At 44.4% G+C, this 60,948-nt stretch overlaps 1 protein-coding gene across 4 annotated transcripts; it reads right to left on the minus strand.

The window, feature by feature from the left end:
- Positions 1-33,252: 33,252 nt before the first annotated feature.
- LOC139233966 (P43 5S RNA-binding protein-like) lies at positions 33,253-60,549 on the minus strand. Of its 4 annotated transcripts, none has more exons than XM_070864676.1 (10): positions 60,323-60,549; positions 49,782-50,426; positions 49,586-49,686; positions 46,651-46,744; positions 44,960-45,048; positions 44,071-44,144; positions 42,491-42,571; positions 38,915-39,150; positions 36,724-36,777; positions 33,253-34,791 (listed from the first exon to the last, which is right to left on the minus strand). In XM_070864676.1, the coding sequence occupies exons 2-10, from the start codon at positions 49,896-49,898 to the stop codon at positions 34,561-34,563; spliced, it is 1,077 nt and encodes a 358-aa protein (XP_070720777.1). In that variant the 5' UTR covers positions 49,899-50,426; positions 60,323-60,549; the 3' UTR covers positions 33,253-34,560. The 4 variants fall into 4 exon arrangements, with proteins under 4 accessions (XP_070720777.1, XP_070720778.1, XP_070720779.1 ...); XM_070864677.1 differs by lacking the exon at positions 60,323-60,549 and adding an exon at positions 58,631-58,692; XM_070864678.1 differs by lacking the exon at positions 60,323-60,549 and adding an exon at positions 52,579-52,636.
- Positions 60,550-60,948: the final 399 nt, after the last annotated feature.

A 60,948-nucleotide genomic window follows, 5' to 3' on the forward strand; every position in this document is an offset into this window, starting at 1 on the left:
TAAGAGTCAAATCAAGTACAGAAAGAGAAATTAAGAGATGTAATGTATTTGCTTCTTGGGTTCTTTGCTTAAGAATTCATAGCAACACATTGCCATTAAGAACTAGTTGGTTTATTAGCAAAGGTTTAACAATCACACTACACATTACCAGTTCATCCACCAGGCTCACGGCCACCTGCCTCATCGTGGATCCCCTGAACCCAACTGGCTGGGGTTTTATTGAGGCTTGTGAACATCACGTGTCTGGCTAAGACACTCCCAACTCAACAGCTCTACAAACCTGTGAGCATACTCACAGGTGCATACATTACATTACAAGAGGGAATTAGAGAGAGAAAGATTGGATTGAGAGAGAGATAAAAGAAACAGAAAGGAAAAGAAAAAAGAAAATTTGACATTTTTAAAATCTCTAACAACAATTGTTTGAGCTTGAGCATGGAGCTTGGAGGCAGCTGGGTAAATCGCAAATGGAGTGGATCACAAGCAGAGTGGAGCAATTTTGTGAGTGGAAGAAACTGTGGAGAGAAGGCCGTTGAGACATCGGAATGAAAAGGAGGAGTGGAGTCACAGAACCCAAGGTTTCTACATTAATAGTCGAGAGCGGACCTGCGGGAGATCGAGAGGAGCAGGAGCAGATAAAGGTAGTCCCAAGAGTTTGGAGGGAGGGCGATTTTCAGGGTGCGAGATAAGTGATGTCAGCACAAAAGGAAGGAGCTGATTGGTGAGCAGTTGGTGATTGTTGTTTTTTCAGTCTTAAGTGTATTTCTGTTAAGTTACTTAATAGTCTATTAAATAGAGGCATGGCAGGACACCTTGCTTCTATGGAATACACATCTTATGCCGTGTGGGAATTCTAGGACGCTTCCTGTGTCCTGGACAACCACATGTGCAGGAAGTGTTGTCAGCTGGAGGAGCTCAAGCTCCAGGTTTCGGAGCTTGAGCTGCAGCTGGCGTCACTGCAGTGTATCCTTGAGGCTGAGAGCTACGTGGACAGCACGTTTCAGGAGGTGGTCACCACGCAGCATAAGAGTGTGCAGGCAGAGAGGAAATGGGTGACCGCCAGACAGACAAGGAGGACCAGGCATGTAGGGCAGGAGTCCCCCGAGTGCATTTCGATCTCCAACCAGTATTCAAGTGATGACGATGGTTCCTCTGGGGAGTGCAGCCAGAGCCAAGTCCATGCCACCACAGGTGGCTCAGCTGTACAGTGGGGGAGGAAGAGGGAGATAGGGAAAGCAATAGTGATAGGAGATTCGATCGTTAGGGGAACAGACAGGCGTTTCTGTGGCTTCAGATGTGATTCCAGGATGGTATGTTGCCTCCCTGGCGCCAGGGTCAAGGATGTCACTCAGCGACTGAAAGACATTCTGAGGGGGGTGGCTGAACAGCCAGAGGCTGTGGTCAACATCGATAACAACGACATAGGTAGAAAGAGGGATGAGGTCCTGCAGGCAGATTTTAGGGAGCTCGGAAAGAGATTAAAAAGCAGGACCTCAAAGGTAGTAATCTCCGGATTACTCCCAGTGCCACAAGCTCGTGAGTATAGAACTAGAAGGAAAGAGCAGATAAATGCATGGCTGGAGAGATGGTGCAGGAAGGAGGGCTTCAGATTCCTGGGACATTGGGACCAGTTCCAGGGGAGGTGGGACCTGTAAAGGCCGGACAGGTTGCACCACAACAGAGCTGGAACCAATATCCTTGCGGGGGGGAGGGGAGGAGGGTTGTGAATGCTGTTGGGGAGGATTTAAACTAATTTGGCAGGGGGGGTGGGTACCACGATGTAGCATTAGAAAGGAGAAACATGGTGTACAAAAGAGTGGGAGGTACAGATAGCACTAGAGTAAGAGATAGTAGTGTATTAGGTGGGGTCAGACTGAAAGAGAATACAAGAAGGTCTAAGATAAGTTTAAAGTGCATGTTTGTGAATGCACGAAGTGTGGGAAATAAGGTTGGTGAGCTGTACATAGGTGCAAATAGCCACATGGGAATATGATGTCATGGTGATAACGGAGACCTGGCTCAAAAAAGGGCAGGATTGGGTACTAAATATTGCTGAATACAAGGTGTTCAGGAAAGATGGGGAAGGAAATAAAGGCGGTTGGCAGTGGTGGGGGGGGGGGGGGGCGGGGATGGGGGGTGGTGGCAGTATTGATTGAAGAGAATATTACAGTGCTGGTGAGAGAGGATGTCCTGGAGGGGTCAAGGACAGAATCTATTTGGTTAGAGTTGAGAAACAATAGAGGTGCCATTACACTACTAGGTGGGTTCTATAGGCCCCAACTTGTGGGAAGGATATAGAGGGGCAAATTTGCAGGGAAATTACAGAGAGGTTGAAGAACTATAAAGCAGTGATAATGGGAGACTTCAACTATCCTAATATAGACTGGGATAGTAATAGTGCGAAGGGCAGAGAGGGGGAAGAATTTCTGAAGTGTATTCAGGAGAACTTTTTGATTAGTACGATTCCAGCCCAATGAGGAAGGAGGCATTGCTGGATCTGGTTCTAGGGAATGAGATGGGTCAAGTGGAGCAAGTGTCAGTCGGGGAGCATTTAGGGAACAGTGATCATAGTATCATAAGGTTTAGATTAGCTATGGAAAGGGACAGGGAGCAATCTAGAGTAAAAATACTTAATTGGAGGAAGGCCAATTTCAGTGGGTTAAGAATGGATCTGGCCCGGATGAATTGGAAGCAAAGATTGGCAGGCAAAACTGTAATCCAACAATGGGCTGCCTTTAAAGAGGAGATGGTTCAGGTACAATCAAGGTACAATTCCCATGAGGGGGAAATGTATTTAGGGTTAGGGTTAGGTTGCGGGCAACCTAAGCCAGAGCTCCCTGGTTGACAAAAGAGATAGAGAGTAAGATGAAGCAGAAAAAGGGAGAGTACGACAGATGTCAGGGTGAGAATACAAGTGAGAACCAGGCTGAATATAGAAAGTTCAGAGGCAAATGAAAAAGGAAAGAAGACAGGCAAAGAAAGAGAACGAGAATAGATTGGCAGCTAACATAAAAGGGAATCCAAAAGTCTCTATAGGCTTATCCATAGTAAACAGGTAGTAAGAGGAGGGGTGGGGCCGATTAGGGACCAAAATGGAGACCTGCGCATGGAGGCACAGGGTATGGCTGAGGTACTAAATGAGTAATTTGCATCTGCCTTTACCAAGGAAGAAGATGCTGCCAAAGTCATAGTGAAAGAGGAGGTAGTTGAGATACTAGATGGGGTAGAAACCAGAGAGGAGATGAGGAGACTTTTATTTCTACGCAGTAAGTTATGATCTAAAATACACTGCCTGAAAGGGTGGTGAAAGCAGATTCAGCAGTAAGTTTCAATGGGGATTTGGATAAATACTTGAAAATGAATCATTTGTCGGGCTATGGGGAAAGGCAGGGGAGTGGGATTAACTGGATAATCTTTCAAAGAGCCAGCACAGGTACAAGGGGCCCTTTGTAAGATTCTATTCAAATCATGGATCAAATCTAGCAATTTTATTATTTCACACTTTTGGTGGCGCATTCTCTTTGACATCAGCGACAAAGACTTCTCACTGACGATTAAAGGTATTGATCGGTGTGAGAATGCTGATCAAGAATAGGTCAGCACTTGAAAACACTGGCAAGTACACTGCAGATAGATACAGAAACTCCTCTGTCCTTCCCCATCGCCAATCACAGGCAACTTAACAAGGCAGCGTATCTTTTGATCCTAATTTACAAGATATTTATGCTAATTTCTACATTTCCGCCCAGGCAGGAACATTGGGAGAAAGGATGACATCAGCAATTTTTCTGTGAAATTAAAGATAATTAGATGTTATTAATTGAGAGGAGTAGGCGACACAGAGAATAAGGTTAGTTCCAGATGACTGAGTTCCACTGCTCACTGTGACAGCCCTGCTGATAATTTATATTAAAGTGATGCTCAGATATAATTATTTAAAAAAAAATGAAAACTCACAAAGCTATGTGACTTAGGACCATGCATGTCGATTAACAGCTGTGCAAAGTAGCACAGTAGATATTCATTCAACCATGCTGCTTCAAATTCTGTTATCTGTATTTCATCATCCAGTGAATATGTAAAGAAATTAATTAAGATAGAGCATCGCTAAATCAGGAATCTCACTCAGAGGCCAAAAGAAAGCTGGCAGTGAGAAACGGAACAGTATCAGACAGCAGTGAGGTAGTGACTGAGACATTGTTCGGGCAATATATAGGAAAAGATTTGCAATTATATAGCACCTTTCAATACCTCGACATCCCAAAGCACTTCACAGCCAATAAAAAGAAATAAATACTTGGATTTATATAGCGCCTTTCACGACCACCGGATGTCTCAAAGTGCTTTACAGCCAATGGAGTACTTTTGGAGTGTAGTCACTGTTGTAATGTGGGAAACGCGGCAGCCAATTACGCACAAGCAAGCTTCCACAAACAACAATGTGACAATGACCAGATAATCTGTTTTTGTTATGTTAATTGAAGGATAAATATTGGCCAGGACACCAGGGATAACTCCCCCGCTCTTTTTCGAAATAGTGCCATGGGACCTTTTACGTCCACCTGAGAGGGCAGACGGGGCCTCGGTTTAACATCTCATCCAAAAAATGGCACCTCCGACAGTGCAGCACTTCCTCAGCACTGCACTGTCAGCCGAGATTTTTTTGTGCTCAAACCCACAACCTTCTGACTCAAAAGCGAGTGTGCTGCCCACTGAGCCACAGCTGACAATGAAGCACTTTTGAAGTGTAGTCACTGTTGTAATGTAGGAAATGCAGCAGCCAATTTGCACACAGCAAGCCCCCACAAACTTAATGTGATAAATGAGCAGATAATCTGTTTTAAGTGGTGGTTGAGGGATAAACATTGGCCAAGAAACCAGGGGAAAACTCCCCTGCTTGTCTTCAAAACAGTGCCATATACATGCACCTGAGAACACCTCAGTTTACTGTCTCATCCAAAAGACAGTACCTCTGCTGTTCAAAACTACCTTCGGTGCTGCACTAGGGTTTGAGCCCAGATTTTGTGCTCAAATGTCTGGAGTGGGACTTGAACCAACAACCTTCGGACTCCGAGTGCTACCAACTGAGCTATAGCTGACACTACAGTGAGGTTTGCTCTGACATCCAAGTATATATCTGATCAGAGAGCGTTACCACTGGGTGCCGACAGTGGTTAATTTCCAGAAAAGCTATATTTTTTTAAAAAAGTAATGGACAAGTTACTGGAAATTCTGATTTGCGAGAAAGCTCACATTCCCTTAAATCTCGTATGTTATTTAAAGGGCAAAAAAAAATATTTTCCAACAAAGGGTTTATTTTAAGAACCAGAATAGTTTTAATTTGACTCATTCCAGACTGGGACCTGCAGCTGGAGATTTAACTTCTGAGAAATTACAAGCACCAAATGGAAATGCCAGTGTGCCCGATTTCCCTGGAGATATGCAAGAGGGGTCATGATGGGGTCTCCGTCGTGAGGTCTAGTCCTTATCACGCTCTGCCCGAGCAAGGAAAAATCCACAATCGAGGGTGAGGATTTCCAATCACTATTTAACTTCTAGTACTCCTCTGGTGAATCAATAGTTAAATCCATGGTCCAATGTGAACAGACCAGGTTAGATCCCCATTCCATGCTGATCTGAGCTGGGGCAGTGGTCTCGTCACCGAGAGCATGCAGAAAACAAGCACAGGCAGTGGAAGGGGCTTGTGGCAAACCAGTCCCACCCACCCTTTCCTTCAATGACTGTCTGTCCCACCTGTGACAAGGACTGTAATTCCCATATTGGACTGTTCAGTTACCTAAGAACTCACTTTTGGAGTGGAAGCAAGTCTTCCTCAATTTCGAGGGACTGCCTATGATGATGATGATAGTTATAGTGCGGCAATGGTCTTAATCGTCTTTCGGATGAGACGTTAAATCGAGGCCCCGTCTGCCCTTTCAGGTGGATGTAAAAGATCCCATGGCACTCTTTCAAAGAAGAGATTGAAAGTTCTCCCCGGTGTCCTGGCCAATATTTATCCCTCAATCAACATCACTAAAACAGATTATCTGGTCGTTATCACATTATTGTTTGTGGGAGCTTGCTGTGCGCAACTTGGCTGCCGCGTGTCCTACATTACAACAGTGACCACACTTCAAAAGTACTTCATTGGCTGTAAAGATTTTTGAGATGTTGTGACAGACACTAAATAAATACAAGTTCTTTCTTCAATATCCCTTGTGTTGGGGGAAGGGAGGAAAAGGAGATCACTCCAAATTTCTGCTGCTGATAATTATTTATTGGCTCCTGTTGGAAAGAGAATGGGCGTGGATCCAGGAGGAAGAGCATCAAGGATGGCTGTGCACCCCACTTACTCTCAAGATTGAGTACCTTGATAGAAACAGTACCATAGTGGTTATGTTTCTGGGTTAGTAATCCAGAGGTCTAATGATCCAGAGGTAGAAGTTCAAATCCTACCATGGCAGCTGCAGAATTTAAATTCAGTTAATTATAAATCTGGAATAAAAAGCTAGTAATGGCAATGGGGACCATGAAACTACCAAGTTGTTATAAAAACCTATCTGGTTCATTAATGCCCTTCAGGATAGGAAATTGGCCAATATCCAGATCCACAATATTTTGCTTTTGCCACAGCAATATGTGTTTGACTTTTAGCTGCTCTCTAAAGTGGCCTAGTAAGCCACTCAGTTGTACCAAACCGGTACAGCAACAACTTGTATTTATATAGCACCTTTAACGTAGTAAAATGTCCCAAGACGCTTGATTGACATCAAATTACGGCAGATGACCAAAAGCTTGGTCAAAGAGGTAGGTTTTAAGGAACATCTTCAAGAAGGAAAGAGAGGTAGGGAGGCTACGACAAAGAGAAAGAGAGAGAGAGAGAGAAAGAGAGAGAGAGAAAGAGAGAGAGAGAGGGCGATCATGACTCCAGAAGTCAGGACAATTAAATAGACCAACCCTGAATTCGGAACTGCTCAGTCACTGGTTCAGTTGTCCCTTCCCACGTGACGTTGAGATTGAAAAGGGTTTCATTGTGGACAACCTAAAAACACAAGTTTCTTCTGCCCCTATGATCTATAAATCACTGTATCTATATTCTTTGCCAAGTTTGTCTCTAATTTTGCCTCAGTTTAAAAATAAGACATTACTTTTGTAATGTCATAAATCTGCCTGTATGTGCTTCATCAGAGAGCCCTAATAATACCTTCAGTACAATTAGCACCATGTTCCCACTGGTGTGATTATTTTGGGAACAGAATAGCTCATTATAAAGAACTAGAAATGTCCCAGGTTGGCAACCTGTGATTAATCTCAATTTATTACAGTGTAATTCCAGGAACAGCAGGTCCAAAACCATATTTACCTGTGTATAATTTTGTGTTGTACACTGCGACAATCAACGACAAGAAGCCAGTCACTGCTTCAATGGACAAATCTTGCCACAGTGTTTTGCTATTCAATAGTACACATTGCACACTGAGCTTTTCATCTGGTCTCATTGGTTCAGTGGGTAAATACACTGCCCACGGTGCAATTGAGGCATGCCCACCAAGATGTGCCCATATTCATAGAATCTTACAGCACAGAAGGAGCCATTCACCCCATTGTGCCTGTGCCGGCTCTTTGAAAGAACTATCCAATTAGTCCCACTCCCCTGCTCTTTCCCCCATAGCTTCCCCCCCACTCCCCCTGCTTCCAACCACTCTCCATAGCTTCCCCCCCCACTCCCCCTGCTTCCAGCCACTCTCCATAGCTTCCCCCCACTCTCTCACACTCCTCCTGCACCCCCCATTCCCCACAGCTCCCCCCCATAGCTCCCCCCCACTTCTCCTGCTCTTTCCCTCATAGCTTCCCCCCACTCCCCCTGATCCCCCCCACTCCCTCTGCTCCCCCCTCACTCCCCCTGCTCTTTCCCCAGTCGGTGCTGAGTTAGTTGATCACAGTTGTGACCAGCAATGGGGATGTTACAATTGCCATTGCACCCCTGTGTATTGGGAGTTAGAACATAAATAAACTGCTCCTGATTGTGAGCCAGTGATCCTTGTTGGAGTGTGTAGGCATGTGGACACTCGTCGAGGATAGCAGAAGAAAGAAAAGACAGACTTGAATTTAAATAGCGGCTTTCACAACCACCAGACGTCTCAAAGTGCTTTACAGCCAATGAAGTGCTTTTGGAGTTTAGTCACTGTTGTAATGTGGGAAACGCGGCAGCCAAATTGCGCACAGCTGGCTCCCACAAACAGCAATGTGATAATGACCAGATAATCAGTGTTTTTAATGTTGATTGAGGGATAAATATTGGCCAGGACACCGGGGATAACTCCCCTGCTCTTCTTCGAGATAGTGCCATGGGATCTTTTACATCCACCTGAGAAAGCAGACAGGGCCTCGGTTTATTGTCTCATCCAAAAGATAGCACCTCCGACAGTGCAGCGCTCCCTTAGCGCTGCACTGGAATGTCAACCTATATTTTTCATGCTCAAGTCCCTGGAGTGGGACTTGAACCCACAACCTTCGGACTCAGTGGCAAGAGTGCTACCCACTGAGCCACAGCTGATACTCCAAGGTTGAATTCTGATGCCCTCCTTCCACCCTGGTTGAATATACCCTACTGACACTCACTAAAGATTGGCTACTTAAATTTGTTTTTTTTTTAATTATTTGTTCTCGACCTGCGAGTGATGCTGACAAGGCCCCATTTACTGCCCTCTCCCAGTTGCCTTGAGACAATGCATCAGTTTTCCCGGGATTTGACATCTCACAACCTCTGAACTCTTAGTCCAACAGGTACTGGAGAGGTCCTGGTGTTCGTGGAACCACAGGGAATCAAGAGTTGCAGGCGAGCAGGGAAGAAAGTGATTGTGCTTTAGCGCTCAAGATGCATGGAACGTCTAGCCAACATGCCACAGTATGTCAAGAGCAGGAACCAGATTCCAGAAATGTTTTCATGTATCCTTAGAGCAGCCACTACAAGACACATGGAATGAAATATCTTTTGAATATCACTTTTTACCCAGAGCTTTTGAAATGTTGGCTTGCGCTCAGCCTATGAATCTTACGGATACTGCTGAACAAAAAAAGCCATCAGTTTGCTTAGAGGTGAAATATCACAGCTGAAAAGAGACAGCTAGGTATGCTGTGAAATCTATGTTTAACAAGCAGGGAGTAAAGACAATTAGCATCATTAGATTAAGAAATGTGGGTATTTTAAATATAAGGGGAGGGGTTAAAGAATGATAATCAAACCATTTAAACCTCCTGAATAAAACGATTAGGCAGAAATAATTGCTGATGTCATCATGTGAATACTAAACACGCTGCTCTCTGCTGATTTGACGGCGATTTCACCTAACGGATTTAACAGGGAAGAGAAGAATTTGATAGGAGCACATTAAACATTCATATATCAGTGACAGCATGTTAATTCCTTAGAACTTATTGAAACCCATCATAGATATGAAGAGGGAGGTGGAGTGAATAAGGGACATCAGTCTGGAGTGCCCTGTGAGTGCACAAGTGCAAAGAAGGCATCACACAAATTCACATATAGACAATGATGGACATATAACATGAGCAAAAGGTCAAACAAGGTAGGCTTAAAAATTAAAATTAAATAAAAATTTAAATTCGTGTACCCACCCCAAGTCCCCACCAAAGTCGAATATCCTGCTGATACTTCTGCTGCCCGCTTCCTAACTCGCACCAAGTCGCATACACCCATCATCCCTGCACTCGCTGACCAACATCATTTCCCAATCAATCAACACCTCAATTTTAAAAATCTTACCCTTACGTTTAAATTCCTCCATGGTCTCGCCCACCCCATCTCGGTAACCTCCTCCAGCCCTACAACCATCCAAAACCAATCTGCGTTCCTCCAAATCTGGCCTCGAGCAAGCCCACCTCCTTCAACCCACCATTGGTGGTCATGACTTCGCCGTCTAGGCCCCAAGCTCTGGAATTTTCTTCTCAAGCCTCCCGCCGTACTTCCCTCCTTTAAGAAGCTGCTCAAGACCTACCAATTTGACCAAGGGCTTGGTCAACTGTCCTAAAGTCTCCTTCTTTGGCTCAGTGTCAGTTTTTGTCTAATTACACTCCTGTGATGCGCCTTGGGATGGTTCTCTATGTTAAAGGTGCGAAATAAATGCAAGTTGTTGATATCCACTCAAACAAAGAACAACCACTTGGGTGATGTTATCAGAGAGACCAGCAGCCACAGCAATGGACCATAGCCCAACACAAGGCAGCACTTGGAGGAAAAGGGAGGGGGCAGTTCAGGAAGAAGAAAGAGACTGGGGGAAAAAAGCAATGTCTCGCAGCCAATCAGCCAACCCTTCTGCAACGCTACCCTCAAATGTATGCGCCAGCATCATCAGCTGCCTTTCAGCATTCAGCTCACATGCTCCACCGTGAGAACACAGAGAATAAAATTAGTCTCATGAACAAAAAAAATAACTTTCCCAGAGACAATCCGTTGTGGCATGCAAGAAACCAATGGGGACCAATTGTTCTTCGAAAATGACAAGAAAGACAGTAATTGTACACCTGACATTTTAATCCCAGAAATTTTTCAAGCGCTTGGTGAAATGTATAATTAGACAGGCAAGTCTATGGACTCAGCCTTGTTAGACACAGAAGTAAATAAGGAGAGTCGAAGAGACCGCATTTGGAAAAGGTTAAAACCATCTGCTCTTTTTCTCCCCTAAAGTATTGTCAAAATCTCACTTCCAGCCGTACCATTCTGCCTTGTCCAAATGCCGCCTGGATTTCTAGGAGAGGAAATAAAGTGGTAGACAGGTGGCCTGTCAATTTTCATCATCGTAGCTAGACGTGGCAGCAGGTGCTTGCTAGCAGCATCTTTAGTAATGGTGCCAGGTAGAAGATATGGAATGGGATAAAATGGACACAGAAAAGGTCAGAGGTAAGAAGAACTTGGATTTTTTTGTTGCAAGCAATCACGCCGAGCACAGACGTGTTTTCTGATATTTCTGTTCTAAATTTGCTATCCATTAAATTATATTCTGTGGTCCAGCATTATTGATCTAATAATTTGGGCTGATCATATTTATGTAAACACACCATTTACTTCAATGAGGCCTCCTCCTTGGACATCTTCTTTCGAGACTGTAAAGCCTGAGCTTCATGGCGGTGTTGAGAATGTATCCCTTTTTAAAATAAAATCTTCGTGGGCTGTGTATACCACTGGGAAGGCCACACTTCCAATCCATTGGTAAGAGAAGTAGACAGTGGTGAGCCCTCTTGAAACACTGCAGTCCTTGTCCTGATGATGCTCCTGCACAGGTGTCAGATTGGGATTTCTAGTGTTTTGACTCAGATGAAGAAGAAGCAACCTACGACAAGACAGGAGAAGACCCCCGGTCCATCCAACCTGGACCACACGATTGTGATACCTTGCCTCTCCCCATCCTGCATATATCACAATATATACATTCTCACCATCCCACCCAAAAACCTGGTGATCTTGTAGGAGGCACGGAAAAATTAAGATTGAAAAATCTAGATCAATTTGAGTGGGTGTCCAAGCACGGATGGATTAAAGAGGGGAGGGGGAGGAAGTGGCGGGGGGTGAGGGGGGGGGTAGATGGGGCAGTCGTCTGGGGCCCAAGCCTAGAGTGGGGCCCATACAGGGTGGGATTAAGGGTAAACAGTATTGACATAAGTGACGTAGCAAGAGCGGAGTGAAGCTGCGAGGGCTCAGGCACATGTTATTTGCGACTTGATGTAAGCAGACTCTAGATGCCCTTTTTCTACAGATGCAGTCTACAAACAAATCGGGGGCAAAAAAATGGAAAGAGCACCAGCTGCGCGAGGAGCAAAAGAGACAAGAATTAACTAAACTGCTTAAACTCGATCATTTTTTCCAACTAAAAACTCAAGATCATGAAGATCAAGGCCAAGACGACGCTGTGCAGTCAACTTCAACAACAAACCACTAGTGGCACCGGACCTGGAGTTGGCCAAGTTGGAGCTCCAAGTCCAAAAAGTTGAAGATGAAAACCAACTGCCGCATACCAAGTTGGAAGAGGCGCAACTTACTATAATATATGCAGACTATAGTCACTGTGCAGACACTGTATAGTTGCATAAGATGGAGGCTTGTTACTTGATGTACTATCAATAAGGTTTACACTGTGTATATACTATGCTGGCACCACTAGAGGGTGCAACTGGTGGAGACCGGAGTTTCCTGCCCCTGTGGCAGAGGCTGTCCACCAGAGGGCACTGCGGTGGGAGACCTGAGGGTCACCTGCATAGGTGTGCAGGGCCCAGTATAAAAGACTGCTCGCCATGCTTGTGCCTCACTCTGGAGTTACGAATAAAGGACCAAGGTCACGACAGTTTGAGTACAACACATTGCCTCGTGGAGTCATTCATAAGTGCATTACAGACATAACACTTCCGAGTTACATTGGACTGTGGGGAGACAATATCTCAGACGACATGCAAAGCCATTGGTTTGCAAAAGGTAGTGAGGACTGCCGAAACTGTGATAAAGACTTCCAAAACTCCAGCGTGATTCATGGCAAGGAAGGATGTCACCGACATTGCTCGAAGTCCTTCTTCACACGTGTGCACCCGCTGACAGGTGAACGTGTGGAGTGATCGTGGCTCTGTTATTCACCTTCAAACGGTAGAGTATACTGCTTTCCTTGCAAGATCAAGTACGAACAAGTAGCCACTTTAGTTATGGGTTTAATGACTGGAAGCGTGGAGAAGAGAGCATTTCATCTCAAAAACAGCCACCAGCATAGAGAAGCCACGGTGGTAATGTGCACTAGACAAGCAGGCACTGGTTGTGTGGATGATCATATTGTCTTCCAGTTTGAAAATGAACGGCAGCACTGGCGCAAGGTGTTAGAGCGGGCTGTCTGTGCGATAACGTTTCCCTGTGAATGAGATCTTTCATTGCAAGGCAGAGACAAAATTGTTGGGTCTCCAAGTAATGGTAATTATCTGGGTGTGTTGGAGGCTCTCGCAAGCTATGATGCATTTCTTGCTGAACACATCAAGCGGCTCACCAACAAGGGCAAGGGGCATACTTCATACTTGTCTTTCACCACTTAAAATCTGATTAGTCTGATGGATGGCAAAGTACTTGAGGCGATTATCCAGGAATTGAAATCAGCGAAGTTCTATTCAATTTCTGTTGATTCAACGACAGATGTCACACACTCAGATCAGCTGACATTTGTCGTCCGCTTTGTCTACCGACGGATCCTGAGGAAAGGTTTTCCTAAAGTTCTTACCGATAATCGGTCATACTGGATAAGAAATATAAGAACATAAGAATTAGGAACAGGAGTAGGCCATCTAGCCCCTCGAGCCTGCTCCGCCACTCAACAAGATCATGGCTGATCTGGCCGTGGACTCAGCTCCACTTACCCGCCCGCTCCCCATAACCCTTAATTCCCTTATTGGTTAAAATCTATCTATCTGTGATTTGAATACATTCAATGAGCCAGCCTCAACTGCTTCCCTGGGCAGAGAATTCCACAGATTCACAACCCTCTGGGAGAAGAAATTCCTTCTCAACTCAGTTTTAAATTGGCTCCCCCGTATTTTGAGGCTGTGCCCCCTAGTTCTAGTCTCCCCAACCAGTGGAAACAACCTCTCTGCCTCTATCTTGTCTATCCCTTTCATTTTTTTAAATGTTTCTACCAGATCACCCCTCATCCTTCTGCACTCCAACGAGTAAAGACCCAGTCTACTCAATCTATCATCCTAGGGTAACCACCTCATCTCCGGAATCAGCCTAGTGAATCGTCTCTGTACCCCCTCCAAAGCCAGTATATCCTTCCTTAAGTAAGGTGACCAAAACTGCACGCAGCACTCCAGGTGTGGCCTCACCAATACCCTATACAGTTGCAGCAGGACCTCCCTGCTTTTGTACTCCCTCTCTCTCGCAATGAAGGCCAACATTCCATTCGCCCTCCTGATTACCTGCTGCACCTGCAAACTAACTTTTTGGGGTTCATGCACAAGGACCCCCAGGTCCCTCTGCACCGCAGCATGTTGTAATTTCTCCCCATTCAAATAATATTCCCTTTTACTGTTATTTTTTCCAAGGTGGATGACCTCACATTTTCCGACATTGTATTCCATCTGCCAAACCTTAGCCCATTCGCTTAACCTATCTAAATCTCTTTGCAGCCTCTCTGTGTCCTCTACACAACCCGCTTTCCCGCTAATCTTTGTGTCATCTGCAAATTTTGTTACACTACACTCTGTCCCCTCTTCCAGGTCATCTATGTATATTGTAAACAGTTGTGGTCCCAGCACCGATCCCTGTGGCACACCACTAACCACCGATTTCCAACCCGAAAAGGACCCATTTATCCTGACTCTCTGCTTTCTGTTAGCCAGCCAATCTCCATCCATGCTAATACATTTCCTCTGACTCTGCGTACCTTTATCTCCTGCAGTAACCTTTTGTGTGGCACCTTATCGAATGCCTTTTGGAAATCTAAATACACCACATCCATCAGTACACCTCTATCCACCATGCTCATTATATCCTCAAAGAATTCCAGTAAATTAGTTAAACATGATTTCCCCTTCATGAATCCATGTTGTGTCTGCTTGATTGCACTATTCCTATCTAGATGTCCCGCTATTTCTTCCTTAATGATAGCTTCAAGCATTTTCCCCACTACAGATGTTAAACTAACTGGCCTATAGTTACCTGCCCCCTTTTTTAAACAGAGGCGTTACATTAGCTGCTTTCCAATCCGATGGTAGCTCCCCAGAGTCCCGAGAATTTTGGTAGATTATAACGAATGCATCTGCTATAACTTCCGCCATCTCTTTTAATAACCTGGGATGCATTTCATCAGGACCAGGGGACTTGTCTACCTTGAGATCCATTAGCCTGTCCAGCACTACCCCCCTAGTGATAGTGATTGTCTCAAGGTCCTCCCTTCCCACATTCCCGTGACCAGCAATTTTTGGTATGGCTTTTGTGTCTTCCACTGTGAAGACCGAAGCAAAATAATTGTTTAAGGTCTCAGCCATTTCCACATTTCCCATTATTAAATCCCCCTTCTCATCTTCTAAGGGACCAACATTTACTTTAGTCACTCTTTTCCGTTTTATATATCGGTAAAAGCTTTTACTAACTGTTTTTATGTTTTGCGCAAGTCTACTTTCATAATCTATCTTTCCTTTCTTTATTGTTTTCTTAGTCATTCTTTGCTGTCGTTTAAAATTTTCCCAATCTTCTAGTTTCCCACTAACCTTGGCCACCTTATATGCATTGGTTTTTAATTTGATACTCTCCTTTATTTCCTTGGTTATCCACGGCTGGTTATCCCTTCTCTTAACGCCCTTCTTTTTCACTGGAATATATTTTTGTTGACCACTACGAAAGAGCTCCTTAAAAGTCCTCCACTGTTCCTCAATTGTGCCACCGTTTAGTCTGTGTTCCCAGTCTACTTTAGCCAACTCTGCCCTCATCCCACTGTAGTCCCCTTTGTTTAAGCATAGTACGCTCGTTTGAGACACTACTTCCTCACCCTCAATCTGTATTACAAATTCAACCATACTGTGATCACTCATTCCGAGAGGATCTTTTACTAGGAGATCATTTATTATTCCTGTCTCATTACACAGGACCAGATCTAAGATAGCTTGCTCCCTTGTTGGTTCTGTAACATACTGTTCTAAGAAACAATCCCGTATGCATTCTATGAATTCCTCCTCAAGGCTACCCTGTGCGATTTGATTTGACCAATCGATATGTAGGTTAAAATCCCCCATGATTACTGCCGTTCTTTTTTCACAAGCCTCCATTATTCCCTTGATTATTGTCCGCCCCACCGTGAAGTTATTATTTGGGGGCCTATAAACCAAGCCCACCAGTGACTTTTTCTCCTTACTATCTCTAATCTCCACCCACAATGATTCAACATTTTGTTCATTAGAGCCAATATCGTCTCTCACAACTGCCCTGATATCATCCTTTATTAACAGAGCTACCCCACCTCCTTTCCCTTCTTGTCTATCTTTCCGAATTGTCAGATACCCCTGTATGTTTAATTCCCAGTCTTGGCCACCCTGCAACCACGTTTCTGTAATGGCCACCAAATCATACCCATTTGTAATGATTTGTGCCGTCAGCTCATTTACTTTATTTCGAATGCTGCGTGTGTTTAGGTAGAGTGTTTTAATACTAGTTTTTAAACCATGATTTTTAGTTTTGACCCCTCCTGCAGCCCCTTTATATTCATATATATTGTCGCTTCCTATCACCTTGTGGTTTACACTTACCCCAGTGCTACTCTGCTCTGTTGCCTCCTGCCTTTTGCATCCTTTCTTGGGGTTTTGTTCATCTAAGCTCTCACCCACTCTAACTAGCTCAGAGCCCTCTCCTGGGTTTCCATCTCCTTACCAAGCTAGTTTAATAGCTGGCCTTCCTGGATGAGAATGGGATCGACATACAAAATTGTCGTGGACAATCTGATAAGGCTTCAAATATGAATGGGAAATACATTGATGTCCAAGCTATCAATGAGTAATGCCCATATGTGACGTTTATACCAATCACAGCGCACTCACTCAACCTTGTGAGGAAAAACAGTGTTAAATGCAACCCAGTGATCGTCAGATTTTTTGACATTGTACAAAAGTTGTACACTTTTCTCTCTGCATCGACGTATCGCTGGCAACTGCTTTATGAAAAACTAAAGCCTTTGGGCTGTCGGTCATCAAACAGCTTTCTGCTACTTGATGGTCAGCAAGGTATGAAGCAGCATCAGCCCTGCTCAAAGGTTACACTCCAATATGCGAAGTGTTGGAATCCCTGGCAATTGACGTAGAACAGAAAGTTGAATGCCGAAATGAAACTCAGTTGATCCTTGACCAACTGGGCAAACTGGATTCAGCTATTCTCATTGTTATTTGGAACAGTCTTAAAGCGCTTTCACCTGACCAATCTCTCACTTCAAAGGCCCAAGTTTCGGACGTCCTCCCAGAACGGCACACTCCGCGAGCCCGCCTATTTTTCAGAATTAAAAAAAGCGTCTAAAACTTACCTCATGATTTTCTGAGTCCAGCAGGCCTGTTTCACAGTCAAAGCAGTGCAGCACAAGCAGCTGGGGGCGGAGCTACAGCCCTGGGCCAAAAAGAGTGGCGGCAGCTGCGCACATGCACAGTGGAGTCTGCGCGCATGCTCAGTGGAGTGTCTGCACGCATGCGCAGTAGCTCCTGACCCTCCCAGCACGTCTTGTCTCTGGGCGACCCAATCCCTGGCCAAAGGGATGCTGCGATGTTCGCCGCCTCTATCCCGGGCTGAGTGGCCTGCCTGTCTCACCGTCCCTCGCCTGCCTCCACTGTCCTTACTTCCCCGGTGGTGAGCCCCGCCCGATCAGCAGCTCTTCGGCGGCGGGGCCCGCCCGACCAGCACCTCTTCGGTGGCAAAGCCCGCTCAAACTCCTCCCCAGTGCGCCCGATTGGATAGGTGCTGCAATATAATTTTTTATTTATTGATTGATTTTTTTTTTTTTATTATTTTTTTATTTTTATTTTTTTTTTGGATTGATTTATTGGTTGATTTATTGATTTATTTATCATTTATTATTGATGATGGCTCTTTATTGATAAAAGTGAAGTGTTTAATGATTTGTAAAATCCCCTAACTTCCCTCTAACTTCCCTTTCCCCCTTTATCTCTGGCTACCTGCCTGCGCCTAATTCCAAAGTTTACGCAAAGTTTTTCTGAGCGTACAAAAGTCGACACTTACTCCATTCTAAGTTAGTTTCGAGTAACTTTTCGCTGCCTAAACTTGCAAAACCGGCGTAAGTGGCTGGTAATGCTCCCTTTTGAAAAAAAACTGAACTAAAACGAAACTAAACTAACTCACTAGAACTGGAGCAAACTAAATGCCGAGATTTGAGATTTCTAAGATACTCCAAACTAAACTAGTTGCTCCAAAAATATAGGAGCAACTCTAGCCAAAACTTGGGCCCCAAGAGACTGGCTTGAATCTGAATGTCATGGTATCCTTACTCGAGTCCCTTGTCAATTTTGTCAAAATCCAGCGGACAGAGTTTGAGGACGTCGGAAGAGCTAGGGATTAAACTATGTGGCCACAACGAGTTCAATTCAGCTCAGAAGCGAGTCCGGGGATGCAACCGCCGCTCTGATGATGGAGATGCTGAAAACACTGTGCTGTCACCAAGGAGAAATTCAAAACTGAAGTGTTCCTTGTCATCATTGACCAACTAATCAGTACCTTGAAACATCGCCTTGAAGCATACAAGGAAATCAACTGCAAGTCTGGATTCCTGTCAAGGCTAGCCGCTCTCTCGATTCATGAGATCAAGCAAGCTGCAGCAAATCTTGCCCACTTCTATCCCAAAGATCTGGAACCTGTGATTGAAAGTGAATTCATCCAGTTTTCTAGCTTGGTGGCACCCTCAACAGAGCTTCAAACCTCAATTTGTGTCAAACAAACTAAATACACACGCCCTCACCCAAACCTTTTCTAACACTGAAATAGCTCTTCGGATATATCGGTCAATGGTGGTATCAAATTGCAGTGGTGAGCGGTCCTTCTTGAAACTAAAACAAATTGAATGTAATATCTCCAAGTTTGCAGATGACACTAAGCTGGGTGGCAGTGTGAGCTGTGAGGAGGACGCTAAGAGACTGCAGGGTGACTTGGACAGGTTAGGTGAGTGGGCAAATGCATGGCAGTTGCAGTATAATGTCGATAAATGTGAGGTTATCCACTTTGGTGGCAAAAACAGGAAGGTAGATTATTAACTGAATGGTGACAGAGTAGGAAAAGGGGAGGTGCAATGAGACCTGGGTGTCATGGTACATCAGTCATTGAAAGTTGGCATTCAGGTACAGCAGGCGGTGAAGGCGGCAAATGGCATATTTCGAGGAACCTAGACTGGGTCTTGTGTAACGAGAGAGGATTCATTAGCAATTTGGTCGTGCAGGGCCCCTTGGGGAAGAGTGACCATAGTATAGTAGAATTCTTCATTAAGATGGAGAGTGACACAGTTAATTCAGAGACTAGAGTCCTGAACTTAAAGAAAGGAAACTTCGACAGTATGAGATGTGAATTGGCTAGGATAGACTGGAAAATGATACTTAAAGGGTTGATGGTGAATAGGCAATGGCAGACATTTAAATATCACATGGATGAACTACAATTATTGTACATCCCTGTGTGGCGTAAGAATAAAAATGGGAAGGTGGCTCAAATGTGGCTAACAAGGGAAATTAGGGATAGTGTTAAATCCAAGGAAGAGGCATATAAATTGGCCAGAAAAAGCAGCAAACCTAAGGACTGGGAGAAATTTAGAATTCAATAGAGGAGGACAAAGGGTTTAATTAGAAGGAAGGAAATAGAATATGAGAGTAAGCTTGCAGGGAACATAAAAACTGACTGCAAAAGCTTCTATAGATATGTGAAGAGAAAAAGCTTAGTGAAGACTAATGTAGGTCCCTTGCAGTCAGAATCAGGTGAATTCATAATGGGGAACAAAGAAATGACAGAACAATTGAACAAATATTTTGGTTCTGTCTTCACTAAGGAAGACACGCATAACCTCCCGAAAATACTAGGGGACCGAGGGTCTAACGAGAACGGGGAACTGAGGGAAATCCTTATGAGTCAGGAAATGGTGTAAGGGAAATTGAAGGGACTGAAGGCCGATAAATCCCCAGGGCCTGATAGTCTGCATCCCAGAGTACTTAAGGAAGTGGCCCTAGAAATAGCAAATGCGTTGGTGGTCATTTTCCTACATTCCATGGACTCTGGTTCAGTTCCTATGGATTGGAGGGTAACTAATATAACCCCACTTTTTAAAAAGGGAAGGAGAGAGAAAACAGGGAATTATAGACCGGTTAGCCTGACATCGGTGGTGGGGAAAATGCTGGAATCAATTATTAAAGATGTAATAACAGCGCATTTGGAAAGCAATGTCAGGGTTGGTCCAAGTCTTCATGGATTTATGAAAGGGAAACCATGCTTGATAAATCTTCTAGAGTGTTTTGAGGATGTAACTAGTAGAGTGGATAAGGGAGAACCAGTGGATGTGGTGTATTTGGACTTTCAAAAGGCTTTTGACAAGGTCCCACACAGGAGATTCTTGTGCAAAATTAAGGCACATGGTATTGGGGGTAATGTATTGACATGGATAGAGAACTGGTTGGCAGACAGGAAGCAAAGAGTGGGAATAAATGGGTCCTTTTCAGAATGGCAGGCAGTGACTAGCGGGGTGTCGCAGGGTTCAGTGCTGTTACCTCAGCTATTTACAATATACATTAATGCTTTAGATGAAGGAATTGAATGTAATATCTCCAAGTTTGCAGATGACACTAAGCTGGGTGGCAGTGCGAGCTGCGAGGAGGATGCTAGGAGGCTGTAGGGGGACTTGGACAGGTTAGGTGAATGGGCAATTGCATGGCAGATGCAGTATAATGTGGATAATTGTGAGGTTATCCACTTTGGTGGTAAAAACAGGAAGGCAGATTATTATCTGAATGGTGACAGATTAGTTAAAGGAGAGGTGCAATGAGACCTGGGTGTCATGGTACATCAGTCATTGAAGGTAGGCATGCAGATAAAGCAGGCAGTAAAGAAAGCAAATGGCATGTTGGCCTTCATAGCGAGGGGATTTGAGTATAGGAGGAGGGAGGTCTTACTGCAGTTGTACAGGGCCTTGGTGAGGCCACACCTTGAATATTGTGTACAGTTTTGGTCTCCTAATCTGAGGAAGGACATACTTGCTATTGAGGGAGTGTAGCGAAGGTTCACCAGACTGATTCCCGGGATGGCAGGACTGACATATACAAAAAGACTGGATCGACTAGGCTTATATTCACTGGAATTTAGAAGAATGTGAGGGGATCTCATAGAAACATATAAAATTCTGAATGGATTGACAGGTTAGATGCATGAAGAATGTTCCCGATGTTGGAGAAGTCCAGAACCAGGGGTCACAGTCTAAGGGTAAGGGGTAAGCCATTTAGGACCGAGATGAGGAGAAACTTCTTCACTCAGAGAATTTTGTGAACCTGTGGAATTCTCTACCACAGAAAGTTGTTGAGGCCAATTTGTTAGATATATTCAAAAGATGTGCACTTACGGTTAAAGGGATCAAGAGGTATGGAGAGAAAGCAGGAATGGGGTACTGAAGTTACATGATCAGCCATTATCATATTGAATGGTGGTGCAGGCTCAAAGGGCCGAATGGCCTACTCCTGCACTTACTTTCTAAGTTTCTATGCATCAAGGATGAGGTCCGGAACCGAATGGGACAAGATTGACTTAATAGTCTTTCAATCATGAGCATCGAGAGCGAAGTACTGAGAGGACTTCACTTCTCAAAAATCATTGGCGAGTTTAGTCGACAAAAATCTAGGAAAAGGCTAATGTAATGTTATACTTGTACTTGCCTCTGTGTAGAAAATGGAATGAAAATGACAAATGATGGTCTTCCAAAAAAATTGTGCTGTCTTGTTCTAAATTGTTGTCATTGTCAATTTAGTTTCAAAATGTAAGGATTTGTTTTTATTAAAGCGTTGTTATTTACTGTTCATACAGGATTTCATCAAGGTATCGGTTTGATTGTTTGGAAACATAATAAAATATTAAATGATTGGCGTCATAATATCAATGAGAACATAACCTGAGATGTAGACCTGACCTGATCTGATGCATACTCAGTATAGTGTCCTGTGACTTAGCTCACTAATGTCATTTACTGCAGGATGTGAATGGGAGTAGGGAGCCCATGGCCGGAGTACTGCCCAGGACCCGAGGCACCCTTAATCCGTCCCTGTGTCCAAGTCAGGACGGTGCGTGTCTTAGAGGGGAGCTCAGGAGATGATGGCAATATTGCTGCTCTTGTCCTCGTGGGGCTAAGAGGTGCTACTGAAGCAAGCTTGGCAAGTTGTCGCGGTGCATTCTGTAGATAGCACATACATGACACGACACAATGTACCACTGGCAAAAGGGCTGGATATCGGGCACCCCGACCAACAAACAAACAACGTTGCATTTCTATCAAGCAGATTGTAAGCATTTTTTTTGTACATGAGAACCAAAGCTAAATACACCACACAAAAGTGTGATCTGCAAAGAGATGAGAATGGCAGAAATCAAAACTAATACTGGAATTCTGCAGCATATGAAAACAAAAGGTTAATAGGTTTAGACGAGACCCATCTCTCTCGCAGACGCTGAATCACCAGCTGTGAACTTCTAACTTTTTCCTGAGACAGCATAGAACGGATAAATCCAACAAGAAAATAGTCACTGGTAGGTATTTGCTCCTAGTAGAATATTCCTGCTCAGCACAGGGTGGATTTTATGAATTAGCATTGCCATCGTGTGATGCTCAATGCCTGGAGCGATAATTTATAAAATCCAAATTGCATTTCACTTTGAAAAGCATATCAATGCAGGTCTGAAGTCTTAATGAGGCCGTTTGCATTATTAGTTAGAAAATAACCACAGCAGCCTTGACAGAGATGCAATAGAGATAGAACAAAAAGGTCGAAATTGCTTCTTGTATTTTTCCTCCTAATCAGCAAGCCTTGAGCAATCACAATCTCAACTTCCACCCTTCAAAGCCACATGTTCACATAATGTTGTTAGGTTTAACCAGAGAATAGCAGGCATTTTGCCACTTTTTGTTAAAAGGGAAATTTCAGTCCTAGAATACAAGATCAATAGAGAGTTATGGTCCAGCTTAAACAGTTCATGAGACAGTGTTCAAGGACAGTCACTTGATCCGCTTCTAGGCCACGATTTTGTCAACCGTGGCGGGTCTGGGGTGGCTGGGGTTGCCTGTTGCAACCGTACTCCTGGCTCCAGCCCGCTCGTTGAATAGAATCTTCCCTAGAATGCGCCTGTTAAGCACGCTCTGCGAGCTTCCAGGCCAATTAAAAGGAAACGGGTCTGTTGACGTCATTTGATGACGCATCATCAGCCGGTTTCCTTAAAGGGACCATGGCCATGTTGATTGACAGTTTTTCTGTCAGTGTTCTGCAGCACTGAGGTGCTGTAAATAATGACAAGCACTGCACAGAGGTGCATAGCTGCACCGAGGCTCTCCCATGACTCCCTCCAGATGCGTATGATTCTCTTCCCTTCCAATGCGTGGAAGAGACCTACCCAGGACACCAGCGCAGTCTGGTTGCACATTGCACGGGAGGGCACAAGCAGGGATATCGTCAGGTGGGCCAGGCTGCAGTGGTGCAAACCTTTCAATGATCTCAGCAGATCATGAAACATTACTACAAAGCCACACTCAACCTCATCCTGCTGAGTCACTCGTCACATCCCCATCACTCTGCATTCCCTACTCCACCCCTGCACATCCTTACTCACACCAACTTATCTTGCACCTCCACCCATCCCTCTCTCTCTCCCCATCTACATTATCACTTCCCCATCTCACTATCCACCCCTCACACTCACACTCACCATTGTTCAATCATACCAATTAACAACACACAAGGGTAGTAGGGCACTTGTGACTTTTAGCCAATGTTCATGTAGAGTTTCTGCTAATGTGTTGTCAAACATTTAAATCTTTATTTTGAACACTTTGCTTTCTTGGACAAATTTGTGTGCACCTTTGGAAGTGGCTTAGTGAGTTGTGGTGAATGGTGAGATAGAACGGTACCCCCTGCAATGGTGATGAGTGTGAAAGGAATGGCTTGGACATTGCAGGGATGCTTTATGGCACTGGTGCCAACCTGGCGCATCATGTGGCAGCCAGGGTGTGCAGCGTCAAGTGAAGTAAATCTGGCCATCCCGGGCAGCAATGTGGTCGGGTGCTGATTCCCTGTGCAGCATCAGGTGATTGCAGAGAAGGTTGGTGTTGGTGATGTCGGTGTTGGGGCTGATCATAATGGGATTCTGAGGAGCAAGGTGAGATTTTTTTCAAGGGCACCGCTGCTGATGGAATAGATGGCAGCTGAAGTTGAGATGACAGAAGCGATCTGTCAATGGTAAGAGATGTTCCTTCAAGGAGATGACAATGGATAGATAGTTCACTAAACACTTCCAAACTGCATACAGCTCAAAAGTGTCTTCCAAATCCTGAAGCCTTCAGCTGGAGATTGTAAAGTGAACAGCTCTGAAATGGTAACCACATCATTGCTTTGACTAGTTGACAGCTGCAGGAGAGTCACTGAGAACCCAACTGTGAACCTTGTAAAAAAAACTTGGGAAAATGGTAAGTACCTGGTAAAATTATTTTGAAATACCTTTAAAGTATGTCTTATTGATGTTAATTGGCTGGCCCACTGCTTGGTGTCAACTCTGTGAACCGCATCCAGACCCAGCACTTTGGAAACTGACAAGGAGGCGGGTTCAGAGCGGACTTCCCCGCTGTCAATCAGGGCCATTTTGATAGAGGGCCGATCTCCAAACCCACAGCATCGGTAATATTCTGGCCCTAGTTTCTATAATCACTATTTTTGTTTCTATGAAATGTTTGAAAGCACCTTTTAGGTGCCTGCAGGACCCAGATGTGCGTGGTAACTTGTTGGTAGGAAAATGGACACTCAGGTTGGGCGTTTGTCTAATCATGCTGCCTTAGGTTCAAGAACAACTTCAATTCTTCCCCTCAAATAAAACTCACTACTCATTCCTGTTGAATCCTATGGCTTCAACCTTATCCGGAGAGGTATCCAGAGGTAGAATAAGATAAGTTTCTTTCAGTGAAGTCTATCGACCAATTTTGCTCCCCAGCATACCCCACCATTACCAATTGAGGACCTGCTCCATCATTAAAAACGTCTCCAAGTAGTGAGTCACATTTGGAAGGATCGGCGTGGCTTATCATTTCCTCAAAGAACAAATAAAGAACTTGTATAATGCCTTTCACAACCTCAATGTTCCAAAGTGTGTTACAGCCAATAGTTTGTTTGAAGTGTTGTAATGTAGGAAATGTAGCAACCAATGTGCACACAGCATAGAAACATAGAAAATAGGTGCAGGAGTAGGCCATTCAGCCCTTCTAGCCTGCACTGCCATTCAATGAGTTCATGGCTGAACATGCACTTCAGTACCCCCTTCTTGCTTTCTTGCCATACCCCTTGATCCCCCGAGTAGTAAGGACTTCATCTAACTCCCTTTTGAATATATTTAGTGAATTGGCCTCAACAACTTTCTGTGGTAGAGAATTCCACAGGTTCACCACTCTCTGGGTGAAGAAGTTTCTCCTCATCTCAGTCCTAAATGGCTTACCCCTTATCCTTAGACTGTGACCCCTGGTTCTGGACTTCCCCAACATTGGGAACATTCTTCCTGCATCCAACCTGTCTAAACCCGTCAGAATTTTAAACGTTTCTATGAGGTCCCCTCTCATTCTTCTGAACTCCAGTGAATACAAGCCCAGTTGATCCAGTCTTTCTTGATAGGTCAGTCTCACCATCCCGGGAATCAGTCTGGTGAATCTTCGCTGCACTCCCTCAATAGCAAGAATGTCCTTCCTTAAGTTAGGAGACCAAAACTGTACACAATACTCCAGGTGTGGCCTCACCAAGGCCCTGTACAACTGTAGCAACACCTCCCTGCCCCTATACTCAAATCCCCTCGCTATGAAGGCCAACATGCCATTTGCTTTCTTAACTGCCTGCTGTACCTGCATGCCAACCTTCAATGACTGATGTACCATGACACCCAGGTCTCGTTGCACCTCCCCTTTTCCTAATCTGTCACCATTCAGATAATAGTCTGTGTCTCTGTTTTTACCACCAAAGTGGATAACCTCACATTTATCCACATTATACTTCATCTGCCATGCATTTGCCCACTCACCTAACCTATCCAAGTCACTCTGCAGCCTCATAGAATCCTCCTCGCAGCTAACACTGCCACCCAACTTAGTGTCATCCACAAATTTGGAGATATTACATTTAATCCCCTCGTCTAAATCATTAATGTACAATGTAAACAGCTGGGACCCCAGCACAGAACCTTGCGGTACCCCACTAGTCACTGCCTGCCATTCTGAAAAGTACCCATTTACTCCTACTCTTTGCTTCCTGTCTGACAACCAGTTCTCAATCCACGTCAGCACACTACCCCCAATCCCATGTGCTTTAACTTTGCACATTAATCTCTTGTGTGGGACCTTGTCGAAAGCCTTCTGAAAGTCCAAATATACCACATCAACTGGTTCTCCCTTGTCCACTTTACTGGAAACATCCTCAAAAAATTCCAGAAGGTTTGTCAAGTATGATTTCCCTTTCACAATCCATGCGGACTTGGACCTATCATGTCACCATTTTCCAAATGCACTGCTATGACATCCTTAATAATTGATTCCATCATTTTACCCACTACTGAGGTCAGGCTGACCGGTCTATAATTCCCTGTTTTCTCTCTCCCTCCTTTTTTAAAAAGTGGGGTTACATTGGCTACCCTCCACTCTATAGGAACTGATCCAGAGTCAATGGAATGTTGGAAAATGACTGTCAATGCATCCACTATTTCCAAGGCCACCTCCTTAAGTACTCTGGGATGCAGTCCATCAGGCCCTGGGGATTTATCGGCCTTCAATCCCATCAATTTCCCCAACACAATTTCCCGACTAATAAAGATTTCCCTCAGTTCCTCCTCCTTACTAGACCCTCTGGCCCATTTATATCCGGAAGGTTGTTGGTGTCCTCCTTAGTGAATACCGAACCAAAGTACTTGTTCAATTGGTCTGCCATTTCTTTGTTCCCAGTTATGACTTCCCCTGATTCTGACTGCAGGGGACCTACGTTTGTCTTTACTAACCTTTTTCTCTTTACATACCTATAGAAACTTTTGCAATCCGCCTTAATGTTCCCTGCAAGCTTCTTCTCGTACTCCATTTTCCCTGCCCTAATCAAACCCTTTGTCCTCCTCTGCTGAGTTCTAAATTTCTCCCAGTCCCCGGGTTCACTGCTATTTCTGGCCAATTTGTATGCCACTTCCTTGGCTTTAATACTATCCCTGATTTCCCTTGATAGCCACGGTTGAGCCATCTTCCCTTTTTTATTTTTACGCCAGACAGGAATGTACAATTAATCTATCCTAGCCAATTCACGCCTCATACCTTCAAAGTTACCCTTCTTTATGTTCTGGACCATGGTCTCTGAATTAACTGTTTCATTCTCCATCCTAATGCAGAATTCCACCATATTATGGTCACTCTTCCCCAAGGGGCCTCGTACAATGAGATTGCTAATTAATCCTCTCTCATTACACAACACCCAGTCTAAGATGGGCTCCCCCCTAGTTGGTTCCTCGACATATTGGTCTAGAAAACCATCCCTTATGCACTCCAGGAAATCCTCCTCCACCGTATTGCTTCCAGTTTGGCTCGCCCAATCTATGTGCATATTAAAGTCACCCATTATAACTGCTGCACCTTTATTGCATGCACCCCTAATTTCCTGTTTGATACCCTCCCCAACATCACTACTACTGTTTGGAGGTCTGTACACAACTCCCACTAACGTTTTTTGCCCTTTGGTGTTCTGCAGCTCTACCCATATAGATTCCACATCATCCAAGCTAATGTCTTTCTTAACTATTGCATTAATCTCCTCTTTAACCAGCAATGCTACCCCACCTCCTTTTCCTTTTATTCTATCCTTCCTGAATGTTGAATACCCCTGGATGTTGAGTTCCCAGCCCTGATCATCCTGGAGCCACGTCTCCATAATCCCAATCACATCATATTTGTTAACATCTATTTGCACAGTTAATTCATCCACCTTATTGCGGATACTCCTTGCATTAAGACACAAAGCCTTCAGGCTTGTTTTTTTAACACCCTTTGTCCTTTTAGAATTTTGCTGTACAGTGGCCCTTTTTGTTCTTTGCCTTGGGTTTCTCTGCCCTCCACTTTTCCTCATCTCCTTTGTCTTTTGCTTTTGCCTCCTTTTTGTCTCCCTCTGTCTCCCTGCATTGGTTCCCATCCCCCTGCCATATTAGTTTAACTCCTCCCCAACAGCACTAGCATGGACTCACTAACAGCAATGTGATAATGACCAGATCATCGTTTTGGTGGTATTGATTGAGCAAATAAATAAATAAATATTGGCCAGGACACCGGGAAGAACTTCCCTCTTCAAAATAATGGCGTGGAATTTTTTTACATCCATATGAAAGAGAAGGTAAAGTTTCGGTTTAGCATTGTCTGAAAGTCACCACCTCGACCACAGCACTCAATCCTGTAACGTGGCAGCCTAGATGATGTCCTTAAATCTCTGGAGTGGGATTTGAACCCAATGAAGGAGAGAATGATTTATAATTGCTCCAGCATTTGGAGAATATATGGACAGTACTGTGGTTTATTTCCAAATTTTCCTCATGATAAGGTTCCAGCATCATCCCTGGGTTTTCTGCAATCTGGCCCACATGGTTCACCTTTCAGGCCGGGCTTGGAGACAACAAAAGCCCTGCGTTCCTCCCCTTCCCCTCTTCTGCTGGCACAGGAGACAAAACCCAGGAGGTAACTTTAAATCGGGCTGGGAAATAAATCATTTTCATTCAATTCAGACCGAATCTCAGATTTATTAAATCGCCTTTGGTGAGAGTGCACCAGTCTGCACAGAGTGGTCCGCTTTGCTTCAATTAAGCCTAAATCATTACTTTAAAACAAAAAGCTGACACTAAAACAAGATGAGCATTTGCACTCTTCAACTAACCCACCTCTGCCCTTCTGGCAGCAGTAACATGTATGGCACTGTATAGAAAGATGTTATGTATGGAGAAAGAGTCAGACTGAACACTGTGAGCTCAAAGTAAAGTGTGACTTTTGTCTTTTATTGCAGGTCTCCAGAGTGCTTCTCCAACCTGTGACATCTCCTTAAATACCTGTGCTCCCAAAGGATTGTGGGATCCCTTGGGACTCCAGGGGATGAGCCCTCTGGTGGCTGTACAGAGTAAATGCAAATTTACATATATAACAAAAGATACTTGAGAGAGGAGACATAGACACAGTAGAAGCGGAGTGAGACCAAATACTTGACCAAAATAGATGCTGCTGGATGTAAATATGTTTTATAGATTGCACCTCCGAATCTCCCCTCAACAAAATCTCCCACTTTATCACCTCCAACCCACTCCTCACCCTGCCATATAAATCTTCTCAAACATACCTGCATCAACTTCTAGACATCAGAGCATTTGAGAAGAGATTTTTTCCCCCTTTGATCTTTAAAATTACAGGGCTACAGGGAAAGGGCAGGGGAGTGGGAATAGCCGAGAGTTAGCACAGGTCAAGTGCCCGCCTTACATGCTGTAACCATTCTATGATTCTCTTTTCAAGTTTCAGTGAATAAATCTTAGTTCCTGCAACTTCTTATAGCCTTGATCATGAAACAAATTAGTGACCATTGCAAATATCAGTGGTCCAATTCCCAAGACATTCCTCTTTCACTTCGCAGTTCCCCATTGAGGTTCCACTGGAGATATCTGGCTGGTTACTGATAGCAGGACAGAAGACCGAGTATGTATTTCTTCAGGCTGTTATGAGAAGCCATCAGTGTTCAGTCGAAAACCATTATAGCGTTGGACTTTTGGATTTAAGATGACAAAGAAATGGGCACCACACATCAGGAAGGATATATTGGCCTTGGGAGGAGTGCAGCATAGATTTACTAGACTCTAAAGGGTTCAATTACAAAAGGAGAGATTGCACAAATTAGGGTTGTATTCCCTGGAATTTAGAACATTAAGGGGTCATTTGATTGAGGCAGGGAACGGAGAGAGAGAGAGAGAGACTTGCCAGTACAGGCACAGCCATTAGACATTGAATCGCATTCATAGGAGTTTTGTAAACTAGATGCATAAAACAAGTATAGGGCAGCAGCAGAAGTGGGAGAAGGGATGAGACACTTTCAATAATTACCAAAACATTCATAAAAGGTTTCCAAATCAATTATGCAGCTAATCACTTCCACACATCACCCAATTTTATTTAGGAAAGCAATACTGTGCAGACACAAATTTGGCTTTACATTATTGAGTTTAGGACTAGACAAGAGCAGCAATAGTGACACTGCAGCCCCCTCTACTGGCCTGTAAAGGTGGCACAGGGCAAGTTAGAAATACAGAAATAGACCCAGACCACTCCACTCACCCACCAACTCTGCCAAGTTCTTTTTTCTCCACAAGTCACCCAGTCAATATGAATGTTAGTTAAAGAACATTGAAGGAGGAGGCTGCCATTCAATCCCGCGAGTCTGTTCCGCCCATTCAACTGGATCATGGCTGATCTGAATAAAATCCATCAACTAAGGAGGTTAAAAAAAGTCAGCACTGTTCCTGGTCACCATTTAGGAACTATGCTGGAAGTGCTTGTGTGGACAGAGAGAAACAGCTGGGAGTTCTCCTGGTTTTCCGGCCACTCTTCCTGTATACACAATTTGGCTGCCATGACAACAACTGCACTCCAAAAGTAATTCCTGTGTTTGCAAGAGTATTGTGGGACATCACGTAGCTGTGAAATATGCAAATTCTTACTTCATGGGCAGCAGTCTGCAACACATCACTCAATCCTATTGAACACAGTGGCACAACCACATTACTGTATGATTTCAAGTGACCCAGACCCAATTCATCACAAATTTGATCACGTTGAATTATATTGCAGGCTCCAGACTGGTCACCAATCATGAGTTTACAGACCACAGCCCAAGTCTTCCCTGATTCTTTTCTCCGAGGCAATCTAATCCCATTTTCCCACTTGCTGCCCATACCTGACAACTTAAGAGGGGGCCACATTTCCTTTTCAAATAAAAGAATTTCCCCACACCCACCCCCCTCCAAATCCAATGACAATTAACTGTCCAAGGATCACCGAGAGAGAGCTGGCATCAGCCTTCATGGAGGCGTTTGAAATATTGGAAGCTGGAAGAGCAGCAAGGGTAGTGGTATGATGGCTCCCCATCAGCACACTCAAACAAATGAGAAGCTCGGCTAAATCTAATCAGGCAGGTGAGGGGGGCGTATAACACACTTCAATTACCCTGCAAATTGTATTGAAGTAGCTAATTTAGTAGCCCAAGGCTGGTAAACAAACACTTGCTCCGACACAGGAGGCATCAGTTTACATGGTGCTGATAATCACGGTGTAAAACAGTGTCTGTTCTTGCAGTGGTAGGTTTGAATCAGGGTGCTCCTAGTGGCTTTCAACAACTTCCATTTATATAGTGCCTTTAACATTGGAACACAATATAAAAGCAGAATTTAATAAAATGATCCAATAAAAATGGAATTCAACACCATTCTGAATTTATTTTATTGATTTACAGGATGTGGCCGGTGCTGGCAAGGCTGGCATTTATTGCCCACAGGTGGCGAGCTTCCTGTGAAGGTACTGCTAGTGCTGTTAAGGAGTTCATGACAGGAATGGCAATATATTTCCAAGTCAGGCTGGTGCACGTTGGAGGTAGTGGTGTTCCAGTGCACCTGTCGCCCTTGTCCTCCTAGGTGGAAGTGGTCACAAACCTTGGCAAGTTGCTGCAATGCATCACGTAGTGCTGCGTTTTATCATCACCCGGTTAGCACCTCATTTTCTGGTACAGCTGCTGCTACTCCTCAGTGAGCCAGAGTCTGCTTGTCTGGCTCGATGGTAATGTGAAGGATATTCCAGGTCACAAAGTTATAGATTGTAGAATACAATTCTGCTGATAGGCCACAGCGCCTTATAGATGCCTACTTGAGCTGCTAGATCTGTACGAATCGATCCAATTTAACACACTGGTAGTGCCATACAACAATGCTGTCCTCAGTGAAGACTGAGTGTTGTCTTTACATTCCTACCAATGCAGTGATGGAAGCAGGTAGAATGGAGAGGATTTCCTTTAGTGTTTGTTCTCTACCCTACCTGCCGCAAGCTCACTGACAACTCTGTCGTTCAGGACCAATGATGCCACCGGGCTTTGGCTATCGAAGTCCCCATCAAGTTAATTCTGTACCCTTGCTACCCTCAGCATTTCTTCCCAGTAGTGTTCAACATGGAGACATACTGATTCAGCAGCTGTAGGAAGATGGCAACCTGCAGGAGGTTTCCTATGTTTGACATGGTGCCATGAGGTTTCTTGTGTCTGGAGTCAATGTTGAGGACTCCCACCCAACTGTATACCACATATGCTGTCAACTGGTAGATGTGTCCTGCCCATGGGATAGGGACAGAGATGGAGGAGGCTGGGATGCTGATACCCAAGTAATGGGGACAACTTCCACATTGGGAACAAGTCGAGCATGTGGAGGACTTTGCAGGATCCTATCTCTGGAATCTTAGTCCAAGCCTCTGGACAATTGCACCTGCTGTTGTAAAAGTTTGACATATTGCTCACTACTTGTCCAGCATTATAGGGACAAGCCATCAGGAGCACTGATAATGGTATTAGCACACTCTGAAAGGTCAGTTATTCCATTGAGATTAATATAAATTGGCATTGGTTTAGGGTTTAATATACACTAGAAAGTATTAGTTCTATATTTGCATTAAATCCTTTTCCCAATTAGCAAATTGCCACTAATTAATTAAAAAATTGCCCTCCTGTTCCACAGACTAGAGATGCACAAAGCAAAACGATAACCATAATGGGGAAGATCATGGCCAAAAGCTCCAATGGTACCTCATCTAAAATCCTGTCAGTACAGTTGTGGCTTCTTTAAAGCTAAAGATCTTCTGGCCTAATGGCAAATTACCCAGAGTGAACAGTCAGAGGGGGCTTTGACTAATGGAAGCTTTTTCAGTCCAAGTTTAGCCTGGCATTGACTTCATGTCAGTATACAAGGGTTTAAACACCACGTGTTATGTATTGATGTGTGTATTGTCCTGGTACCTTAAATGTAATGTAAGCACAATGCTACACCACAGAAGGCAGCTGTGGTGGGAAACCTGGAAGTACCTGCAACAGGCAATATAAAAAGGCTGACCACCACACCCAAGAGGCACTCTGGAGCTGAACAATAAAGGACGAAGGTCACAGCAGTTAGATTTACACCAGACCATGTGGAGTCAGTGATTTGCGTGCAACACCACACCATGGGCCCAGATTTTGAGGGGGTGGGTGCAGTGCAGACAAGTCTAGAAGTAATAAACCCAGAGACATTACTAGCTGACTAGGCCATATTTCCATAATGGGGCAGGGAGGGAGGAAAGAGGAAGGGGAAAAAGGAAAAAGCAGCGAAAGACACTAGCAAATGCTGAAGCAGCTTAAAAAAAAACTATAGAAACAAACCAAATCTTTATTATAGAACTGATGAAAGCATGAAGAAATGTCAATTGTAGGGCAAGTTTGCAACAATCTTGTCTGCACAATTACAATTAAGCAAAGAGCTGAACACGGGCCAATTAAAGCTATAGAGCTGGATCAGCTCAACAATGGTGTGAATGTTCAATGTGACCTATGTTTGCAGGTATGAGTAGATGGCAACTTGCAGGAGGGACAGGGAAAGTACAAATCACTTTTCACAATAAATCTTGTAACACTGAAACCAGTACTAGTTTGTACACTTATTAGCTCAACAGGACACAATGTACCTTATACAGTTTTGTAAAGTTTACAGAAAATCAAGCCAACCTTGGCTAAAAAAAAGTTTCATGTACTTGGCATAATTCTTGCAGGTTATCCTGGATATGTGCACTTTAACCAGGTCAATACCAATGGCATGAGAACATAGTTAAGCCCCATCACAAGTGGAGTAACTGCTTACTGGAATGGCACAATGCAAACTATTGAACTCAAATTTGAAGCCATAGTATAATGGTCATTCAGCTTTGGCATGTAGCATCCCTTTCTCTTTCTCCAAAAAAGCTATATAAACATATCTCCACACCCCCTCCAAAAAAAAGACAATTCAATTGGTTTTTAAAATACAAATCCAGAACCAATTACATCTTTGTATACAAGATACATATACTGGAGATAACTGACAGTTAGAACATTGGTATCAGAAGTCATCCCAGGCACACTCAGCTTGGCGGGCAAGGCTACAGATATTTCACAACTTGTTTCATTGATACCAAGAGGATGGCCTACAACCTCCATGAGGATCGGGATGGGGGGGGGGGGGGGGGTAGAAGAGAAAAGATGTACAGCAGCAAAAAAAGTTATATTTTCAAAGCAAATTTTCTAGCAATCTACAACATTGCTGTATTTTCAGCAAGTTATTCACAAACTAGCTTCTACAAAATTACAGCGCCAATTTGTGGCCAATTCTAAAAACTCAAACATCAGGTTTCAAAGACAAGACATTTCATGAATACCATTATATTGTTCCCTTATTGAATAAGAGCCCACACTTGGATCCAAGTTAAACCAAGGCTCAAAATTAAAAATGGAAATATTGACTTTAGATCAACTCAAACTAGTCATTCAATAATTTAAAATAAAGTTATGAAAGTAAAACCACGATAGCACTTTCTCCAACACCTGGGGAGTTACTTAATCCAGTGCTCACCCAGTATCTGGGTTAAGAAATAAAATAAATTTGGTTACAAGTTAAAACAAAACCAAGTCTGTTTCTCCTCCAGAGATTCCAACACAAAAGAAAACAAAGTTGCCATTTTAAGCTAGTTTTTCCAGTACAAACAGCTGGTTTTCAAATAGTCGTGTCAGATTGACTTCAGTACTCACAGGGTGAGAGATTTTACGTTCATTGAAGAGATCCGAGAGGTTACTCTCAATCTTACTTTTCCATTTGAATGCAGCCTTCTCTTTGAAGAGTCTAGTCAACTTTTCTTCTATGAAGGGCTTCCTTGGACTTTTGCACCATTTTTGTCTACAGCCACGATTGATCTGCAATTAGACAAGTTTTATTTGGAGTTGTACAGTACTTGGTACCAAAGGCCCAAACAAGCTTAGAAAATTAACTGGAATGATGCCCTAGTCGGACCAGTTAATGGTCACCAGCTTCACCTCTTGGTTACTGTACATGACCGCTTTTACACAACAAGATCCTAGTTGATAATCAAGGCCCCAACATACTGGGGTACTATTTTCCTATTTGAAGGTTCATGATAGTCAAAGTGTTGAGAATACAATGCAGGTTGAAGTTACCAACAAGGAATGTGCATCTGGAGTTATTCCATTGTTGACTTCATGAACACATCTCCATTATATGCAATTAGAAAAATTCAATTAGTCAAAAGTGGCATGGTTGGATGTTTTGAGATAATGGATTTGGCATAGGAGTACAATATTGAAATTTGCCAAAAATATGGGCCAATAATGACTTAAAGACTCTTGTTAGCAACATGTGGATGTATTGATGAAAAGGAGGAAGCAAAGATGAGTGCAGGCAAATAAAGCCATTGAAGCAGATTGCAGAAAAAAGGAAGGATATCAAGGACCTGACTGGAGCAAAGAATGAATAGATTCTTTAAATGAAGGAAAAGACATCCTATGGTTGGGAGTCAGTAACATAGGTCAACTTAAAAATTGGAGAATAATGTGAAGTTAGGAAAATGAGTGGGGAGAAATTTATAATGCTTTTCCACAGGGAGCAAATTAGATTTGAAGCAGAGGAAAATACAGGGCTATGAGGAATAGCAGGGTGGTGGGATTGGTTTGAGAGAGAGTTCAAAACAATGGGTTGAATGACTTCAAGCTTTACTGAAGTGCAAGGAGTAGAAAGCCTATATTGATTATGACATGGGTTTATTTAAGTGAGGAACGAGCTAACTCAGTGGTTCAGTAGAGACATTTCATTGTGTGGATACTAAACCACATAGCTACCTTACTTCAGCACCACTGGACAGGAGGGGAGAGAAATTAGGCAGCATTCCACTCCTAGAACACCTCCCAATGTTCCCTGCCGGAGAATGTTCGCATGGACATCAAGGAGACAGATCTGACTTGGACAGTGATTTTTCAAAGTAGCACAGCCTATTAAGATCCCATGGCACTTCAAATGAAAAACTGAGTTCTGGATAGTCAACATTCATCAGTCAGCCAACACAAATAAATTGATCATTTAGCACACCTCATGTGAAAATAGACTCATACATTTAGCTACAAAGCAGGAAGTTAGCTAATGAGCATTGTGCTTATTGGCTTGTGGTCAGTAGTGTGAAAGAAAGACTCATTTCTATAATGTCTGTCACAGCCTCAGCAGGACCCAAAGTGTTTTATAGCCAGTTAAGTGCTTTTAAGGACCAGCAGCCAATATTCAATGCAAGACCCCACAAACAAGAACCAGAATCTTTCAGTGATGTTGGTTGAGGGATAAATATTGGCCAGGACACTGGGGAAAAAGCCTCCGCTGCTCTTCAAAATAGTCTGTGGGATCTTTACGCCCACCCAAGGCTTTGGGGGGGGTGGGGGGGCAGGAAAAAGGGAGATGACACCTCAAGACAGTGCAGCATTCCCTCAGTACTACAATAGCGTGTCAGCCTAGATTTTGAGCTCAGTGAATCAGATTCGCTTGTTGCAAGGCAATATCAAATCTCATTTCCAACCACACATTAGCGGTGAGCAAAAGCAATTATATTCCAGAACCACCATACAAATGAGATTAAAGTTGAATTTCTGATTAGGTTATGACCTCCCCCTCACAATGTTCAATGCCCCTCAAGTGTATTCTGAAAAAGACAAAATCCACACAGCTCCTTTTACAGGCAGGTGCACTTTAAAATTTTAAATACCAGACGTCAATATCCCAAATTTAACCCTCAGCCCAAAAGCGGATTTTACTTGGCTAAGGTAACTGGGAAAATCTAAGTGACTTACATTCCTTTTTTTCCGCTCAGGATCGTGCACCACATGATGGCGGAGAAGGCTTTCCTACACAGAGAGAAGTAAGTTAAATGCAACTGAGCCAATGCACATTTTTAATGTGCTTAATACTGGTCATCGCAATTGATTAAAAAGGAAACAAGCTCCTGGATTTACTGGGGGCAGGGGACAGGAGGGGAATAACAAGCTGTATAACACTTGGCATAGGTCTTGAATTAAATTTCTTTCCCACCCCCACAGCCTCAAGTGTAGAGAAGATTCTCATTTCCTCTACATACTGGAATTCACCAGCCCAAGCTTACCAATATTGAAAGGGGAATAAATTCATGGCAGCCCCACAGTAACATTTAATCAGAAGCAAATTTCCCTCAATTCCACAAAATTTGGGGGCGCAGTCAAGGGTAGTAAGCTGTCAGCTACTACTCATTGGGCTGGATTCTCGGGTTTGTGTCTCGGGGCAAAAACAGACGCGGTGCGGGAAAGTTACCGTTTTGCTCAGTTAGCAATTTAAGGCCCAATTTTTGGTACTTGAGGTCATCGCAGAGGGAGGCTTTGCACAATCATTTACAGCACAAAAACGCAATCCTCGACAACTTTAGTGCATGGCTGGGAGCGCTGCGAGAGGCTGGGGAGACATTACCAAGACCCTTACCCAACAAACCCGCTGCAAAAGAGAAAAAAGGTTTTCCAACTTATTGCTGCTAGGTTTTACCTGGTGTTTGGGGCACGGCATACAGGTCAGAGAGAGTGTCGAAACTCAGACATTGTCAGAGTTACTCCACCCCCCGGCACAGCTCTCCCTGGCAGTGCTTTTAAGCGCCGCCACAAACATGGAGCCGAGGATCACAACCGGGCTTTCACCGCGGAGGTCAAAACGCGGCAACTATCCAGTCGCAAACAACCCAAAAATCCAGCCCCTTATTTTGAAAGCCCATATTACATCCTAGATCAAGAGAGGTCTCCACCATCTAAAGTCATAAGGATATTCTGAAGTTGGAGGGTATACACTTGAACTTGGAGACTACCAAAAATTGAGGGAGGGGGCTCTTCCTACCCTGGGGGCTAAAATTTCCTGCCCCAGAAGGTTACCGCCCCCAAGATGGGAGCCTGTGCAGGGAGGCAGAGGGAAGTTGAAGGGAGACCGGGGGGGGGGGGGGGGGGAAAAGTGGTGGAGGTGGGCAGAGAAGCCCAGGGCAGGGGGACAGGAGGGGCTACATTGCAGCGGAGGTCGGGGGGGGGGGGGGCAAAATGTGTTGGAGGGGTGGGCCTGGGGGCTCTGTGCGGGGAGTGTTCAGAGTGGGGTGGACGGGTTGACTGCACAGATGGCGGTTGGTGGATGTGGTGTGGTTGGCGTCGCGGGGGCGTGGCTCCGGCTCGACATCTGGGAAGGATTCTGACGGGGCAGGTTGGGTGCGGGGGGGGGGGGGTGAAGTGTTCCCGGTGTTGGGTGGGTCCGGAGCTGGGGGGCACGCTTTTGGGATGGGGACGGCTGTTTGGGGCTGGGATTGGGAGACACATCTTCACTTGGGAAGTTGTTGGCCTATGGGGTTCCCTGCTGTGGAGAGTTGTTGATGCCAGTTCATTGGATGTGTTCAGGAGGGAGTTGGATGTGGTGCTTACAGCTTGGGGGGGGGGGGGGGGGGGGGGGCGGGTGCTGATCAGCCATGATCTTGTTGAATGGTGGTGCAGGCTCAAAGGGCCAAATGGCCTACTCCTGCAACTATTTTCTGTTTCTATGCAACTGTGCAAGAAACTAATTGTGGAGCATTATGAATTATCCATTCATATGGCAAGTGGTCAGCCTGCTCCTAAGCAACACAGACAGCAATTACAATACAGAAACAAGCCATACAGCCCAACTAGTCTGTATAGATATTTATCATCCACATGTGCAGTAGTCCCAATTCCATGCACCTTCATTCATTTTCCTTCAACCACCCATCTAGCCGATTAAATGTGGACATGGTCCACATTACTAACTTCAGGAATTTATTTCACAGCCTCAAAAGATGAATCAAAGTCGATGAAGGCTATACAGGTATCTGCTTTAATTTAAATGCTGTTTTCAACCAACTCCCTCTCCATTGACTGCCAAACGAGTACTCAATACAAGTGTAGGAAAAGGAATTGAGGGGGGAAAAAAAAGTGTTAATTTAGCTCACTTTCCAGGCTCTGGAATACTTACTTTCATAGCAAAAGCCTTCTGGCAGTCTGGGAAGTGGCATTGGTATCCAAGGACTTTGAAATGGTCTTTTCGGATATGATGTTCCAAGTTAAAGGTAGATCTGAAATTCAGTTTGCAATCCTCAATTGGACATGCCCGCTCAGACTCCCGAGCAGCATGGATCCACTTGTGTCTACGTAAGCCACTTGAGGTTTTGAATTTCTGCTCACAATTGGTACAGCTGTATTTGACTGAAACTGGAGACAGAGACACATGGTTCAGCAAACAGGCATGATCAATACAGACCCAGGAGTTTTAACTTTTACCAATAACGGTAACATATTAAAAAAGTCACTTGGAACTAGAGCTGAACCAGGTCAGTTTGGGAGGGGGGGTTTGCAAGAGACCAAAGGCTTCCTCATGAAGCTGGAGAAAATGCCAAACATAACATTTTAAAACTTCTGGCTAAGGAATTGGCCCCCAACCTCCATATTTGAAGTAGCGCTCTGCTACCTTCCTGCAGGCATCCTGCTCAGAAGAAATTGGGACAGCAGGTAGGCATTTTTTTTTTTGGGGGGGGGGGGGGGGTGGGAAGAGAAGGTCAAGTGGCTTGCATTATTTTAATTGCCCCCAAACTCCTCCTCCTCCCCGCCCCCACCCCCCACATTCAGTTCGCGCCAGCTTGGGTCAGAATGTTTAGACCCTTGGGTACAACAATCTACAAGAACGGGTGTGCTATTTACAAAGATCCCAATAGACTTGACAAAATCTAAGTGGCACAACATTCCATTCTGTATACTGGTTCAAAAAGTAAACTTCACAATGATACCAGAACTTGTATCTATATAACATTAAAGCACTGGACAATTGTTATAGCCAGCGATTTAAAATGCACTTGTGTAAGCATGCACTAAACTAAATATAAATTGGCCAGAAAAAGCAGCAAACCTGAGGACTGGGAGAAATTTAGAATTCAGCAGAGGAGGACAAAGGGTTTAATTAGGAGGGGGAAAATAGAGTACAAGAAGCAGCTTGCCAGGAACATAAAAACTGACTGCAAAAGCTTCTATAGATGTGTGAAGAGAAAAAGATCAGTGAAGACAAACGTACGTCCCTTGCAGTTGGATTCAGGTGAATTTATAATGGGGAACAAAGAAATGGCAGACCAATTGAACAAATACTTTGGTTCTGTCTTCACGAAGGGAGACACAACTAATCTTTTGGAAATACTAGGGGACCAAGGGTCGAGAGAGAAGGAGGAACTGAAGGATATCCTTATTAGGCAGGAAATTGTGTTGGGAAAATTGATGGGATTGAAGGCCGATAAATCCCCGGGGCCTGATCGTCTGCATCCCAGAGTACTTAAGGAACTGGTCCTAGAAATAGTGGATGCATTGGTGGTCATTTTCCAACAGTCTATCGACTCGGGATCAGTTCCCATGGACTGGAGGGTAGCTAATGTAACACCACTTTTTAAAAAAAAAAGAGAAAGCGGGTAATTCTAGACCGGTTAGCTGGACATCAGTAGTGGGGGAAATGTTGGAATCAATTAAGGATGAAATAGCAACGCATTTGGAAAGCAGTGACAGGATCGGTCCAAGTCAGCATGGATTTATGAAGGGGAAATCATGCTTGACAAATCTTCTGGAATTTGGGAGGATGTAACTAGTAGAGTGGACAAAGGAGAACCAGTGGATGTGGTGTATTTGGACTTTCAAAAGGCTTTTGACAAGATCCTACACAAGAGATTGGTGTGCAACTTCAAAGCACATGGTATTGGAGGCAATACACTGACATGGATAGAGAACTGGTTGGCAGACAGGAAGCAGAGAGTTGGGATAAATGGGTCATTTTCAGAATGGTAGGCAGTGACTAGTGGAGTGCTGCAGGGCTGTGTGCTGGGACCCCAGCTCTTTACAATATACAATGATTTAGATGCAGGAACTGAGTGTAATATCTCCAAGTTTGCAGGTGACACTAAACTGGGTGGCAGTATGAGCTGTGAGGGGGACGTTAAGAGGCTGCAGGGTGATTTGGACAGGTTAGGTGAGTGGGCAAATGCATGGCAGATGCAGTATAATGTTGATAAATGTGAGGTTATCCACTTTGGGGGCAAAAACACCAAGATTGATTATCTGAATGGTGGCAGATTAGGAAAGGGAGATGCAAGACCTGGGTATCATGGTTCATCAGTCATTGAAAGTTGGCATACAGGTACAGCAGACAGTGAAGGCAGCAAATGGTATGTTGGCCTTCATAGCTAGGACATTTGTGTATAGGAGCAGGGAGGTCTTACTGCAGTTGTACAGGGCCTTAGTGAGGCCTCACCTGGAATATTGTGTTCAGTTTTGGTCTCCTAATCTGAGGAAGGACTTTTTTGCTATTAAGGGAGTGCAGTGAAGGTTCACCAGACTGATTCCCAGGATGGCTAGACTGACAAGGAGACTGGGTCTTTATACATTGGAGTTTAGAAGAATGAGGGGATCTCATAGAAACATAAGATTCTGACGGGACAGGACAGATGTGGATAGAATGTTCCTGATGTTGGGGAAGTCCAGAACCAGGGGACAGTCTTAGGATTAAGGGGTAGGTCATTTAGGACGAAGATGAGGAGAAACTTCACTGAGTTGTTAACTTGTGGAATTCCCTGCCGCAGAGAGTTGTTGATGCCAGTTCATTGGATCTATTCAAGAGGGAGTTAAATATGGCCTTTATGGCTAAGGGGATCAAGGGGTATGGAGAGAAAGCAGGAAAGTGGTACTGAGGGAAATGATCAGCCATGATCTTATTGAATGGTGGTGCAGGCTCAAAGGGCCGAATGGCCTAGTCATGCACCTATTTTCTATGTTTCCAAGTTCAATCCTCGTGTCCTAAATGGAGGTTAATGCCAAGGAATTCAAGTCAACAAGTTGCTACAATGTTCTGCCCAATTAAGACTCATGTTGCGCTTCAGTGGCAGAGTCCAATTTGTTCAGGGCCCATTTACCAATGCCTCAGTAATGGATCACTTAAGCCAGATTGAAGGCCAAAGTTCAATGTGCCAAGTTATCCAAGTTCAGTAGTAGCGGTGCTATAAAAACACCCAGGATTTTATGCTTCAGATCACCATCAAATGACCTAAAGTGCATTTTTTGGCACAAATCAGGGAAGACTTGGCTCTACCTCAATCAGGACACCCTCAGTCTCAACAATACAGGAAACGCCTTCACATTCATTGTAAAAAGGTTAATTTAAACCATGTAGAGCACATTTCAACAGCAAGATGCCCCACGTTTATTCAAGCCAAAAAGGAGAAAAAACAAATTTGGATATGGAAAGTTTACTACAAATGGAAACAATGAGCTCATCCAAGTTGGCAACAAGCTTAACCAAAGATCTCCACAAGGCATTTTTGCTTCTGCCACAAAGTCATGCATCATTCTCAATATTTCACTGATACAAGCAGATTAACACTAGTTTCCAGTCAAAATTCACCAATAGGTTTTTTGGAGGACAGCTAAAAGTTAATTGTAAAGCGACAATGTTGTTTCTTAATGTACAAGGTACAGATACACAAAGCAGATTCCAATAAAGACTCCGGTACACTGGCTCTCTTACTTGGGTGAGTTTTCAGATGCTTCTGCAATTGTGTCCATGTTGTGGCAACAAGCTGGCATTCTTCAAAACTGCAGGGGTAGCCTGAGGGGGAATAAAAATGTACTGTAAAAGTCCAACCTTTACACAAGGTACTTCGAAGAGTTAGATTTATCACTTGCTAAATGGTTTTTGAAGCATCGGTTGAATTTCAGGTTAGGTTATGAAACAAAGTATAATTATGCAATTACCATTTAGCTTGCTGAGGAAGTTAATAAGTTGAAGACATCCCCTATGATTGGGAAGGAAGTAAAGACAAGAAGGGAAGACATTTGGCTATGAGCACTGTTATGTCTTGGATAAAGAGTCAGACTAGATACTGCAAGCTCAAAGTGTGACTGAAGTCCTTTATTACAGATCTCAGAGTGCCTCTCCAGCCCGAGGCCTCTTTATATACAGGTGCTCCCAAGGGTTCGGGGGATCTCTTGGGACCCTAGGGAATAAGCCCTCTGATGGTTAGACATGGTAATTACATAAGCACCAGTGTGGCTCAGTGGGTAGCACACTCACCCATTGTTGGTTCAAGTCCCACACCAATCTTGTGGTTGGGGGTTGTTGAACAGAGGCACTGCCTGCCCTCAGCTGGATACAAGGCTCCATGGCACTATTTTGAAGAGCAGGGGTTCTCAGTGTCCTGGCCAATGGTTATCCCTCAGTTTTATACACCTGAGGGGCCTGGATAGGAAGGACTGGTTCCCCTTGGCTGAGTGGTCAACAACAAGGGGGCATAGATTTAAAGTAATTGGGGAGAGGTATAGAGGAGATACAAGGGGAAATTTCTTTGCCTGGAGGGTGGTAGAGGTAGAAAGCAATAAAATACTTGGATGTGCACTTGAAGTGCCGTAACCTACAGGGCTACAAACAAGAGCTGGAAAGTGGGATTAGGCTGGATAGCTTTGTCAGCCAGCGCAGACACAATGGGCCGAAATAGCATCCTTCCATGCTGTAAATTTCTATGATGCTATGATTCTAACCAACATCAGATCTGGTTTGTGCAAATTGGCTGCACTGCTTCCTACATTACCATAAAGTACAAAGGCACTAAACTATACCGGTGCCAGTTCTTTTTAGAAAGCAGTGTGACAACAGGACAAGAATCATTTTCTGGTTCACAATTCTTTTAACTTGCCTGCCATCACTTCCTTTACCCAGAGTGCATATTCATGAATAAAAAATTAAAGTGGCCAGGAAAATAAAGCCAGGATGACAGCCAGTACATGGCAGTTAAAGGATAGAAATAGGCAGCTGTGTTGGGACAGGGAAGCTACATGGGTATGGGAAATAGGTCAGGGAACAAAACTTCTAGATAGGCACACATTATGGGCAGACACCGAAGAGACTTTCATTTATATAGTGCTTTCAACCACCTTAGGACATCCCAAAGTGCTTTACAGCCAATTAAATACTTTTTGAAGTGTATTCACTGTTGTAATGTAGGAAAAAGAATGTAATGTAGGGAAAAAGTATTCATTTATTACACCATAGGATTAATTTATTCTTCAAAAGTAACATGATACTCAGGTTAATCTCCCTCATGCCTTTACCATCATGTTTTTTCTCGTGCACCTTCCGTTGATTTGGTGTCATAAACTTCATCTCACATCCCACCTTCTGGCACCTGGTGCAAAACAACAATTTTACAGATGCTCATTTTCCAACTAGGATTTGTTCATTATACTGGACAGTTAGCAGCAATGATAACAGGCATGGTCAGTGGGAGGTGCAACTATTTGGTCAGTTGTAAACGGAGGTATAGAAGTCAGGTAACCCAATGTAATAAACCATTCTGGGATATACGATAACCATCTAATTTTAGGCACTGGTTGATTCTTTGGATCTTCTAGGAGGTGGAATGAATTAATCTCATCTACACTGTGCTAATCTTAAATCATGCAGCGTCGACATGGTGATACAAGGCCCCATATTATATTTGCCTGGGTACTGCTTGCTCCCAAGTAAATAAGCAAGGGTCACTATTAAAGCCTTGTCTTGAAAGTGACCCTTAACCAACTCTATTACAGGAGTGTATGAAATGCTTAGTGCCAGGGATTGGCTCCATTTAAAAAGCACCAACTAATTGCCCATATTAAGATGTAGAACCAATGAAATTTGTAGGTTCTGATGCAGGAGTGCAGATTCTACTGTGCCACCAAGCCAAGGTTCAACGTTCCATTGCTGATCTTTGCCAAGTTATCTGATCTCAGCTCAAGTATCATCCCCAAGAACATGCACATTGCCATACAATATTTAAACTTCAGCACTATTTTCACTGAATTTTATTCTTTTCCACACCCAAGCTTCCTCCAAAGCTTGCAATGCTGACTTAGTAACAAGGAGACACACAAAATCAGCCATACTGGGCATCAGCAAGCAGGAGTACCCAAGTGCATTTCAGTATTAAATCTATTTCAGAATATATGTTTGGTTACTCACAAAAAAGCAGGCTCTTTATTGTGCTCGTAATAGTGGATCCTTAAATCTCTACGCTTCTTGAAGGTCTTTCCACAATCTTCATAAGAACACTGCAAAAGATGCAAAGTTAATACAAGTTCCAATTTCATCTTGACTCAGAACATTGGGGCAAAAGCCCAAACAAGTGTCTGCCTCTTCTCTTTGCCCTCAAGTAGCCAAAAATAAAAATGTATTGTCAAATGAGGATTTGGGTCTCATTGGCATGATGCCCTTTGGTTACAGATGGCCATCATATGCTCTAGCATCACCCAGGAGAAAACTAGGCCTCAACCTTGGCAAACATTCCCAGCAATCCTGGACTTGGGCAAATGGTGCTTTTTGCTACACCTACGAGCAGACCTACAGGAGTTCCTCCAACCTACTCCCTCCTGCACACTAAGTGAACATGGAAGAGAAAGGCAGCAGGTTCCTTCAGACAAAACAAAACATTGCAACTTCTGACACCAAGTGAAATTAATTCCTCCTGGCTATGTGCTCATTTTACATCCAAGACTTCAAGTGGCTTAAATATAATTGACAATCACTGCACTATGTCCAACCCAGGTCCCAAGTGGTGCCAGGGACAACCTATTAGGGGATGCTGGCCTCTGCTGGGTATCAACGTGGAAGATAAAGATAAGGTGGAGAGAGTCAGTGAGCAGAGGAAATCCCTCTACACAGAATGGAGTGAACATTCCCAGCTCAAGCCAAGAGCTGAAAGTTTAGGCCCTTACTTCAACAGCTCCATTTGGATAGGGAGGAGGAGATCAACACATCCAAGCCCTCTCCAATGGCCAAATTGGAGTGTTGATTTTAATTCCCAGATGGCATGGACCACAGGACAGATAGCTAATATCTGACAACATCTATCCCACTCGATTATCCAGAACATCAGACTCCCATTTGCCAGCATTCAGAGGACCCTCAAATATAGGAGCATCTACAATGTCTGAAGATGGAAAGTTTCCAGCTGGGAACACCAGTGCTTTACTGCCCTTTAATAAATAGAGACTCAGCTAAACAAAAAAGACCCAGTGCTTCCCTTCATCCCAGAAGGAAAGGTATCCATTTCTGCTGGATCCTGGCAGAAACTTCAAGGGAGGATCAAAGGGACCGGCAGGTACCAAAACATGGTGTCCACGAGCTGGTTTATGACAGCTCAACCTTCATAGAGAAACTGGAGCAACCTGTCCAACCATCCAACAAGTCTCGGGCCAGGAATGCTCAGGTAGACCGACAGGTGATGAAATGATAGGCGAGGGTATTAAAGGTTACAGAATCAGGGTGGGAGATGGAGTTAAGGTACGAGTGAATCAAACGACAGATCAGGTTCGAGGGGCTGAATGGCTTTCCCATCTTCCGATGGAAGTGGTGCGCCAGCTGAAATGACGGAGTCGAGAGAGAGTCAGTCGAGTTCACCACCCAAGCTCGTCCACAGTCGAATTCCGTGGCTTCAGCCTAAAATCTACAATATTCACCAGTCTTTTGAAAGACAAAGCCAACTCAATCTGATATTTGGTCACATTTTGTTTGAAAGGGACATTACAGCTGCATATACACTACAATTGAGTCGGAGAAGCCTTGATAAGCTATAATTGCACAATGCTCTCTTGTTGACTGAAGGTAATCACTACCATTCTCCTTCCTGCTTATTTCTTGCTTATGCAACTTGCCTTGAAGTATTCTTGGTTTCCATGTCGATAAGTCAGGTGTTTTTTCAACCTGTCATTGCTAACAAACGCTTCTGTGCAACCCACAGTTGTACATCTACAAAAAAAAACATTCAAAAAGGTATATTTTCTATAGAAAGCAGCTCAATATCGAAATGATTAGAGTGGTTAATGCAAAGTTCAGAAAGTCTTAGTGGTCTCTATGAATTTATGGTTGAAATCAGTCAGAGACAGGAGCATGGTGAACAGAAATTTCTCCACAACTACAAAAAGGCACTTAGGGCAACAAAAGTATCAGACATGGCCCAGTGGTAGCACGCAGAGCCAGAAGGTCGTAAGTTCAAGTCCCACGCCAGAAACTTACACAATCCAAGCTGGCACACTAGTGAGTACTGTCAGAGATGCCACCTTTTGGATGAGACATTTAAACTTCAGGTGGATGTCGAAGATCCCATGACACTATTTCAAAGAGCAAGAAGCTCACCCCAGTGCTCTGGCCAACATTTATCCCTCAACCATCACCACAAACAGATTGGGTTTGTGGGACCTTGCTGTGTGTAAAATGGCTGCCACATTTCCCTACATTACAACAGTGACCACACTGCAAAAGTACTTCAGGGAAAGCTGGACAAGTAGATGAGGGAGAAAGAAAATGTTGGAGCATAATTGGCTGTAAAGCACTGTGGGACAAAGTTACGAAAGGCACGTGTTTTTTTTCTTTCCACATAGGAGCTAAAGCTTTAAATTCTGCTAGCTTATTTTATTTGTAGGCAACAGGTAAAAAGCCTTAGAACTACAAGCTGTACTAAAAATTTCAACTTACTGCTTGTTGGATGGAGCTTCCAGCAACTGCACTTGTAGCAGGAGCTCCAGCATATAGTGAAGCTTAGGCTCAGAATGGTCATTAATACTGTTCTCTTTGGGAACAAAGTGCCAATAACCTCCTGAAAGGGAGTGTTTACATTTCAGGGCAATAGCCTCGCCCCCCCACCCCCACCAAGAGACAAGTAAACAGCTCCATCTAGTGGCAAGCAAAAACCTGCAGCTACTCTGAGGAAGGTAACCAAAACTATTGTGTAAAACAATGGCCCTGAAATCCTGGCCTTCCCGGGTCCATACAAAGTTTCTACAGACTCGGGAAGGCATTGGAAAAGACGTTTTTTGGCGCACAATGTGCATTCGCATCGGGAGCGAGGACATTTGGAAGTGCAAATTTCTGATATTTACACATACAAATGTTCTAAAAAAAGCTTGTGCCAAGTGTTTTAAAAAAAAAGTTATTAAAACATATTTTATTAAAAACCCTCCCACAACAGTAAGTTCTTTTTTAAAAACCCTCCCACAACAGTAAGTTTTTTTTTAATTGGAAAAATATATTTTAGGACATTAATATTTAATTTAAATGAATGTAGTGGTTTTTTTTAAATTAGTGTTTAGTCGGTGTTTGGGGCTGTTTCTCAATGTAACAGGAGTTTAACTACCCATGTGACTCCAGCTCTAGGCCTGCACACATCCCGACGGGCACGTGCTGCGACTGCCAGTCGAAAAGTCAAACGTGGGCAGCAGCTCAAGGTAGGTGTGTATTTTTTTCCCTAAAATGCCACCAGGAAGGCCAAAACAGAATTTCAGTGCCAATACATCAAGTGCCCCCTACCAACAAATTAAACTAATTAACTTTTGCACTGGTGGTTTAAATTAAAATTTGGTTGCCGGGGGTGATGCACTCCTGTCCCTCCGCTGCCCATCTCTCGCAGGCGGCCGCGAGCGCACCGGTGGACACCCTGGCTCGGATGTAATCGTGCAAGAGGGGCAGGCAGTCGGGCTGAACAATCCCCTGCTGCCTGGCTACCTTGGCCAGGTCCAGTCCTACGAGCAGGCCTTCCAACCTGCCCGCTTCCCTGCACACAGGGTGCCCAAAGATCACGAGCATGAGACTGAAGTGCAACCAGAATTTGAGTAGCCCCGTCAAATAATGGAACTAAGATAGCCAGAACTCTTTTGGGGGAAACGAAAACATTAAATCGTGGCCCCACCAAACATTTACAAGGCCCTTTTTTTGTGTTTGTGTGTGTTTTTGGGTTTTTTTGGGAAGTTTTTTTGGGCACTAAAATCATATTTTTCCTCCAAGTGCCCCCTATAAAAGGGGAGGGGGGACACAAAACACCAGCAATTAAAACAAATTAAACTTTAAAACATAAAATCAAATTAAAATTTGGTTGCCGGGCGTGATGATGCACTCCAGTCCCTCCGGTGCCCACCTCTCATGGAAGGCCGCGAGCGTACCGGTGGACACCGCGTGCTCCATCTCCAAGCACACCCTGGTGCGGATGTACGTGCGGAAGAGAGGCAGGCAGTCAGGTTGAACGACCCCCTGCTGCCTGGACTGTCTGATGGCACCCTTGGCCATGCCCAGGAGCAGTCCTACGAGGAGGCACTCGGACCTACCCGCTCTCCTCCGCACAGGGTGCCCAAAGTAAGATAGCCAGAAACAACCGAGCCATAAGGCATAGCTGGTTCGAAGACATCTACTTAAGCAGATCAAATTGAAGAGTTTGTAACAGAGTTTTACCTTTCCCACTACAGTTTGGGTCTTAAGTGGATTATAATTGGACCAGGAAGAGTTGATTAGGCTCCTAAGATTGAAGGAGGTACTTTTAATAGTCTCCAATCATTTTCTGTTCACCTTGACCCAAGGTAGTTGGCAACTTTAATTAGACCAGATCCCCAAAAAAAGTATAAAATCTAAGATCACAAATCAGTTCATTAGGATAGCTTTGATATTTTCTCAGATTTGCTAATCACAAAGAAGCTTTACCTCCCATCAGGAGACAATACCAGAGTCCAAGATGAAGGGGTTACTAAAGCAACAGTGGTTGCCTGGCCTATGCCGACCCCGTCCACCCGATCCCCAGGATATCTCCAACCTCCCAGTCCTTACCTGAACTGCTTCTGTCCCAAGTGTTGCCGTACGTGCCTCTGCAGGTGAGACTTTCGGGTGAAAGTCTTCTGACATTCCTCCCGCTCACACTTGTAAGGCCTCTAAACAAAGAGAATTTGAAAAAAAAAGAGATGGATTTAATAAGAGGCACGAACGAGGACTGCCTAAAGAAGCTCTGGTTGCGCTCACTCCTCACCTGCCCTGTGTGACCACCAAGATGTTGCTCCATTTTCCAAAGCTTGGTGAATGTGGCCAGACAGCCCTGATAAACACAGGGAACGCGCTTTGGAAGCTCATTCTTCACCTCCTGCATCTTCTCAAACTGGAGTGGAGCCCCTACAGCCTTTTATTTATACATCTACAGAGCCGTCGGGCTGTTAAACGCAGCTGTACCCCCACTCGGCTCTAACAATCGCACAACAAAGGAGCTGCTCACTGAATAGATTGGCATTGGAAGTGGGGTGGCGGATAATGGTCAACTTGTTGAAAGGTTCACGCTGAAGGTACTAGCAGCAATCTGTAGTCCCGAGCTCTTCACGTGTAGGTTAATTTGCACCGCTGTTAATTCTGATCAGTAACCTACAGACAGCTGCACAGAGTATTCTGATAGACCCTTCCTCGATTGGGATCAGGAGGCTGTTCACGATTTTCAACACAGCTTTTCGCCACGATTTTGTTTCGTGGAGCCGACCACCCCTCGAGAATTATTTCAGAGGCGCTTTATTGGGTGAATTGTACCGTTGTTTCAGAATCGTTTGTGTTTAACGTTGTGATGACCCAATGGATATTCAAGCAGAATCTCATCCGACTCAATCTTGTGATCTTTCTGATAACGTCATATCTGTGTGAACGTCATATCTGTGTGAAAACTCTTACTCAGCACATTTCAATGGGCCATTTTATCAGTGAACCTTGCTACAGAAAATATAATTTTTGGCAACATTCAAATTCTGCAAGTTACAAACGAGTTATTTGGACCCACATTCATAAATTACAAGATAATTGCAGGTAAAGAAGGTCTTCAGGCCTGCTTTCATCTCCTCACCCCTACATTGCAACACTCAATTGTTTCTCAAATAGCTCCACGGTTGTGACCTCTAATATCCTATCTAGAAGTTTATTCTAAGCATTGATCATTCTTTGTATAAAGAATAACTTTCTGATATCAGTCCTACGCTGTAGCTCAAAGTAATACAAGATTAACTGGCTGTTCCCATCTATGTTACATAAATAAGAACATAAGAAATAGGAGCAGATCATTTGGCCCCTCGAACCTGCTCCGCCATTCAATAGATCATAACTAATCTGATCCTGGCCTCAACTCCACTTCCCTGCCTGCTCCCCAAAACGCATGACTCCCTTATCATTCAAAAATCTGTCTATCTCCACCTTAAAGGTATTCAATGACCCAGCCTCCACAGCTCTCTGGGGCAGAGAATTCCAAAGATTCACGACCCTCTGAGAGAAGAAATTCTTCCTCATTTCCATTTTAAATGGGCGGCCCCTTATTCTGAGACTATGCCCCCTAGTTCTAGATTCCCCCACGAGGGGAACATCCTCTCTGCCTCTACCCTGTCAAGCTCCCTCAGAATCTTATACATTTTAATAAGATCACCTCTCATTCTTCTAAACTCCAGTGAGTATAGGCTCAACCTTTCTTCATAAGACAACCCCCTCATCTCAGAAATCAACGTCGTGAACCTTCTCTGAACTGCCTCAGTTGCAGTTACAATCTGCTGTGATGAGTTAAAGGGACTCTATCATAATCCTGTGGAGTTTTGGTACAGGCCCTCCAAAAAACACATCAGAATAATGAGTTTGGCAATGAACATTTACTATATAAGAAAGAGCTTGATTTTTATTAGAGTATGATATTCCAATGTGCTTTACAACCATTGAAGTGCAGTCCTTAGTCACCGAAGACCACTGTATTATCGAATTTGCCAGATCCACAAACAGCAGATGAGATGAATGATCAGTGAATCTGTTTTTGATTGAGGGGCAAACATTGATCTGCACTCTGAGAAAATCCTCTTGTAAAACTCGAAGTTTTCTCAAAGTTCAAAGATTCCCCCTCTGTGTGAAGAAACCCTAAGGAAGGATCATTTTGGATTCGCTTAAAATGAACTTTGGGATTTTAAAAGATGCATGAGTCTGCAAGGGAAAATGGCTGCAAAACCAGGGGACTACTAATCTCTGAAAAAGTCATTCTTTGGGTATTGGAGCTGTCTGGGATATTAGAGCTAAACAAATTGTCTGGGGAACTGTGAAAACTGAAAAACCCAGAGACATTAACATTTCAACAATTGACCCAGAGATAACCAGCTATAGCTCTAACCCATCCAGCACATACATAATGTTAATCACTTTTCTGGCCTGCATGAAAAACCCAGGCCTAGGCAGACAACGTAAACACCAAAACTAATGTTTACAATCGCAACTCGAATCCAACAGATCGACACATCCTAAACAAGTTATCGTTAACGAGCCCGCCAAAATTTAACAAAGAATTATCAAGCCCGCCAAAACTAAGACAAAGAATCGGAGTTGATTTGGCGCGCAGATTAAAAAGGCTCTCAAAGTATAATTGAGGCCCTGTTTTACGGGCTAAGCAGCCTTCTGAGCAACTAAGAACCTCCACTGCGCTATCGGGCTCTTGAGCGACCACCGCTCCATCAGCGTCTTCAGCCTCGACGGCACTCCTGGGTTACACTGCTCTGCTACCGAAGAAGAAGAACATCATCAAAAAGGCAGAGAAAAGCAGTTCCCAGTGACTTCGGACATCACCAACTCATCGCGGCAACAACTGACCACAGCCAACGTGGTAACATCGAACCACCGCAATCGACAAATCCTAAGAAAGAAACTACTCGAGAAGAAACCGAAGATTCGAAAGTTTTCCACTCTACAATCTATTCCTGGCTTACAACGGGTGAAACATTACCTAAAGTAACCCAAAGCCCTACTCCTACAAGAAAAAAGTGGGTACTCACCCCATAAATCCAAACCGCGCCTTACCGCATCAGCGGACTCAACCCAACTGAAGACTACGCAGCAAGAAGTCTTCCACGATGTTCGGGGTATGGCAAGCAGAGTCCAGCGAACCCCGAAACCGCGAACCACCGCTAACTGTCAATAAGAGGATTGGTGAACATTATCCAAATTGCCCTAGAATTTAACCTAGTCAGATTTAGGCATTGGGAGGTGGGGGGTGTATTATTTTCTGTAACCCCTTTTAAATGTGTAATAAAGTTTTCCTTATCTAGAGATAGTAAGTTTTGACATTGTACTTTTCTTTCCTGAATAAAATCAAAGTTTATTGCACTAAAACCAGTTGTCTGCTGCACTTTGTCACATCCCCAAATAAATCCAAAGTCTAGAACCCAGGGAGTGGGAGCGATTCGAACCTCTCAGAAGTTCAGAAGTGAACCTGACCCCCAGACCACCAACACTCTGGTCTTCCAATCATGTCTTGGATCCTTCATGTCTATTTGAAAGAGCAGAACCTCACTTTAACATTTCAGCTGAAAGACAGTACCTCCTGGATATTACACAGAGGATTTACTCTACAGCAAGTGTTCATGTTCTCGAATTGAGGTTTGAACCCACAATCATCTGACTGTGAAGCGTGTTACCAGCTGAGTCAATCTGACATCTGTAGCTGACTATATATCGTTTTTCTATTTTTAAATAATGATAAAAATAATTGATTTGTGTTGCCAAATGAATTTGACAAGGTAATTTTTATTTATTGATAAGCCAAGGTGAAGGGCAAAGTTACATATTGGAAGACACCCATCAATGTTGAAAATAGTTACAGGAAGATGAGGTAAATTAGGGAGCAGTGAATAGATGTTGCAAAGCTTAGACTATAAAGGCCTGAAGATTCTCAGCGGAAAGATAAGAAGTTCCATTTTGAGCTCCTGGGAAAGAATGAGTTGGAGTAGATGACCATGCGATGAGTCCTGATTTCAACAAAGTGAGGATATAGGTTGGAGAAATAGTAAATGTAGGATGGTGCGTTTGCACCTTATGAGGAGCGGAGAGGAAAGTTCAGAGAAGCACTGACCCCAATATCAATAAACAGAGAAAGACAAGACAGGTAACGTGGGGGGAAAAGTTGAAAGAAGGATCAGCCAAAAAGCTTCCTCTTGTATCCTCTCCAGGACTGCTAGGCAGATGTACAAGACAAACATTGACACTCCAGTGCAGTACTGTTGGGAGGTGACTTGCTTTGGATCAGGTGTTACAATGAGGCCTGGCCTGCCTATCCAGGTGGAGGTTAAATATCCCCCATGATCTCATTCAGCTGACACTATTTGAAGAAGAACAGGGAGTTCTCCTGGTGTTCTGGACAACATTCTTTCCTCCAACACCACCAATAATGGATTAACTGGTCATTCATCTCATTGTTGCTTGTGGGGTCTTGCTGTGCAAAAAGTGGCTGCCGCATTTGCCTACACAGCAACAGCCACTGCTATTCAAATTCACTCTTTGTATGTGGAACACTTTGGGATCTCCTGAGTGACATATTTCACTGGGTCTGCACTGGTCGTCTTCCATCTTGTACATTTCTATCTTCCTATGTGCAATGCAAACACAAGTTCATTCTTTCTTTACTGGAGGAGTACTGCAGTGCCAGAGGTGCCGCCCTTTGGATGAGACATTAAACCAAAATCCCATCGGAATAGAAGCTGAAGATCCCGTGGTGTTATTTTGAAGACGAGCAGACAGTTCTCCGAGTGCCCAATATTCCTCATCAATAACCACCACCAAACAAACCCACGATTGACTGGTTATTCATCTCACTGCTGTGTGGGACGTTGCCAGTGCACAATAGCTGATGTGTTTGCCAACGTAGTAACAATCAATGCACTCAAAGAAAATGAATTGTTCCAATACAATAAAGTATTATTAATCATTTCCTGAAGGGACTGACTATTTGTACTGCACTTTTCCTGACCCTCTGCGCCTCTCGAGACTCCACCCGGAACCGGAAGTGGGACCCTGCAATCAGTCTGACCATGTTGTTGTTCCACGGGTCGTTCCTCAGCGAGCCGGCTCCCCGTCCTCCTCCTCCTCCTCCTCCTCCCGCTGGGCCACGGCAGGTGGTCAGGGAGAGGGCGCCTTGTGGGGGTGGGGGTGGGGAGAGAGAGAGCTTGGGTGGCTGGGCGGTGAAGAGAGAGAACTGGGGGGCTGCGGGTGGAGGGAGAGTGAACCTGGGGGGGCGGGGGAGAGAGAGAGAAAGTGCTTGATGGAGGGGAGGGGGGGGGGGAAGAGAGAGAGAGCCCGGGGGGGCAAGAGAGGGAGTTGGGGGTGTGGGGGGAGAGAGGGAGCTTGGGGGGGGTGGGGGGGGGATGGATAGAGAGAGAGAGAGAGCCTGGGAGGAGGGGGGGAAGAGAGAAAGAGAGAGAGAGCCTGGAGGGTGGTGGGAGAGAGAAAGAAAGAGAGAGTTATGGGGGGAGAGAGAGAGCGAGCTGTGGGGGTTGGGGGGAGGGGGAGAGAGAGACTGGCGGGGAGGAGAGAGCTTGGGGGGTGGTAGAGAGAGAGCGCTTGGGAGGGTGCAGAGAGAGCGCTTGGCGGATTGGGGGTGGGGGAGGAGAGAGAAAGCCTGGAGGGGGAGGGAGGGAGAGCGAGCGCCGGGGTGAGGGGAGGGGGGGGATGAGAAAGAGGCTTTGGGGGGTAGGAGAGAGAGAGAGAGAGAGAGAATCTGGGGGGGATGGCGAGAGAGGAGAGCCTGGGGTGCGGGGAGAGTAAGAGAGAGAGCCTGGTTGGGGGTGGGGGAGATTGAGAGAACCTGAGGCGAGGGGTGGGGAGAGAGAGACAAAGAGCTGGGGTGGGGGAGAAATAAAGGGAGAGCCGGGGGGGGGGGGAATGAATGAGAGAGAGAGAGAGAGCCTGTGGTGGTGGGGGGGAGGAGGAGAGAGAGAGAGAGAGGCGGGGGGAGAACGAGAGAGCCTGGGGGGGGAGAGGGCGGTGAAGAGAGAGAACCGGGGGTGTGGGGGGCTGGGGGTGGAGGGAGAGCGAGTCTGGGAGGCGGGAGGGGGGAGAGAGCTTGGGCGGAGGGAGAGAGAGAGCCTGGAAGGGGCGTGGGAGAGAGCTTGGGGCGGCGATGGGGGGGGAAGAGAGGTTCATACAACCCCCTTTACATCCACACCCGATTTCTCAGAAAGCTCGATGCGTGTGTTACAAGGGATATTGTTGGAGTGGATGAAATCCAGAAGTCACGACACCCACTATTCACTTCATACCCAATAAACTTGTTAACAATCCTCACATCTATAGTGGGGGTAGGTGGGTAAGGTCATGTACTTGTGCTTGGATGGGGACTTTGGCTGGAACTTGGTGGTTTTTGTGGGGATCTATCCTGTGGCTTCTGAAATCAAAATGGATTGAATTACAATTTGCAAAGTAATTCAGAACTTGGGCTGGGTGGTTCCAATTACAAACTTCAGGGTGTGGCTTATCCTCCAAGGGGACCAATCAGCAATAGGTCAAGTTATAATGGGGAGACAATCACAGATAAGGTGGCCATTTTGGCAGTACAAATTGGTGCATTCTTTACTTACGGGTTTTCTGCTTCAGTGCCTGTTAACCCATCTAGGGTACAATAGTGTAGTGGTTATGTTACTGGCCTCATAATTCTGAGGCCTGGGCTAACAATCTTGTAGAATATGAGTTCAAATCCTACCATGGCAGTTTGAGAATTTGAATTCAGTTTTTTTTTTAACTTGAAAATAAAAAGATAGTATCACTAAAAGTGGCAATGAAGCTGTTGAATTGTCATTAAAACCTCAACTGGTTCACTAATGGCCTTTAGGGAAGGAAACCAGCTGTCCTTACCGGTCTGGCCTATATGTGACTCCAGTCTCACACCAATATGGATGACTCTGAAGTCACCTCGGAAGGCACTCAGTTGGCCCCTTACTACCTTCTAAGGGCAACTAGGGGTGGGCAATAAGTGACAACCTTGCCAGCGACGCCTACATCTCGATAATGTGTATGTGGTCGCAAGTGCCCCGCAGGTTCCAGGATTCCGCATGCAATGCGTAAAAACCTGGAACTTGCAATCTGTCAACTTTCAGCTTGACATCATACAAATCCACATAAACTGGACATTCACTGGCGCAAAGTTGACCCAACTACTGCCCAGCGAATGCCCACTAAACTCTTATGCCAACTTTTACCAGCGTAAGGGTTTAAATAAATATTAAAATAATTTTTTTTAATGATTTAAACATTCAAAAACAATTAAAATTAGTTTAGGTTATTTTTGGCCCCATTAAAAACGTTTAAATTTATTTTTCCAAAAATTAAATTTTTGTTTTAAATGTTTAATTAAATTGTATTTTAATTAATTTTGAAGATGTGATTATTTATTTTTATTTATGTGGGGTGAAAGTGTGTTTTAGGAGATTCCTCGTATGCTTATGGGGATTCTGTAACATAAATGGAATTCTGCTAAGCATAATGGGATCCCCCTTTGTGATTGGTTGGTCCGGCCCACACGCGCCCCTGGGATACGTGGGTCTTTACGCAGGCATAGGCCTACAGGCCCACGAGCCAAGTCTTCGAAGATACGGAGGCGCAAGGTCGGTGCGTATTTTATTCGCGGTTCCGAGGCATTCTCCCACAGGAAGCCTCCGACCGCAATTTCCAGCTCACTATATAGAATCATAGAATGGTTACAGCAAGGAAGGAGGCCATTCAGCCCACCGAGACCATGCCGGCTCTCTGCAAGAGCACTTCAGCCAGTCCCACTCCCCTGCCCTTTCCTGGTAGCCCTGCAAATTCTTTTCCTTCAGATACTTATCCAACTCCCCTTTGAAAGCAGTGATTGAATCTGCCTCCACCACCCTTGCATTCCAGATCCGAACCACTCATTTTTTTTCTTATGTTGCCTTTGGTTCTTTCGCCAATCACTTTAAATCTGTGTCCTCTAGTTCTCAACCCTGCTGCCAGTGGGAATAGTTTCTCTCTATCTACTCTGTCCAGACCCCTTATGATTTTGAACACCTCTATCAAATCTCCTCTCACTCTTCTCTGCTCTAAGGAGAATAACCCCAGCTTCTCCAGTCTATCCACGTAACTAAAGTCCCTCATCTCTGGAATCATTCTCGTAAATCTTTTCTGCACTCTCTCGAAGACCTTCACATCCTTCCGAAAGTGCTCCTTCACGGCAAACGAGCCAAAAATGGACAGAGGAAACATTACAAGGACACTCTCAAAGCTTCCCTGATAAAGTGCAACATCCCCACTGACACCTGGGAGTCCCTGGCCAAAGATCATCCTAAGTGGAGGAAGTGCATCCAGAGGGTGCTGAGCACCTTGAGTCTCGTCGCCAAGAGCATGCAGAGACCAAGCGCAGGCAGCGGAAAGAGCGTGCGGCAAACCAGTCCCATCCACCCTTACCCTCAACGACTATCTGTCCCATCTGTAACAGAGACTGTGCTTCTCGTATTGGACTGTTCAGCCATCTAAGGATTCATTTTAAGAATGGAAGCAAGTCTTCCTCGATTCCAAGGGACTGCCTATGATGATGATGATGAAAGTGCTGTGCCCAGAATTGGACACAATGTTTTATACAGGTTCATCATAATTTCCATGCTAATATATTAAAATGAAAAATTCCAGTGAAAGGTCAGAAAATTATGGACTAGGAACATAAAAGTGGAAAAGACCAGCTACACTATCAGCCTAAGTATCTTTCACAGTTCTTGCTTTACCGTGTTGTGCCTCTTCCTTCCACAGGGTGGCGTTGCACAACGTAAGTACATACACCCGTTAAGTCCCACAAGTAAACAAGTGCCTTTCAAACACAAGCAGCCTGTAGCTGGAACTTTTTCAAGGCACAACGAATTTAGATGACGGATAAATTCAAGATGTTGCTGGCTGTAAACGTTCCACTTTTATTATCAATACAAAATGTTATGTAAAATTTAGCAAAGAAGGTAATTTAAAGGGGCATTGTCTTCCTGTTTGGCAAATCTTTTAGTTTATTTAAAAACACAAACAAGTTTTTAAACACATCTGCGGGTCACTTACATGCTCTCGCAAACCAAAGAATATTTTCAGAAGGACAAGTCCCTGTTTAGCACCGAGGTAAGTAAACATCAGTTTTGTGAAATTATAGAAGAAATAATAACGTTTATTTCAAGAATATGGCAGACAGACAGACTGCAAGCAGACAGACACACCCACATGGGTATATTTTCCTCTGCTTTCACACCCAGTTCTACTTCACAATTTCCCTTGACCATGTAACCACACACATCCACGCGGCAAGACTGCCTGACATTAAATAGTGGACGAGACAAAATCTCCTCCAATCACATATCAGGTCAGTCCATTTTCAGCCTGCCAAGAACTCTTGACACCAGCTCTATTTCACCTCCCTGGCCGTGTGCAACTTTGACATACTGTTTGAACCACAGCTGAACTACAAATTCCATACTCCGTGCATTACTGAGCTGGATTGACAGGGCAGATGGTGAGAGGATGTTCCACTGGGCTGGGATGTCCAGAATTAGGGGGCACAGTCTCAGGATAAGGTGTAGGCCATTTAAAACAGAGATGAGGAGGAATTTCTTCACTCAAAGGGTTGTGAATCTTTGGAATTCTCTGCCCCAGAGGGCTGTGGATGCTGAGTCTCTGAATATATTCAAGGCTGAGATCGATAGATTTTTGGAGTCTAGGGGAATCAAGGGATGGGGAGATCGGGTAGGAAAGTGGAGTTGAGGTCGATGATCTATTGAATGGCCAGAGCAGGCTCGAGGGGCTATAGGACTGACTGCTGCTTCTATTTCTTATGTTCTTGTTACCAAGATCACTTACCAACATCTCTGTGCAGTATTTGTCTGCTTCCACCCATACCTTACCCCCACTACCACTGAAACCTTTATCAATATCTTCAGCACCCCTCATCATAACATTGAAACCCAACGTCGCTTCTTTAACTGGTGAAGGATGGGGGGGGGGGGGGGCAATAATTTACTTTAAGCCTGGTAACAGCATTCAATGTTTATTTCATTGAGACAGACCCCTTTATATATTGGGGTTTTACACATGTCACAGGCCAGGTTACATGCTGCTAATGAACAATTATGGTTCTTGTTTGTCCTATTAATTTTACTCACTGAAGAGTCATTTTTGCTTATCTTCCTTTTATTTAGTTGACTTCTTTGTCACAAGCCTAGATTATAAATTTGATCAACATCAGCAGGATTAACCAAAAGCGAGATTACAACATTTTTTTATAATGTGAATATTTTCACAATTTTTCCTGCTGATTAATTAAAGGAATTCTACATAGGCATAAGGCTACAGGCCAGACATTATGCTTAGCAATGGGGTCCTAAGCATCACTGTGTTTGTTACCAGCCTTGGGCGTACATGTTAAACAGGTAAACACTGCTGATAGAATGAATCCTTCAGCTTGTTGAAAAGGCAAATAACATGGGGCCGAAATTCAGGGTCCCGATAAGGCCCATTACCCCCAGAATGCTGGCAGGCGGCAGAATCCAATGGCCTCCGATTCCTGGTCGAATGGCCGCCGCCTGCCAAATTCAGCGGGGGGGGGGGTTCTGGTAGTCCCCACTTCCGCCCCGTCACTGCCGAGTGGCCGTGAGTGTGTCATCAGTGCGTGCACCGCCGGGACCCCCACCTCCGTCCATATTCAGGCTGAAAAATCTAATGCCCGCCGAGCAGTGCCCCCGACAGCTTTCTCTGTCGGTGTACCTTTCATTCCCTCTGTGAGCCGTGGCTGTGCGGCGGCCATTCAATGCCCAATATCGCCGCCGCCATTTTATTTTTTTTGCCAGCCGATTTCCAGGTCGGCCAGACTATTGCTCCCCTGGGTTCGGCCAGGCAGCCTGGCATCCCCTCTTGGGTGCCGTGCCGTGCCACTGGCTCGGCCGAATCCCTCCCTGCTGGCCCAATGGCCGATCCTATAGATCCGCCGATTCTCTCCCTTTTAACAGAGGTGAGATACGCGGTGACGCAGACGCGCAGTGATGTCACCACCGTCCCGCCCCTCACTAGCACTTACCGCCGCACTTCCACCCCCATTATGGCCGACTTCTAGTCCGCTCGAAAAAAAAAGAAAGGACTTGAATATCGATCAAGAGTCGACATCTTCCGAGTAAAAGCACTAAAAAACGCTAAGTGCGCCATGTTTCTGGCGGGCCTAAATATCGGCCCCCCCATGTAACCATATCTCGATGGAAAAGTCAATGCCTTTAACATAGCAGCAATCTCCAGTTGTGTCTAATCCTACTCCCCATACCCATTACTAGTCCTCTTTTCAAGCAAGTAGCTAATTTTGTTTCTGAAAATGTTCATGGACTCTACTTCATCAATGATTT

Source organism: Pristiophorus japonicus, chromosome 21 (genome assembly GCF_044704955.1).
Source record: "Pristiophorus japonicus isolate sPriJap1 chromosome 21, sPriJap1.hap1, whole genome shotgun sequence".
Classification (NCBI taxonomy): Eukaryota; Metazoa; Chordata; class Chondrichthyes; family Pristiophoridae; genus Pristiophorus; species Pristiophorus japonicus.

Coding starts and splice junctions, on each gene's coding strand:
- LOC139233966 (XM_070864676.1), bottom strand. CDS start 49,898: ATGCAGGAGGTGAAGAATGAGCTTCCAAAGCGCGTTCCCTGTGTTTAT. Junction 44,145..44,959: donor AATAAAGAGCCTGCTTTTTT/GTGAGTAACCAA, acceptor GTTTTGCACCAG/GTGCCAGAAGGTGGGATGTG. Junction 42,572..44,070: donor GCACGAGAAAAAACATGATG/GTAAAGGCATGA, acceptor ATTCCCCCTCAG/GCTACCCCTGCAGTTTTGAA.